Source organism: Dendrobates tinctorius, unplaced genomic scaffold (assembly GCF_039654945.1).
Source record: "Dendrobates tinctorius isolate UK_male_01 unplaced genomic scaffold, ASM3965494v1 ptg000158l, whole genome shotgun sequence".
Lineage (NCBI taxonomy): Eukaryota > Metazoa > Chordata > Amphibia > Anura > Dendrobatidae > Dendrobates > Dendrobates tinctorius.
The window spans coordinates 14,144,349-14,216,437 of record NW_027361825.1 but is presented as its reverse complement, the minus strand read 5'-3'; the positions used below and the strand labels follow the sequence as shown (position 1 = coordinate 14,216,437).

The following is a 72,089-nucleotide window of genomic DNA, read 5'->3' as shown; positions in this document are numbered from 1 at the left end:
CGCATCTGACTTTGTGCAGCGGCTCCTCAAGGTCAGGATGGTTCCTAAGGAAACTCTGCACCACCAAGTTTAGGACATGGGCAAGGCATGGAATGTGAGTCAGACCACCTAGACCCAGAGCCACGACCAGGTTTCGGCCGTTGTCACACACCACCATACCTGGCTGGAGGTTGAGCGGTGCAAGCCATATGTCGCTCTGCTCCTTGAGCGTGTTCCACAGCTCGGTTGCGGTGTGGCTAACATCACCCAGATAAACCAATTTCAACACGGCCTGTTGATGTTTGGCCGATGTAGTGCTGAAATCAGTTGTTGTGGTACGTCTGGGTGCAGGCGAGTCTGACGAGGCGTATGAGGAGGAGTCAATTTGTACGGAGGAGGAGCCTGCAATCCGTGGAGTTGGCAGGACCCGCGCACTTGCACTGTCTACTTCAGTTCCAGGCTCAACTACATTTACCCAATGGGCGGTGATGGAATTGTAGCGTTCCTGGCCTTGCTGACTGGTCCACGCGTCGGTGGTCAGGTGGACCTTGCTACTAACTGCATTTTGTAGCGCATGCTTAATTTTATGCTCCACATGCTGTTGCAGGGCGGGGACAGCTTGCCTGCTGAAGTAGAAGCGGCTGGGAAAGCTGTATTGTGGGATTGCAAACCCCAACATATCGATAAAGGCTGGCTTGCTCACCAGCCAGAATGGTAGCATTTCCACTGCAAGCAGTTTGGCAATACGAGAATTCATGCCCTGTGCTCGTGGGTGGTTTGCTGACTACGGGCGCCTTTTCTCCCACACCTGTGTGACAGATGGCTGCACACTGGATTGGGAGTGTGAGGATGCCAGCGATTGGGATACTGACGAAGTACAGACAGTGTGCCGCCGTACAACACTGCCTGCAGATGCACCCTGGTATTCTGGCGAGGAAGCGGAAGCAGCTGTTTGCAAGCTGGAGTAAGAGGTGGCCGCAGTGGCTGAAGAGATGGAAGGTGGGGAACCAGCTGCAGGTGGCGAATCATCTTGGGTGTGATGCTGCCACTCCACAGGATGCCTCTTCCTGACATGCATCAACATATTGGTGGTATTAAGGTTGCTGACGTTCTTCCCTCTCCGCACATTTTGTCGACAAAGCTTGCATCTGACTACTGTAACGTCACCTGCAACTTGCTCGAAAAAGGCCCATGCACCACAACTCTTGGGCGCACCCCTTGGGTTCTTTAAAAGAGCCCTGCTCCTAACGGGTGCTGAAGTTGAGGGAGCCGACAACCAATTTTTCTCCCTTCCTCCCCACGTGGATGGCCACGCTGCGCCACACCTGCAAGCTCTTCCTCTGAGCTATCCCCACTTGCTTGCTGCCCCTCAGCATGCCATGATGGGTCAAGGACCTCGTCATCCAATACACTTTCGTCAGCAGAAACTGGCAGCTGAGTTTCATCATCATCTGCTGACTGGGGTCTGGTCACTGTGGGCACTGGCCCACCCTCCACTTCTTCCTCAGACGGACACAGTGGTTGCGCATCTGTGCACACTACCTCTTCTTCAGCTGCAGGAATGCTGTCTGGATGGCACACAGATTCCAAGCCAACAGATTCTGAGAAGAGGATTAAGGTTGGCTCCTAGCCCTCTGAATGTCTGGGCAATTTAGTGGGTGGTGAAGAAGCAGATGGGTGCTGCTCTTCAATGGCCTGACCCGATGTGGTGGAGAGGTCCTGGGAGGATGCTGTGCTCATTGAGGTGGGTTCCTCAGCTGCCATCCAACCAACAACGGTTTCTACTTGATCCTCTCTTATCAGCCTATGGCCCTGCGCTCCTAACAAGCTGCGCATAAATGACTGCTGCCGGGTGAAAGTAGATGCTGAGTGACTTGGGCCTGCTGATTGCGCTGGATGTGCACCATGTCTAGCTGCTGATGCACCTCTTCCGCGGCCGCCGCGGGGACGTCCCTTACTCCCTGCCTTCTTCATCTCTATCGATGGATTCAGAACGGCAAGAAAGTAATTATTAGGAATTAGTGTGCTTATTCCTGTAGGACTACAAACAGGAATAAGAAACACTAATGGCACTGTATGATGATGGTGTGTCTGCTACACTTTATTTGAATCTAGTGTGGCCTACACAAAGAGTAACGTGTGTTTGTGGTATTGGTGTACATGTTACGGTCGGATGTCACAGCGCAGTAAATGAAACACCTGTGATACCAAAAAAAAAAAGGATTCTCCGGGACTGGGCCAGGTGCTGTGTGGCGCCAGCCACAGAGGTTATTTGGGTCCCTCACAGCGCAATCCCTATATAGTGTTTAACTTTTAGGAAAAAATAGGGGAAGGGGATTTAAGGGATGAAAAGAAAAGGCAGTGAGACACACACCACACAGTGCTGCAGCAAGAGGAGCTGCAGCAGCTGCAGTGAATGTCCTCTCACTAAGCACCTCACTGAGAGCCTGCACAGCACAAAAAATGAAACTGAGCGGGGTCAGTGAGGAAAAAGACTGCTTCTGTAATGCACAGGGGCTGCTACAGTCACTGAGAAACAATTTCTATCGCTATTCCGAGATCTCTCCCTATCTCCAACAGCAACCTATCCCTATTCCCTATCTGCTTTCACAGTAGAGTGAGGCTACTGCCTGCCTTTTATACTGCCTGATCACACCATCCAGCCAGCCAATCGCAGCGCAGCCCCTAGCTAGCAAGCTTAGACGCCTCCTACCAAGCTTAGGGGAGTTACACAATGTTGTCAGCAATTCTTCAGCTCCTGATTGGCTCCACGGAGCGCTCAGAGGCTGAAGGATTATGGGATTTCCGATTTCCGATGTGAAAAAAATATCGGAATCGGAAATCGGAATTCCGATAACGCAAATATCGGGCCGATTTCCGATATTTCAATATCGGAAAGCTCATCCCTAGCCATAACCTTTATTTGACAGCAAATGTGGCATAATTTATGAAGTATCTTATGGGGCCATTATTAACCGTTGTGCAGCATTATATGGGGCGTATTTTGTATGGAGCATCTTATGGGGCCATCATGAACTGTATGGAGCATTATATGGGGCTCTGTTGTGAGCTCATCTGTTCATTCATCTTTTGTGTCCGAGGATCTCCCTCTTCTGGTGAAGGAAGGTAGTGAGGCTGATTACCAAACACCTGATCAGGTGGATGGTGACTGGGTAACGGGAACTTCTGACTGGATATAAGGCAGCCGACGCCCTTCTGAGTTGCTGGTGATTTCTCTGCTGGATTCTTGGAGACCAGTCTGATTCCTGCTTCCCAAAGATAAGTTTTTACTCTGCTATTGAACTTATTAGTTTTGGTTTTGTTTACCTTGTTTTTTGGAGTTCAGCCATCCCCGGCCGGGGGTGTGCTGGATTCTTTTTCCTTGATCAGTGTTCTCTTTTGCTCTGCTTCCAGAATATTCCGAGTGCTGATATAGGGTTTGAAGTCTAGTGACTTTAGGGTCCTTTTTGCTTATCAGTTGTGTTGGTAATATTTTTAGCAGGGTTTTCTCAGATTGCAGACAGCAGCTTTTCTATCCTGTCCTTTTTAGTTAGCTTGGGCCCCATCGTTTGCTCAACCTATCTTTCTATCTGTGTTAGTGTTTTCATCTTGCTTCACCGTCATTATATGTTGGGGGCTGCCTATTGCTTTGGGGTCTGCTCTGGGGCAGTCAGTTTTTCCCTTTTCTTTCTTTAGGCTTATGTAGATCTCCGGCTGTGACGAGGTGTCTAGGATCACCGTAGGAACACTCCACGGCTACTGCTAGTTGTGTGATAGGATTAGGGGTCTGCAATCCGCTAGTTTCCAACCTCTCTGTTTTTCTGGGCTGAGCTTGTGTTTTGTTTTTTCCTCCTCGGTGACTCAATCATAACAGGGCTCCTGATTCAATATGGATATTCAAAAACATTTAACCTACTGATGTCTCAATTAATTTTACTTTTACCGGTATCTATTTTTATTTATTAAATTTACCAGTAGCTGCTGCATTTTCCACCCTAGGCTTATACTCGAGTCAATAAGTTTTCCCAGTTTTTTGTGGCAAAATTAGGGGAGTCGGCTTACACACGGGTCGGGTTTTTCACAAGTGTATATGGTATATTGTATTTGACAAATGATTCCTTGAGATTACAGCAAAAGTATGAAAGGAAACTGAGATTACACTAAAGGACACTTTTTAATCATTTTTTTTACTTATTATAATATCCTGTAGAATATGTTTGTTTAGAATTGGCATTTATTGTTTAAATGTAATTTTTTTCATTTTATGGCAACTTTATATAAATGGGAAAAATTCATATTCTCTAGATTTTATATGTCTTATTATAATCATATGTTACATCATTTATACTATTTAAAATACATTTAGTCTAAAAATTAAAAAAACACTTTCTTGCAAATGATTTAGGCAGGTGTGGATAACAGCTTCAAAGTAAAGGGCCCGTTACCACAACGATGTCCCAGCGATCCCACCAATGATCCGACATGGATGGGATCACTGGGACATAGTTTGGCTGATCGCTGGTGACCTGTCACATATACAGTGAAAAATGAGGATGAATGAACTCATGGAGATCAACATCCAACACTGCGGAGACACCATCACATGTTTCTCAACGCAGTGATTCTAGAGCAATGCCCCCATCCCTTATGGGAAATATGTAAAAATATGCAAAACACAAGCCGCGGAGACACCATCACATGTTTCTCAACGCAAGCAATGACTATCCAGGTCTTTCCCCGGGAAGGAACAACCACGGGAAGGGCAGTCTCCAATGAAGGAAACCACCTATGCCAAAACATGGTATCCATCCACAGACAGCTGTTTCGGGGTATTGCCCCTCATCAGTGTGGAGTAGGAAACTGGCCAGTAGGAGCAATGCCTAGTAGAAGACTGAAAAATGAGGATGAATGAACTTGTGGAGATCAACATCCAACACTGCGGAGACACCATCACATGTTTCTCAACGCAGTGATTCTAGAGCAATGCCCCCATCCCTTATGGGAAATATGTAAAAATATGCAAAACACAAGCCGCGGAGACACCATCACATGTTTCTCAACGCAAGCATTGGTATCCATCCACAGACAGCTGTTTTGGGGTATTGCCCCTATGGCCAGTTTCCGACTCCACACTGATGAGGGGCAATACCCCGAAACAGCTGTCTGTGGATGGATACCATGTTTTGGCATAGGTGGTTTCCTTCATTGGAGACTGCCCTTCCCATGGTTGTTCCTTCCCGGGGAAAGACCTGGCTAGTCATTGCTTGCGTTGAGAAACATGTGATGGTGTCTCCGCGGCTTGTGTTTTGCATATTTTTACATATTTCCCATAAGGGATGGGGGCATTGCTCTAGAATCACTGCTTTGAGAAACATGTGATGGTGTCTCCGCAGTGTTGGATGTTGATCTCCATGAGTTCATTCATACTCATTTTTCACAGTCTTCTACTAAGCATTGCTCCTACTGGCCAGTTTCCTACTCCACACTGATGAGGGGCAATACCCTGAAACAGCTGTTTGTGGATGGATACCATGTTTTGGCATAGGTGGTTTCCTTCATTGGAGACTGCCCTTCCGTTGGTTGTTCCTTCCTAGGGAAAAACCTGGCTAGTCATTGCTTGCATTGAGAAACATGTGATGGTGTCTCCGCGGCTTGTGTTTTGCATACTGTCACATATACAGACTCACCAGCGATCAGGACCAGCGAGCAAGCTGGTATCTAGGGTAAACAGCGGTATCCAAGAGCCGCGCGGCTCTTAGTTACCCCACTGTTTACCCTAGATATCAGCTCCCAGTGTCGCTGATCGTTAGTCTCCTGCTGCCACACGCAGCGATGCGCGCTGGCCAGCGGGAAACCAACGATCAAAAAATGGCCCAGGGCGATCCTGCACGATCAGCGATACCCGGCGGGGGGGGGGGGCGGTCGCTGATGCATGTCACACACAGCGAGCTCGCTGGAGAGATCGCTGATGCGTCACAAAATCAGCGATCTCGCTAGCAATCTCGCTGTGTGTGACCTTAAGAAGGTTTTCAAAAAGGGCTAATAGTTTATTTTAGTAATTTACAAAATGCAAAGTGAATGAATGAATGAGAAATCCAAGTCAGATCAATAATTGGTGACCATCTTTTGTCTTCATCCATTCATCTCAGTACCTTTGTAGACAGTTTATGAAGGAACTCTGCAGGAGGTTGTTCCAAACATTTTGGAGAACTAACTACATATTTTCTGTGTATGATACATGTGCAAATCCTTCTGTCTCTTCATGTGATCCCAGAAAGACTGGATGATGTGAGATCAGGGCTCTGTGGGGGCCGGATCATCACTCACAGTCCCAGGACTCTTTATTCGTAATGACATTGGTTGGACATATTCATTTCTCTTAAGTATCAGCATACATGACCAGGAAGGCTCCAGCTGACACTGTGCTCACTAGAGAGCAATGAATACTCAGTGCTCTCTGTGTGCACAGTCCCAGCGTGCACAGCAGTATTCTGGCAGCTTCCCTTCAGCTTGCAAGCAGTGCATGACATCCCTGCCATGTGCTGCTTACAAGCATTAAGCAACTGCTAGCATCGGAGCAGGATGCTGCGAGGGAGCAGAGGAAAGTAGGTGTGATGGTTTGTTTTTTTGTGTTTTCTGATGGGGATATGCATACCAGGATGGGGGTGGGGCCAATCATACCAGGATAAGGATGGGACCATGCATACCAGGACTGGGATGGGGCCAATCATACCAGGATAAGGATGGGACCATGCATACCAGGACTGGGATGGGGCCAATCATACCAGGATAAGGATGGGACCATGCATACCAGGACTGGGATGGGGCCAATCATACCAGGATAAGGATGGGACCATGCATACCAGGACTGGGATGGGGCCAATCATACCAGGATAAGGATGAGACCATGCACACCCGGTACTGGGATGGGGGCCAATTATAGCAGGGTAAGAATTGGGCCCTGCATACCAGGATAGGGATGAGATTAATCATTCCTGCCAGGATAGGGATGATGGGGACCATTCCTACCAAGATAAGGGGGCATGCATACCAGTCTAGGGATGAAGAGCCATGCATAGCAGGATGGGGATGAGGGCCATGCACACCAGGATAGGGATCAGGGAGCCATGCATATCAGGGTAGGTATGAGGGGGCAAAGCATACCAGGATAGGGATGAGGAAACCATGCATACCAGGATAGGGATGAGGGAGACATGCATACCAGGGTAGGGATGAGGGGGACCATGCATACCAGGATTGGGATGAGGGGACCATGTATATCAGGATGGGGATGAGGGGGCCATGCATACCAGGATAGGGATGAGAGAATCATGCAGGGTAGGGATGAAGGGGCCATGTGTATCAGGATGGGGATGAGGGGACCATATATACCAGGATCAGGCATAATAAGTACAGAATAGAACACATTTTATGCTTCAATTTTTATTCCTAATTTCCTCCTCTAAACCTTGGAGCATCTTATGGTCTGGTGGATCTTATAGAATGAAAAATATGGCACTCATACTAACACTTTTATTTTTGAAATATTCTTACTTTGCAGCATTTTTCCGCAACTGCCTAAAACTTTTGCACTTTGCTTTATGTTATATTCTTACTTGGCAATTTACTTTATCTATATATTCTGCTTAATAAACAGATATATAATAGATAGATAATAGATGGATGATAGATAGAATAGATAGATAAGGAAGAAAAATGAAGACAGCACTCCATATGTATTTCAGATGAAAAAGTGGATTTATTCAGACCCACATGGCGTGGTGACGTTTCGGCTCACACTGAGCCTTTTTCAATGTGAGCTGACACGTCGCCACTAGAGTTGAGCGACTTTGGTTGGATCGGGTTTCATGAAACAAAATTTGTTTCAGATGAAACTGGTCCGACTAGGGCAAAACAAAGTCCGCGTTTCGTCCGAAACCCGACCCCAATGCAAGTCAATGGGAAATAAAAGTCAGCATTGAGCGGATGACATGGGTCTGAATAAATCCACTTTTTCATCTGAAATACATATGGAGTGCTGTCTTCTTTTTCTACTTTATAGACTTTAGCAAGAATTGAATGAATTCGTCAGGAGGCCTGAGCACCCGCCAATGTAGTGTTGTGCTGTTTATTTTTTTTCAATAGATAGAAAGATAAAAAGATAATAGATAGATAGATTGATAACTAGACAAATAATACATAGATAAATAGATAGATAGATCATAGACAGGTAGATCATAGATAGATGATTGATAGATAGCTAGATAGATAACAGATAATAGTTATGTCATGATCTGAAGTGATCTGACAGTTTTAAATCACTGGGTGAACTTTTTTTACTTTGGAAAGTTCCAAGGTGTCTTGACTGTCCCCGGTGGTGGTTTTGATATTGCACTTTAGGTTTTGTGCACTTAATCATGTATCAGGTGTTACACCCTATAAAGGTGTGCTAGGGGTGTGCAATCACGGCCTGTGATATTGTGAGTTTGTGTTCACTCTGTTTTTGGAGAGCCTGGATGAAGGGTGGAGCTGGTGAGGAGTCCTGCGCAGCTTAGCCAGGGGGGACGTGTTGCAGCTATGGTGTCTGGACGAAGGGCTCGCATGGCGTGGTGGGGTCGCAGTGATGGAGTCAGCGGGAAGTGTCTACATGGTCTGGTGGAGTGGCTACTATGGAGAGTGGCACTCACCATGTGGGACTTGGCCGCTGAGCTGGACTCAAGCATGCTTGACTTCGTGGCAGAAGCTGAACACTTCCTTGGGACTCTGGTACTAAGCAGCTGCAACTGGTGTCGGACTCTGCTCCAAGGCTGCACTAAGGTGAAGGATCCTGTTATGGTGATGGATCCGGGTGGAGGAGAAGATGCACTCAGGTGGAGGGCTCTGTTGCTAGGAGCGCACGCAACAGAGCAAAGCTAAGTGGTGTTTCCCCTGTATTGTCTCTTTCCTCATGTGTGTTATTAGTGCAGTGGTGGGATTAGTCTCCGCACCGACCCATTCCCTAGTGAGGGTGTAGGGTCAGGGCGAGCTAGGGCTTTGAGGTACGCGTGCGGCGCCCGGTGCGAAACCGGCATAGGGAACGTTAGGAGTGCAGGGACACTGGCTCAGGGGAGCTCAGGAGGTCTCCAATTCCCTTTTCCCTATCGCAGGGCCCACCATTGTTAAAGTTACCCAGGTTCCCCCTTTATTATTTTATTATTGTATAACGTGTTATACCTAAATTCGCCAGGTGGAGGCGGCGTATCCACCTGCACGTTTTATTATTTAAATTCGCCCCACTGGAGGCGGTGTATCCAGGGTCACGTGTGTCACATGGGTTCGCCTTGCGGAAACATCTGCGTCCTGACACACGTGACCATGACAAGTTAGATAGATAATAAATAGATAACAGAAACAGTTGTTCAATACTTTTAACTCCCTCCTCCGCCCACCACTGCCCTCTCCGACTTCTCTAATCTCTGAAGAGGACTTCGCCACGCACTTCAAAAAAAAGATAGACCAAACATGGCAATTCTTTATTATTCAACCACCACAACCCCTTTGAATACCAGACCAATGCCCAAACCCCATAACCTCCCTATCTAGCATCACTGAAGGGGAGCTTGCTCATCTTCTCTCCAAATCACACCTCACCACTTGTGCACTTGACCCCATCCCATTCCACCTCCTCCCCACCCTCGCCACCACTCTTATCCCATCTCTAACTCACCTCTTCAACCTATCACTAACTTCCGGTACCTTCCCTTCTGCTTTCAAACATGCCACAATCACGCCTATCCTTAAAGAGACAACCCTCCACCCAACCGCTATGTCCAGCTATCGCCCAATATCACTGCTCCATTCGCTACCAAAATCCTGGAGCAGCACGTCCACGCTGAACTTTCCTCCCACCTCTCATCTAACCTGCTCTTTGACAATCTACAATCTGGTTTCTGCCCCCATCACTCCACTCAGACAGCCTTGACCAAAATTACTAACGACCTACTTACAGCCAAAGCGAACAGACAATACTCTATACTCCTGCTCCTAGACCTGTCCTCTGCTTTTGACACAGTTGACAACTGCCTCCTACTATAGATCCTCTCTTCCTTTGGCATCAAAGACCTCGCCCTATCCTGGATCTCCTCATACCTTTCCAACCACACATTCTGCATTTCCCACACTACCTCCTCATCCCACCCTCTCTCTGTTGGAGTCCCCCAAGGCTCTGTTCTAGGACCCCTACTCTTCTCAATCTATACACTTGACCTGGGGCACCTCATAAAGTCCCATGGATTCCAGTACCACCTTTATGCCGATGATACTCAGATCTACCTCTCTGGCCCAGACGTCATCTGCTCTCCAAAATCCCGGATTGTCTATCAGCCATATCCTCCTCCTTCTCCTCTCGCTTGCTCAAACTGAATGTACACAAATCTGAACTGATCATCTTTCCCCATCTTCCTCACCTGACCTATCTATAACAATTGACAACATCATGCTTTCTCCCGTACCGGAGGTCCGCTGCCTCGGAGTAACCCTTGACTCTGCCCTGTCCTTCAAACCGCACATCTAAGCTCTCTCCACCTCCTGCCGCCTCCAGCTCAAAAATATTTCCAGAATCCGTCCCTTCCTCAACCCTCACTCTACTAAAATGCTTGTGCATGCCCTCTTGATCTCCCATCTCGACTACTGCTTACACCCTCGCACCTCTCCAGTGTATCCTTAACTCTGCTGCCAGACTAATTCATCTCTCTCCTTGCTACTCCTCCGCTTCTCCCCTCTGCAAATCTCTTCACTGGCTCCCAATCCCTCAGCGTATCCAATTCAAATTACTAATACTGAGCTACAAAGCCATCTATAAGCGGTCTCCCCCATATGTCTCTGAACTAATCTCCCGATATCTTCCTCCACGTAATCTCCGATCCTCCCAAGACCTCCTTCTCTCCTCCACAGTTATTCGCTCCTCATCCAATCGTCTCCAAGACTTCTCCCGAATAGCCCCCATCTTCTGGAATTCCCTGCCCCAACACGTCCGGCTATCAACCACTCTCGGATCCTTCAGACGGAACCTGAAAGCCCACCTCTTCAGTAAAGACTACAGCCTGCAATGACCCCGCTGCCTCCTCACCACTACTGGAGCTACCACTTCACCATCACTGGAGCTGCTGCAACCCCCCAACCTACTGTCTCCTTCCCCACCATCCTGTAGAATGTAAGCCCGCAAGGGAAGGGTCCTCTCTCCCCTCTATATCAGTCTGTGATTGTTAGTTTGTTTACTGTGATATCTGTAATTTGTATGTTACCCCTTCTTATGTACAGCACCATGGAATCAATGGTGCTATATAAATAAATAATAATAATAGATAGATCATAGATAGATAATAGATAACTACATCATAGATAGATAGATAGATAGATAGATAGATAGATAGATAGATAGATAGATAGATAGATAGATAGATAGATAGATCATGGAGATAGATAGATAATAGATAAATACATCATAGATAGATAATTGATAGATAGATAGATAAATAGATAGATAAATAGATAGATAGATGATAATAATAGATTATAGATAATAAATAGATAGATGATAGATAGATAGATAGATAGATAGATAATAGATAAATACATCATTGATAGTAAGATAGATAGATAGATGATTGATAGATAGATGATTGATAGATAGATGATAGATAGATAGATAGTAGATAGATAGACAGTAGATAGATAGACGATAGATAGATAGATAGATGATAATAGATAGATGATAGCTAGATAGATGATAGATAATACATAGATACTTGATAGATAGATTATAGATAGATAGATAACAGGTGATAGATAGATAGATATATAGATAGATAATAGTTAGATAGATAACAGATAGTAGATAGATAATGGATAGATCATAGATAGATGATAGATAGATAGATAATAGATAAATACATCATAGATACAGTAGATAGATAGATAGATAGATAATAGATATATAGATGATAGATAATAGATATATAGATAAATGATAGATAAATGATAATAGATAGTAGATAATGGATAGATAGATAGATAGATAGATAATAGATAGATATGGGATAGATACAATAGATAGATAGATAGATGATTGATAGATAGATCGATAGATAACAAGAAGAAAATTAGAGCAGCACAAAGAAAGAGTCGGGGTACAGAGACCCCCAGGCAAATACCAAACCTCAATTATGGAAATCCAGAAAAATTGGAGGCAGTACACCGTTTGTAGTGAAAAAAGAGCTACTGTATTTAATAAGCCCAAAAGGTGACATTTCGGTCCAAACAACAGGAACCTTTCTTATGCATGTTAAATTTTAATGTATTTACATGCTCTTACAATGATGATTAATGTAAATGATTATAATTATATACATGTATACCCTTTATATATCTGGCACTCTCAAATGTTGACTGCTGAGAAAGGTTCCTGTTTGGACCAAAACATCGCCTTTTGGGCTTATTAAATAGCTCTTTTTTCACTACAAATGGTGTGCTGCCTCCAATTTTTCTGAATTTAGACAATAGATAGATGATGATAATAGATAGATAATAGATAGAAAGATAGATAATAGATAGAGAGAAAGGTAGATATAAAGATAGATAGATAGATAATAGACAGATAGATAGATAGATGGATAGATAATAGATAGATAAATACAGTAATAGATATATAATAGATAATAGATAGATAGATGATAGATAGATAGATAGATAGATAGATAGAAAGATAGATAGATAAATAGAAAAACAGACAGCAGCACAAACTTGAGCAGATTTTGGGTGCAATAGTCTTGAATAATGCGGTTGTCCAACGCAAAGATATAAATAGAAAAAAACAGGCAGCGCTCCAGTTAAAGGGAAAATCGTGGTCTTGACAAAGAGCGTGCTGTGAGGATGAAACGTTGCACCACTTGGCGCTGGATTAAAGTCCACAATTTTCCCTTTAACTGGAGTGCTGCCTGATTTTTTTTCTATTTAGATAGATAGATAGATAATAGATAGATAGATGAATAGATGATGGATAGATAGATAGATAGATAGATAATGGATAATAGATAGATAGATAGATAGATAGATAGATAGATAATGGATAATAGATAGATAGATAAATAATAAATAATCGATAGATAATTAATAGATAGATAGATAATTAATAGATACTTTTGTTCTTCCATTACTATTTATGTATTTAGTTAAACTATACATTTAATGGAAAGTAGACACTGATTAATTTATTCTTATATCTATGATAACCTATATTAAATAAAACATTTTGAGGATTTTGCTATTTTTCTTTCTAAAGTAACATTATATGGTTCTAAATCAGACACGTTTTGTTTTATTCCTCACAAATAACCTATGAAACCTTCTTTTCTTTTCTTCTATAAATTAGAATAAACTGGTTTATGCCATGATATATATTTTCTTACCGATCTGTAGAACAAGGCCCAGAAGATAAAATATGGAGAGAGTCACCGAAAGCTCCATTTTGCGATCAGAGTGTAGAAAATAAATATATAATATGCAGCGGTTCTTCTCTTTTTCTTTATTTATATCGCTTACACATCTCACTCCCCTTAAATGGAAAATGTGGTTACTGGGTCATTGTTGTCATTCTGTATATCGTGTAAAAGTAATATACTGTGACAACAGCCCAATGGCTAAAATTCACAGTTACAATGCTTTAGAAAAAGTATTCTTACCCTGTGAACATTTCCACATTTTTTCACGTTACACCCAGCAACTTAAATGTATTATTATTACTATTATTTATTTATATAGCGTCATTATTTCCACGGTGCTGTACATGAGAAGGGGGGGTTACATGCAAAGTTATAGATATCGTTAACAGTAAACAAATTTACAATGACGCACTGGTACAGAGGGGAGAGGACCCTGTCCTTGAGGACTTACATTCTATGGGATACTGGGGAAGAGACAGAAGGTCGGGAGTGCAGCAGCTCTGGTGGTGATGAGGTGGCAGCTCGGGTGGTGGTGAGGTGGCAGAATGGTTATTGCAGTCTGTAAGCTTTCCTAAAGAGGTGGGTTTTCAGGTTCCGTTTGAAGGATCCGAGGGTGGTGGATAATCGGACGTGTTGAGGCATGGAATTCCAAAGGATGGGGGATATTCGGGAAAAATCTTGGAGGCGGTGGTGTGAGGAACGAATAAGTGTGGAGGAGAGTAGGAGGTCTTGGGACGATCGAAGATTACGTGAGGGATTATATTTGGAGATTAGTTCAGATATTATAGGGAGGGGACAGGTTATAGATGGCCTTGTATAACATAGTAACATAGTAACATAGTTTTGAAGGCTGAAGGAAGACCTTAAGTCCATCTAGTTCAGCCTATTTTTAGTGCAGCTGTTCTGCATTGTTGATCCTGGGGAAGGCAAAAAACCCACAGAGTAAAAGCCAATTTTCTCCATAGGGAAAAAAATTCCTTCCCCTAAGCTGGGTCAACCATCTACCTATAATATTATGTTATTCGTAACCTTCTATACTGTTACTCACAAGAAAAGCATCCATTCCTTTCTTAAATTCTTTCAGTGAGTTGGCCATCACCACTTCCTCAGGAAGAGAATTCCAGAGCCTCACTGCTCTTACAGTGAAGAACCCTCTTCTATGCTGGTGCAGAAATTGTCTTTCCTCCAAACGAAGAGAATGCCCCCTTGTTCTTGTCACAGTCCTTGGTACAAACAGTTCATTGGAGAGATCTCTGTATTGCCCTCTGATATACTTGTACATATATATTAAGTCTCCCCTAAGTCTTCTCTTTTCTAGAGTAAATAGACCTAATTTTGATAACCTTTCTGGGTATTGTAGTGAACCAACTCCATTTATCATTTTAGAAGCCCGCCTTTGAACCCTTTCAAGTTCAGTAATGTCTTTTTTGAGCACCGGTGTCCAAAATTGCACACAATACTCCAAGTGTGGTCTGACGAGTGATGTAGGTCAGTGTTAGTAGTTTGAACTGGATTCGTTGGGGAATTGGGGGCAAGTGGAGGGATTTGCAGAGGGGAGAAACAGGGGAGTAGTGAGGAGAGAGGTGGATTAGTCGAGCAGCAGAATTGAGGACAGACTGGAGTGGTGCAAGAGAGTTGGCGGGGACACCACAGAGGAGGGTGTTGCAGAAATCGAGGCAGTAGATGATGAGGGCATGTACAAGAGTTTTAGTAGATTGAGGGCTGAGGAAGGGATGGATTCTGGAAATATTTTTGAGTTGGAGGCGACAGGAGATGGCAAGAGTTTGTACGTGTGGTTTGAAGGACAGGGCAGAGTCGAGAGTTACTCCAAGGCAGCAGATTTCAGGTGCCGGAGAGAGAGTGATGTCGTTTACCATAATAGATAGATCGGGTAGGGAAGATATGTGAGATGGAGGAAAGATGATGAGTTCGGTTTTGTCTACATTGAGTTTGAGGAAGCGAGAGGTGAAGAAGGAGGATATGGCTGATAGACACTCTGGGATTCTGGACAGTATAATGGGCTCTGTATTGTCTTCCATATAATATAATGGCCCCACATAGTGCTCCAAATAGTATAATTGGCCACATATAGTGCTCCATACAGTATAATGGCCCCACATAGTGCACCATACAGTATAACAAAGCCCTACATTGTTCTCCACACATGGGTGCTACAGTAAAAAAAAATAGGATATTGATGCAGTTAAAAGTAATGCCAGATGGAGGAGGGATGCCCAGGTGTCATGGGCTAAATAAACTAACTCTGCAGGCCAGATTTGGCCCATGGGCCAAAGTTTGAGATATGTGATCTACAGGCTGAATTTTTTGCCCATTCTTCCTTGACAACTAGCTTTAGCTACGTGAGATTGGATGTAGATGTTTGTGATAAGAATTTTTTTTTTTTGCAGTCTTGCCACAGATTCTCAATGGGATTTAGGTGTGGACTATGATTGGGCCATTCACACACAGGAATATGCTTTGATCTAAATTGTCCATTGTAGCTCTTGCAGTGTTTTTAGTATCGTTGTGTTGCTGTAAGATGAAGCTACACCCCAATCTCAAGTCTTTTGCAGCCTCTAAAAGACTTTCTCCCAGGATTGCCCTGAATTTAGCTCCATCCATTTTCCCATCAACTTTGACCAGCTTTCTTGTTGCTGCTGAAGAAAAGCCTCCCCACAGCATGATGCTGCCACCACCATGTTTGATGATGGGGATGGTGTTTTCAAGTTGATGTGCAGTGTTAGTTTTTCGAAATAGAGTTTTACATTTAGAACCATAAGTTCTACTTTGTTATCATCTGACCAGAGAACCTTCTTCTACATGCTAGCTCTGTCTCCTATATAGCATGTGTAAGAAAGTGCTTTCATCAGATGAGACCAAAGTAGAACCTTTTGGGCTAAATGCAAAATGCTATGTGTTGCTGAAAACTAACCTTGCACATCACCCTAAAAACAGCATTCCTCACCATCAAACATGGAGGTGGAGCATCATTCTTTAGGGAGGCTGTTCTGCAGCAGGGACAGCGAAGTTGGTCAGACTTGATGGGAAGATGAATGGAGCTAATTGCAGGGAAATCCTGGAGGAAAACCTGTTAGAGGCTGCAGAAGACTTGACACTGGGGCATAGATTCACCTTCCAGGGGAACAACGTCCCTAAACATACTGCTAGAGCTACAATGGATGGTTTACATCAAAGCATATTTATGTGTGTGAATGACTTAGTCATAGACCAGACCGAAATCCCATTGAGAATCCGTGGCAAGACTAAAAAATTGCTTATCACAGATGCCTTCATCCAATCTCACTGAGCTAGAGCGAGTGTGCAAAGAACAATGGGCAAAAATTTCAGCCTCTTGATGTGCAAGGCTAATAGAGAAAGACGCCAAAAGACTTGCAGCAGTAATTGCAACCAGAGGTGGTCCTACAAAGCATTGCCTAAAGGGGTCTCAATAAAATTTTCAGATTGATATTTTTTACAGATTTAGGAAACCATGTATCATTTCATTTACACTTCACAAATACATTTAAATTTGCGGATGTAACCTAAGAAAAGGAAATACAGCTCTGGCAAAAATTAAGAGACCACTGCAAAATTTTCAGTTAGTCCGATTTTTCTCTTTATAGGTATATTTTTGAGTAAAATGTAAATTGCTCTTTTATTCTATAAACTACTGACAACATGTTTTCGAATTTCCAAGCACTAAATTTTGTATTTATTTTCAGAAAATGAGAAATAGACAAAATAACAAAAAAATGCAGTGCTTGCAGACCCCAAATAATGCTAAGAAAACAAGTTCATAAGCATGTAGAAACAACATCCCGGTCAGTGGAGAGTCGTTTTTATCCTCTTCCGGTCTGTAGCTTTGTTGTCCCCAATGTCTGCTGCTTGACCTTGTTGTAATGAACTGACATCTTAAAAATTTTAAGGATGGAGGCAACATGACGCTCACTGTATCCCTCTGCTAGTAAAGCCAGAATTGAGCCCTTCTTTTCCTCACTGAAGACTAGCGTTGAGCATTCCGATACCGCAAGTATCCGGTATCGGCCGATACTTGCTGTATCGGAATTCCGATACCGACATCCGATATTTTTTCAATATCGGGCATCGGAATCGGAAGTTCAAAGTTGATTGACAGCTGAAATGACGTCATCATGATGCGCGGTGTGTGCGCATCATGATGCGCCGTCATTTCGTGCCTTCCGGGGGTCTCTGCCGGCCTGCCGGGGGGCTGTGCCGGCCTGCCGGGGGGCTGTGTGGACTGCCCGGGGTCTGTACCGGCCTGCCGGGGGGCGGTGCCGGCCTGCTGGTGGTCTGTGCACCCTGTGGGGGTCTGTACCGGCCTGCCGGGGGGCTGTGCCGGCCTGCCGGGGGGCTGTGCTGATGTCTGGGGGTCTGTGCAGGCATCGTCCGATGGGACTACAAGTCCCATCTGGCGATGCCTGCTACCATGACAGTGATTGACACATTAGCCAATGATGGGACAGTAGTAGTCCCATCATCCGGCTAATGTGTTAAATGTTAAAAAAAAAAAAAAAAATACTACATACATACTACATGCATGCTACATACATACTACATGCTACATACATACCACATATATACTACATGCATGCTACATACATACTACATGCTACATACATACTACATACATACTACATGCATGCTACATACATACTACATGCTACATACATACTACATACATACTACATGCATGCTACATTCATACTACATGCTACATACATACTACATACATACTACATATATACTACATGCATGCTACATACATACTACATGCTACATACATACTACATACATACTACATACATACTACATGCATGCTGCATACATACTACATGCTACATACATACCACATATATACTACATACATACTACATGCATGCTACATACATACTACATGCTACATACATACTACATACATACTACATACATACTACATGCTACATACATACTACATACATACTACATACATACTACATGCATGCTACATACATACTACATGCTACATACATACTACATATATACTACATGCATGCTACATACATACTACATGCTACATACATACTACATACATACTACATGCATGCTACATACATACTACATGCTACATACATACCACATATATACTACATACATACTACATGCATGCTACATACATACTACATGCTACATACATACTACATATATACTACATGCATGCTACATACATACTACATGCTACATACATACTACATACATACTACATATATACTACATACATACTACATGCTACATACATACTGCATACATGCTACATATATACTACATGCTACATACATACTACATACATGCTACATACATACTACATACATACTACATGCATGCTACATACAATACATTCATACAATACATACATAGACATACAGTACAGAAATTCCCACACAGCTTTTACCATAAAGTGAGACTAGGGACTTTTTTTTTTTAAGTGGCGGAGGAATACAGTGCGGAAGGATACCTACCTTCCGTCATTGGATTCCTGCAGCCCGTAGAGAGCGGCAGCATCAGCTGATGCTGCAGTTCTCTACCCAAGATCGTTGTGGGACACACTCGTGGACTGCTTCGGATCATGGGTGAGTATTTTTGTGGTTTGTTATTTTAATATTTATTCCGTAGAAGACAATGGCTTCGGGGAACAATGTGACAAGTATTGGTAAGTATGTTACTCTATGTTATATGTACTGTATGTCTATGTATGTATTGTATGAATGTATTGTATGTAGCATGCATGTAGTATGTATGTAGTATGTATGTAGCATGTATGTAGTATGTATGTAGCATGTATGTAGTATGTATGTAGCATGTAGTATGTATGTAGCATGCATGTAGTATGTATGTAGCATGTAGTATGTATGTAGTATATATGTAGTATGTACGTAGTATGTAAGTAGTATGTATGTAGCATGCATGTAGTATATATGTAGTATGTATGTAGCATGTAGTATGTATGTAGCATGTAGTATGTATGTAGCATGCATGTAGTATATATGTAGTATGTATGTAGCATGCATGTAGTATATATGTAGTATGTATGTAGCATGCATGTAGTATATATGTAGCATGTAGTATGTATGTAGCATGCATGTAGTATGTATGTAGTATGTATGTAGCATGCATGTAGTATATATGTAGTATGTATGTAGTATGTATGTAGCATGTAGTATGTATGTAGCATGCATGTAGTATATATGTAGTATGTATGTAGCATGTAGTATGTATGTAGCATGCATGTAGTATGTATGTAGTATGTATGTAGCATGTAGTATGTATGTAGCATGCATGCAGTATGTATGTAGCATGCATGTAGTATGTATGTAGTATGTATGTAGCATGTATGTAGCATGTAGTATGTATGTAGCATGCATGTAGTATATATGTAGTATGTATGTAGCATGTAGTATGTATGTAGCATGCATGTAGTATATATGTACTATGTATGTAGCATGTAGTATGTATGTAGCATGCATGTAGTATGTATGTATGTAGTATTTTTTTTTTACATTTAACACATTAGCCGGATGATGGGACTAGTACTGTCCCATCATTGGCTAATGTGTCAATCACTGTCATGGTAGCAGGCATCACCCGATGGGACTTGTAGTCCCATCGGACGATGCCTGCACAGACCTCCGGACATCAGCACAGCCCCCCGGCAGGCCGGCACAGCCCCCCGGCAGGCCGGTACAGACCCCCACAGGGTGCACAGACCACCGGCAGGCCGGCACAGCCCCCCGGCAGGCCGGTACAGACCCCGGGCAGTCTGCACAGCCCACCGGCAGGCCGGCACAGACCCCCGGCAGGCCGGCAGAGACCCCCCGGAAGGCCCGTACAGACCCCCGAGAGGCTGTACAAGGGCAGGAAAGGGTTTTTCCAATTCCGATACTGGAAGTCTCATAGACTTGAATGGGACTTCCGGTATCGGCATCGGCGATACCGATACTTTTTTTAAAGATCGGCCGATCCATTCCGATCCGATATTTTGAAGTATCGGACAGTATCGCTCAACTCTACTCAAGACTTTTCTTTTCAACTCATTTGGCATGGTTAAAAGTTATTTTTTCATGCCTATTACTTTTGGGATATTACTAGCACTTGTTTTGCCATCCAGCTTGTCCTATTGCAAGAGAATTGTGAACACCACAGCAGGGATTTTTTTTATATTTTCCTTCGTTAAATATGATTTGGTTCAGGTGATCACCTAATCAGAAGCACATTAAGTAGAATGAGGTGTACTTTGGTTGGAATTCAACTGACACTGGAATGGAATGGCTGTCAGACATGGAGAGAAGCTGATTTTTATAAAACTGTGCAGTGGTCTCTTAATTTTTGCCAGCGCTGTATATGTTGTTTACTGGATTTTGCAACATAGTAATATCTGTCATATAATTTTCATAAAAATGTATCTAAATCAAAATTAAAGGGGTTGTCCATTATTAAAAAAAAAACCTGTGCTCTACCAGAAACAGCACCACAAATATCCAAAGGTTGTGCTTGGTATCGCTGCTCAATACCTATGCTGTTAGTGTGCCCAGTTACACCCCACATTTCATGTAGCACCTGGTGATGAAACTTGAAGCTTAAATAAATTGCTTTTCCCATCGCAAAAATGATTTAAAAAAATATGTCTTTATTGTTGCATCCTTAAAAATCTGATCTATATAAAAATATTCAACCATAATTTAGATGGCAAAAAGAAAAAATGGATTGAAATCCCAAAATTTCCATTTTATTATTTCACCTCCCACAAAAAGTGCTATAAAAGCAATCAAAACATTTTGTGTACCTCAAAAGGTACCATTGAAAACCACAGCTCGTCACACAGAAAATGGCCACACACATTAAATTTTACTTTTTCACAAATTTTTGAATTTTTTTGCTAATTAATTATGAAAAAAGTTGTGTCTTTTTAAAGTTTTGGGGAAGGCAAAAAATAAAGTGCAAATAACATAAAAATAAATAACATACCAATAGTTACCCTCAGCGATCAACCAAATCTTCCTTCCGTTGATGCTCAGTTCCAGCGGCCTGATGCTTCCTACATCTGTCCTTCAAATACCATAGTGGCCAGAAATTCCCACTCGAGAAAACACTGGCTCATGTGGTGAGTGGTGACCAACCTCAGTGAGTACCTTTGTAAGAGGTGCATAACACAAATGTCTACCAGTCCGTCCTGCGAAGGTCATGTGTATTTTCTCATTTATAGAGTTCATGCTCTGTCGAAATGGTTGCGTGATAGCAGAGAAGTCATGATGAATGAACTCTAGTGTTATCGTGCTGAACCATGAGCACAGGGCTTTCGTCTTGTCAGTCAGTGAGCAAATGATGTGGTTAGTTATAGTTTAGACAGCCTATAGTTTTGAGGGTAGGGAAGTTGAATATATTTTTTACACTAAAAAAGTTGGCAGGAGCTATTTTAGGCTAAATCTGCTGCAACTTTCCCTCTAGTGTTTACTCCAGGGCAGTAGCGTAGCTACCGGGGGGCAGAGGGGGCGGTCGCCCCAGGCCCCGCGCTCTGAGGGTGCCCCCCAGAGCTACACTACTTATCAGCGTACGCAGCGCGCCGATACAATTACAATCATGTGTGGCAGTGCAGGAAGAATCGATCTCCCTGCTCTGCCGCCCAGCCGCTATGGGGCCCCTGAGCAGGCGGGTGGGTCTGGTACCAGCAGTGGGCCCCCGCCCGTCATTGCAGGGTCCGCTGTATCGGCATCTAGCCCATACAGCTGACCATCACCGCAGTGCTGAGAGAGCTCCCATCATCCCCCTCTCCCTCACAGCAGGCGTGGTGACATCACTGCCCAGCGCCCGCTGTCAGGAGATGAGCGGGAGAGCAGGGAGCAGCGCAGGAGCCAGGAGGAAGAGTGGTGAGTACTGGATTTATTTATTTTTGTAACAGGCTGCATTATAATAAGCTGTCTATGGGGGTACAGAGGCTGCCTATGGGGGTACAGAGGCTGCCTATTAGGGTACAGAGGCTGACTATGGGGGTACATTATAATACAGAGACTGCCTATGGTGGTTCAGAGACTGCCTATGGTGGTACAGAGGCTGTCTATGGTGGTACAGAGGCTGTCTATCGTGGTACAGAGGCTGACTATGGGGGGTACAGAGGCTGACTATGGGGGTACATTGAGGCTGCCTATGGGGGTACAGAGGCTTCCTATGGGGGTAGAGAGGCTGCCTGTGGAGGTACAGAGGCTGACGATGGGGGTACAGAGGCTGACTATGGGGGTACATTATAATACAGAGGCTGTCTATGGTGGTACAGAGGCTGTCTATGGTGGTACAGAGGCTGTCTGTGGGGGTAGAGAGGCTGTCTGTGGGGGTACAGAGGCTGACTATGGGGGTACATTATAATACAGAGGCTGTCTATGGTGGTACAGAGGCTGTCTGTGGGGGTAGAGAGGCTGTCTGTGGGGGTACAGAGGCCGACTATGGGGGGTACAGAGGCTGTCTGTGGGGGTAGAGAGGCTGTCTATGGGGGTACAGAGGCTGACTATGGGGGTACATTATAATACAGAGGTTGCCTATGATGGTACAGAGACGGCTGCCTATGGGGGTACAGAGGCTTACTATGGGGGTACAGAGGCTGACTATGGGGGTGCGTTATAAGATAGATAGAGGCTGCCTATGGGGATGCATTATAATACAGAGGCTGCCTATGGGGGTGCATTATAATACAGAGGCTGCCTATGGGAGTGCATTATAATACAGAGGCTGCCTATGGGGATGCATTATAATACAGAGGCTGACTATAGGGGTGCATTATAATACAGAGGCTGCCTATGGGGGTGTATTATAATACAGAGGCTGACTATGGGGGTGCATTATAATACAGAGGCTGCCTATGGGGGTGCATTATAATACAGAGGCTGACTATGGGGGTGCATTATAATACAGAGGCTGCCTATGGGGGGTGCATTATAATACAGAGGCTGCCTATGGGGATGCATTATAATACAGAGGCTGCCTATGGGGGTGTATTATAATACATAGGCTGCCTATGGGGGGTGCATTATAATACAGAGGCTGACTATGGGGGTGCATTATAATACAGAAGCTGACTATGGGGGTGCATTATAATACAGAGGCTGCCTATGGGGGGTGCATTATAATACAGAGGCTGCCTATGGGGATGCATTATAATACAGAGGCTGCCTATGGGGGGTGCATTATAATACAGAGGCTGCCTATGGGGATGCATTATAATACAGAGGCTGCCTATGGGGGGTGCATTATAATACAGAGGCTGCCTATGGGGATGCATTATAATACAGAGGCTGCCTATGGGGATGCATTATAATACAGAGGCTGACTATAGGGGTGCATTATAATACAGAGGCTGCCTATGGGGGTGTATTATAATACAGAGGCTGACTATGGTGGTGCATTATAATACAGAGGCTGCCTATGGGGGTGCATTATAATACAGAGGCTGACTATGGGGGTGCATTATAATACAGAGGCTGCCTATGGGGGGTGCATTACAATACAGAGGCTGCCTATGGGGATGCATTATAATACAGAGGCTGCCTATGGGGGTGCATTATAATACAGAGGCTGCCTATGGGGGTGTATTATAATACATAGGCTGCCTATGGGGGTGTATTATAATACATAGGCTGCCTATGGGGGGTGCATTATAATACAGAGGCTGACTATGGGGGTGCATTATAATACAGAGGCTGACTATGGGGGTGCATTATAATACAGAGGCTGCCTATGGGGGGTGCATTATAATACAGAGGCTGCCTATGGGGATGCATTATAATACAGAGGCTGCCTATGGGGGTGCATTATAATACAGAGGCTGCCTATGGGGGTGCATTATAATACAGAGGCTGCCTATGGGGATGCATTATAATACAGAGGCTGACTATAGGGGTGCATTATAATACAGAGGCTGACTATGGGGGTGCATTATAATACAGAGGCTGACTATAGGGGTGCATTATAATACAGAGGCTGCCTATGGGGGTACAGAGGCTGCCTATGGGGGTACATTATACTTTAGACTCTGCCTATGGGGGTACATTATACTATAGACTCTGCCTATGGGGAGTGCATTATACTATATTGAGGACTACCTGGTGTATTATGCTATATCAGAGGTCCCCAACCTGTAGCTCGGGAGCCATATGTGACTCGCAGTCCCATGAATTGTGGCTCGCGACTGTCTGCCAGCTTGGTGCATTAGCTCCAGATCTAGCAAACAGGTATGAAGAACACATCTCAAAATAGTGATTTACGTTAGTAGCCCTGCACAGAAGAGCAGATCTGGATGCACATTTACTGGTCTTAAGGGTTTAGAGATGTTTTCGGTATGGTACGCTGGAGGATGGTACTACCTGTTAAAGGAGGTGCGCAAAGCTGGATTTGACAGTGTGTTGGGAGTCCTTGATGGGAGAATCTGCACTGGGGGGATTGTGGGAACCCAGGATCTCAGTGTACTGCTTTGGAGTGATTTCTGTGGAAAAGCTTTGGCTATTATTATACCTGTAATGGGGTCTTTGGTTGACACTACTTTGAAGGAGATGGGAGCTGGATGTGGCTCACGACCCTCTCTCTGCTGAATGTGGCTCGCGCCCCTCTGTCTAAGCTGAATGTGGCTCTCAAGGTCAGAAAGGTTGGAGACCACTGTGCTATATGGATGCTATCTAGGGGGCCATCATACAGTGTGGGGATTATAGTGACGGGGCCATCATACAGAGAGGGGGCATTACATTGTGTATAAGAGAGCATCATACTGTGTATAGGGGAGCTGTACAGGGGGAGACTTGGGACATTACTGAATGTAAAGTGGGCACTTAATATAGGGGAACTTGGTTTACTGTGACTGTCAAAGGGGCACATTCTAGGTGACAAAATGTGGGCACGTTTTCTAGGGCACTTGCACCCAGCATCACTATATTGTAGAGGGTTGCTTTAAAATTTCGAGGTCACACAGAACCACACAGTAGGTGCAGTAACAGGGACACATACGGCAGCAGCGGCTCAGTATTGAGGTATCAGGTGCAGTAATAGGGACACATACGGCAGCAGCGGCACAGTATTGGGGTATCAGGTGCAGTAATAGGGACACATATGGCAGCGGCTCAGTATTGCGGTATCAGCAGGATGAGCAGTTTGTGCAGGATGAGAATAGTCCAATTGGTGACAGTGCTGAAAATATGAGAAGTGAAATGTGTCTTTCTTGTATTCTCTGCAGCCGAGTCCTGGCTGGAGGAGTCGTCATGTCTGTCTCGGCCAGATGGAAAAGACGTGAAAAGTGAACGGTTCCTTCAGAAAGTACGTCAGCGGTAAGACACTATCTGTAACTCTGCTGTAATCTAATATATGTTCTGTAGGACTGGTATTATTTACCTCTGACCATATGGCGGTAATATCAATATTTGTCTTTTTATATATAGATTATTTTTGGCAACAGCGCGGTCATCTGTTGAGGTTCTCTGGTTAGGGGCCCACTCAGAAATTTCACCCCCCTGAACCAAATCCTTAGCTACGCCTCTGCTCCAGGGCTCATCATCATTTCTACAATCGATGTAGTTAACTGTTGGGTGGACAATTAGTGGCAGATAGCTATTACCAAAGCATAGTTACTGTATATATGATAAAGGCATAGTTATACCTTCGTATAAATCACTGGATGAACCAGACATAAGTTATTACGTGCAAACTACACCTGTAAAGGCTCATATGTGGTTTTCTCTTCTTGGAGATTGAAAGATATTGGTTCTGAAGATGTAAATGTGATGAAGTTTATGAGTAAACTCAACCATTCCATTTATGAAAGTGCACACGATTCAAACTTGTTTACAGACTTAACTCTTCCATTATAGATTGTGAACAGCTTCTACTATTCTATTGGTATTGTGTACAGACCCAGACCTTCCAGTTGAGATCGTGAACAGCCTTTACTATTGGGATTTGTTTACAGACTCAACCTTTCCATTGGAGATCGTGAACAGTAGCTACACCTCCATGAGAGTTTGTGTACAGACCCTACTCTTCTATTGAAGTTCATGAATAGTCTATACCCCACTATTCGAATTGGTGTACAGACACAAAATCTGAGGAATTTCACCCTTTCATGTGCATTGTAAAGTCTAAAATAGGACGTCATCAATGATGTCTACTCAAGGGACTGAATGCCTTCGTTTTCCAATCCTACTTTTTCCTAAGATGTGATGCTTTGTGTTACGGCGGCGGAACACGCTTAAAAAAATATAAATAAACGTGTTCGCCGCCCGGGGTCCACCGTGCGGCAGGTGATATGACCGCTGCTAGAGAGGCAGAGCACTGTAGCAGTAATGTGCGCGGGGTTCACTGCACCCAGTGCACCAAAGCAAGCTCTGTTAACATCACAGAGCTGCACGCTTAAAGCATACAAAACCGCTGAGTCTGTTCTATGTCACAGACTCCAGCGGAGCAGACACGGTATAAATAGTCACAGGAGTAGCCTTAGACGTCAGGACAACTCCGTCTAGACCTACCGTGAGAGAGAGGTGCGAGACGTCGCAACTGCGAACGCTCGAGGAACTGCAAATGCAGCGTGGTGAGAACGGAGCTTCAGCGGAGACACCGCAATATCGCTGGCGCGATGCAGGACGCTAGCTGCTGAGACAGAAATAGCTGGAGCGCGCTGACGCTAGCGCTGCTACTGGCGGCTGCCCAATCACTCACACAGTCGTAATATCAGAGGGAAGGGGTTTCATAATATGTCAGCCACCAGTCCAAGCATCCATCACCATACATACAGCAGCAGTATGAAAATACTAGCGCATGGCATAGCGGCCATGCGCACTTTTTATAGCGTACGGGACCTTCCACAAATCTCCAGAGCCCTGAGCTAAGCCAATAGAATCAGGAGCAAGACCTGAGCACCTGACTCCTGAACTCCAATGGGAGCTCATTCCAGGAGCATGCTCAGAAGCTGGCTGAAATGACAGCCTCTGGAGACAAATGTGAGGATCTGGATCTCTGCATAAGTATGGCAGGACACTTTGCTTCACAGGCACTATGCACACATAGCAAACTCTCAGCAAGCAAGAGGTGATGGCATTTATTCCTGCATGCTCAGTGCATGGCCATGCACTGCAGTGATGACACTAATATCCTAATGGATTAACTCAACAGAATATTCACTGTAACATGAAAGCAGCATAAAAAAACAAGAATCAATAAACTTTTGCTTTCTTTCTATTACATTATGGTGCAGTAAACTCCACCATCGGATTGGAGGTATAAAGTTTACTTTCGGTCACTTGTGTCGGCTGATGGGACTACTGCTCCCATCAGCCTATGCCTGCTGCCGCTAATAACAGCAGAAGCAGGCAGCAGCTGATGGGAGAATTCATCAGCCAGTGCCTGTGTTGTAAATAAATAATTAATCGCTAGTCACTGATGCTGCACTCACTTGTTTTATTACAAGAGACGAGGGTGTCAATGGAATGGGTGAGTATAACTGTGTTATTTTTAAATACAAATGGAAAAGTGTGTTTTGTTTTATTTTAAATAGAAGACTTTATTCTGGCTGTGTCTTTATTCACAATACAACTATAGGATTAGTAATGGACAGATGTCTTATAGACACTTCTCCATTACTAAGCCATGGGCTTGATGTCACTGGACAATACAAAGGTGACATCAACCCCCTAAATATGAACTACACTTGCTGCCGAATAAGGTGAAGTGGGAAAAACCAGGCAAAGCGCCAGAATTGGTGCATCTAATAGATGTATCTTTTCTGGGTGGCTGCAGGCTGCTATTTTTGGGCTGGGGGGAATATCCATGGCCTCTTACCAGCATGAGAATACCAGCCCCAACTATCTACTTTAGCTTGTCTGGTTGTCAACAATGTGGAGGATCCCATGCCGTTTTTTTCAATTATTTATTTAAATAATCTAAAAAATCGGAATGGGGACCCCTCTATACTTAATAACCAGCCTTACTGAAGCTGACAGCTGAGAGTTGCAGCCACCAGCTGTGAGTTTTGCCTGGCTGGTTATTAAAAAAATCAAAAATACAGGGGAACCCACGACATTTTTTAAAATTCTTTATTTACAGAACAGAAGCTGGCTGATGAATACTCCCATCAGCTGCAGCCTGCTCTCGCTGTTATTAGCAACAGCAGGCATCAGCTGAAGGAGCAGTAGTTCCATCAGCTGACACCAGTGACTGGAGGTAAGCTTTATACCTCTAATCACAGCTGTGTGCTAATGCTGTCTTTTTTGACAGCATGTGAACCACAGCTATCTGACCAATGGTGATGATTTTACTGCCAATCAGAAGCATTGTTTGCCACACTGTCATGCACATGACAGCATGGTAAACACAGGATGGTCGGACCCCCATTCAAGGGAATTGGGTCCGATTTTGGATTCGTGTCCGGGTACTGTTCTGGTACTTTAACGTGACCTTTTTGTAACTGCGGCCGAATCCACCTGACCCGAATCACCAGGTATCCGCCCATCTCTATCCAAGATGGACAGGAGGACATGCTGATAAGTGATGCACAAATTTAGAGCAGCCACAGCCACAAGAACATGATGGTGGGGAATGGCAGCACTGAAGGGGAGTGTGAAGAAACCAGATTATAGCTTAATTACCCAGACAACTATTTTTAGCAAACCAAGAAGAATATGCTGATATCTATGTAATGACCAGGCCGAACATTCCCTGCTATCCACCCTCACACGGTGTCCGCAGCCGAAAGAATTATCACACACACTGGTCTCGGGGATAACAGTTGCTTTTACTTCAGCAGGAACAGGAATAATAACTTGGAACAAATAAGGAACAGTCTCTCATGGGTAGTCCACGGCAATTGCAGTTCACACTTAGATGCTGAGATGTGATTGGGGTCTGGAGCTTTAAGAGCACTGGACAGTGTCTTTTGGTATTTTACAGAGGGAGGTAGATGCAGCAATTAGAGGTTACAGACCTGTACTTGGGGTTATCTCAACAGTGTGTCACAGCACGTGCACAAGTACTTATATGTGAATGTAGAAACTGTGGTGAATCCTGTCATAAAGACTTTAGATGTGGTGAATCCTGTCAGCAATTCTTTAGATGTGGTGAATCCTGTCAGCAATACTTTAAATGTGGTGAATCCTGTCAGCAATACTTTAAATGAGGTGAATCCTGTCAGCAATACTTTACATGTGGTGAATCCTGTCAGAAATAGAATGATGTCTGTACAGGTTAGAGGGAACTTAGGCTTTTACGCCTGCAGGAGAGCTTGAGGTAAAACCTCCTCCACATGTGTTCTGCTCTCCCTGAAGGCATCCCTCAGACTAAAGAACATTCTAGACTTGCCTGGAAAAACAGCTCCTCCTATTGACCATGTGACTAGGAGCTGGCCAATAGGAGACCGAATTCACATCTCAGATCCTTACAAAGCAAAAATTAAGTTCGCAACAGAACACAGCAAATGAGAAATGCATTGCATCTAAAATGAAGGTGACTAGAAATGGAGAATTACAGCTCACAAATAATCACACAAAGAGAAGGATAAGGAGAGTCAGAAAATTTTTTTTTTATATATTTATAATAATATCAAATATTAATAAACAATAATATATAATAATATATTGCTGACCAGTATTGGACTAATTATAGGACAGTCGTGATTGAAATAAAAAAGCAACACCAGAACCACAAGCGACCATAAGTCCTAAAAATATTATTTATTATTATATCAAATAATTAATAAAATTATTAATAAAAACATTCCATAAAAATAGATGTAATATTCGTATACTGAAACATTATTACAAAAGGGTCATGCCACCCAGATATAGAACATACAATGTGTATGAAAAAATAAAATTAATTAGAAATAAAAAATTGTGATAATAATAACAAAATTACAGTGTTGTTGTTTATAATAATGATAATAATAATAATACAGAACATATAATTGCCATGCAATCTAAATTAAAACAACCACAGTGTGTAACCTTATACATAACGTGTAAAGCACTACCACAATAAACCAGTGTATGTCACAGTATGCCTATGCAGAGCATCCATATAATATCAAAAGGAGAGACAGAAAATGTGTCACCATAAAGTAACGGATGCCTTCCGACCAGGAAAAGAGAACCAATGTGAAAAAAATTGTGAAAAAAGGTGAATAAATAATTATAATATACAACCTCTCCTGGTCTCCTGGGATAGCTACCCGGTCCCGACGCGCGTTTCGGCGCTAAGCCTTCATACATACAACATACATACATACTACATACATACTACATATATACTACATTCATACAACATACATACTACATACATATATACTACATTCATACAACATACATACATACATACTACATACTACATACTTACTACATACATACAACATGCTACAGACATACATACATACTACATACAATACATTCGTACATTCATACAATGCATACATGCTACATATATACAACATTCATACAACATACATACTACATACATACAACATGCTACAGACATACAACATACATACATACATACTACATACATACTACATACATACTGCATATATACTGCATACAATACATTCATACATTCATACAATACATACATACTACATATATACTACATTCATACTACATACATACATACTACATACATACAACATGCTACAGACATACAACATACATACTACATACATGCTACATACATACTGCATACATACTACATACAATACATTCATACAATACATACATACTACATATATACTACATTCATACAACATACATACATACTGTACATACTACAAACATACTACATACTACTATTTTTTTACAGTGGCGGAGGAATACAGTGCGGAAGGATACCTACCTCCCGTCATTGGATTCCTGTAGCCCCCTGGAGAGTGGTCGCATCAGCTGATGCTGCTGTTCTCCACGGGAAATCGGCGTGGGACCCTCGTGGATTTCTGCGGTTCAGGGAGTATATCGTTTGTTTGTTATTTTCTAATTTTTTTCATAGATGACACTGGCTTCGGGGAACAAAGTGACAAGTAATGGTGAGTATGTACTCTATGTTATATGTACTGTATGTCTATATGTATGTATTGTATGAATGTATTGTATGCAGTATGTATGTAGTATGTATGTAGTATGTAGTATGTATGTTGTATGTCTGTAGGATGTTGTAATTATGTTGTATGAATGTAGTATATATGTAGTATGTATGTATTGTATGAATGTATTGTATGTAGTATGTATGTTGTATGTAGCATGCATGTAGTATGTATGTTGTATGTCTGTAGCATGTTGTATGTATGTTGTATGTATGTAGTATGTTGCATGAATGTAGTATATATGTAGTATGTATGTATTGTATGAATGTATGAATGTATTGTATGTAGTATGTATGTAGGATGTCTGTAGCATGTTGTATGTATGATGTATGTATGTAGTATGCTGTATGAATGTAGTATATATGTATTATATATGCATTGTATGAATGAATTGTATGTAGTATGTGTGTTGTATGTATGTTGTATGTCTGTAGCATGTTGTATGTATGTTGTATGTATGTAGTATGTACTATGTATGTATGTATGTTGTATGAATGTAGGATATATGTAGTATGTATGTAGTATGCATGTATGCATGTATGTATGTTGTATGAATGTAGTATATATGTAGTATGTATGTATGTTGTATGAATGTAGTATATATTAAGTATGTATGTAGTATGTAGTATGTATGTATGTATGTTGTATGAATGTTGCATATATGTAGTATGTATGCAGTATGTATCTATGTTGTGTGAATGTAGTATATACAGTATGTAGTATGTATGTATTATGTAGTATGTATGTATGCTGTATGAATGTAGTATATATGTAGTATGTATGTATGTTGTATGAATGTAGTATACATGAAGTATGTAGTATGTATGTATGTTGTATGAATGTAGTATATATGAAGTATGTATGTAGTATGTATGAATGTTATATATATGTAGTATGTAGTATATCTGTATGTTGTATGAATGTAGTATATATGAAGTATGCATGTAGTATGTAGTATGCATGTATGTTGTATGAATGCAGTATATATGAAGTATGCATGTAGTATTAGTATGTATGTATGTTGTATGAATGTAGTATATATGAAGTATGTAGTATATCTGTATGCTGTATAAATGTAGTATATATGAAGTATGCATGTAGTATGTAGTATGCATGTATGATTGCAGTATATATGAAGTATGCATGTAGTATGTAGTATGTATGTATGTTGTATGAATGTTGTATATATGTAGTATGTATGTAGTATGTTTTTTTTTTACATTCAACACATTAGCCGGATGATGGGACTACTACTGTCCCATCATTGGCTAATGTGTCAATCACTGTCATTGTAGCAGGCATAGCCCGATGGGACTTGTAGTCCCATCGGACGATGCCTACACATACACACAACCCCCAGCAGGCCTGCACAGACCACCGGCAGTCTATACAGAGCCCCGGCAGCCGGCACAGACCCTCGGCAGGCCCGTACAGACCCCCGAGAGGCCCGCACAGACCATCGGCAGTCTACACAGACCCCCGGCAGCCGGCACAGACCCCAGGCAAGCCCGTACAGACCCCCATGAGGTCCGCACAGACCGCCGGAAGGCCCGCACAGACCCCCATCAGGCCCTTACAGATCCCCAAGAGGCCCACACAGACCACCGGAAGGCCCGCACAGACCCCCATCAGGCCCGTACAGACCCCGCCCGCACACACAGACACGCACAGTGTCCACCCACGCACCGCCCACACTCTTCCCCCCTCCCGAACTGGATGTACAAGGAAAGAAAGGGGTTTTTTTAATTCCGATAATTCTGTCCCATTGACTTGAATGGGACTTCCGGTATCGGAATTGGCGATACCGATACTTTTTTGGGTATCGGGCCGATCCAATCCGATCCGATATTTCTGTATATCGGACGGTATCGCTCAACACTAGTTGTGTGCACTCGTTGCAGATTTAGCGTGTTTTTGGTGTGTTTTTTCGGCGCGAATTTGTGACAAAACCTGAAACAAAACCTGATACCAGCAAAGTGAATGAGAAACATGAAGTGTCATGCACGTGTTAAGTATTTTTGACTTGCAAATTGGTGTCAGAAAATAATCTGCAGTGTGTCAATTCTCTGTGTGTTTTTTCCCTGCATTATTCACCATTGACTTCATTCAAATCAACCAAAGATGCAAGGCAAAAAAGCAGCAAAAATGCACCAAAAACTCAGTTTTTGAAGCTATGTTTTTCCTGCCAAGAGATGCAGAAATGGTGCCGAAAATTTATTCAGCGTAGGCACATACCCTTATCCGTGTTATATTTCTCACCCGTAGACTATTCCGCAGTCTGGAGGACATTTCCTTGGTATGTAACCCTCCAAGTGCATAGCCTTTATGAGTCTAGGAGACCAATACATGACAATATGAACAGAATATGTATGAGGCCCTCCTTTATGTCTAATAAATGATGTATCTGATTCTCTCCCTTATTTTTGGCAGTTCTTGCTTCTGTCAAAAATTAAGGTGAAATATTTTTTAATTAAAAAATCAATTTAAGTTTTCAAAAAAAATTATATTTTTTTTAAATCCTTTTAAAATTTTGCCTTATATACAAGTCATTATAAAGGAAAAAATATTTTTTTAGTTTTTATTGTCTGTCCTTACAGTGTAGTAAAAGTGTGACCCCATTGTTCTCAGCAGCGATCTGGGAGTCAGAGATGCTTTCAGGTGTCCCCCCAATGCTGTTCTCCTTCCATTCAGCACTTTTCCTATCCATTTCAACATTTTCACCTCTTTGTAGGGTCTGTCTGGAAAAGTCTCATCTTTTCCATTGACTCCCACTGTACTCGTTACACGAAATGAGCATGCTAGTATTAGGAATTGCTCGGGTCGAGCAATGAACACCAGAGCATTTTAGTGCTCGCTCATCTCCATTAAATAGGTGATAATGATTACAAATTTTAATTTGTAGTTTGAGACACAATCGTTAATTGAAACAGAAGCAAAACTGGGTGAGGAAGAGACAATTTTTTTCTACAAAGGTTAGGTTGTGGAAGATAGTTTCATATCACAGTTCACACACCATCGCAAGGCTGAGCACAAGCAAGAAGACATAAGGTGGTTATACTGATCAGCGAGACGTCTCCCAAGCAAAAATGTCAAAGCAGTTTGGATTTTCAAGATGTGCTGGTCAAACTGGTTTGAAGAAGATCCAATAAAAACAGTCCTGGAAGTAATGGTATGGCCCTTAGAGATGGACAAGTTTATTAGAGTGGAATTAAATTCTACTTGAGTTTTTCAAAAATCCATACTCTCCAGAAAATTGATTTTTTTTTTATTTTTCTCCGTCATCAGATAATTCACCTTTTTAGATAGAATTGGTCACTTTGCAGTCAGCCCTTATTTAGCATATATAGGTATGCAGAGTTACAATGGAAATTAGTTGGTGGTTAGTGGTGGACACTGACCTAGAAGATTAAATATAGTAAAACTGAAAAAGAAGTTAAAAAAATGATAACCATCAAAAAAAAAAAAATAATTAAGATTTAAAACACGATGCTTCAGAGACAAAAGTAGCGTGGTTGGAACAGCGGTGTATCAAGAGAAACAAAGTTGTGGTTAAAGGAAAGCATGGCCTATAAATTGCTCCATTTGTGGTGGTTGCCTGATTGCTGTAAAATACAAATATCCGCCGTCATTTGCTGGAGAGGATCTATTCTATCACGAAATCTAGTCCTGTAAAGACTACATCATGTCAGTTTCCTTAGAAGCTACATTTCCAAACTCAGTCAGGGTGACGAGACAGATGACTGACAGTTTCTCTAAAATAATCCTGATTTTGAGATTTCATATGTGTGAGTTTGGACATTTAGGTGAAATATCTACTTTTTGAAGGTGGAGGCTCAACCATGTAGCCTACAGTAGTAGTTATAGCAGGTTTCTTCTCACTTCCTAGGCTCTATAGCTGCGTGTATGGATAAATAGTGCTGTGCTGGATAAGTAGCTGTGTCAGAAATCAGACCTCCATCAATCCTATTCTCATGTCCTAATGTCCTTTCCTATGGTTAAACCATTAAAGGAGCTTTCCAGTTTTGGAAAACCAATATCCCTGGCAGCTGTTTCTTTTTTAAAAAGCAAACCTTTCTTTACTCACCCTACCAGGTCCAGTGCTGAGTCGTCACTGCTGTTCCCAGTGTCTGCTATTGTCTGCAGTGCTGATGCCACATTAATAGTGCTGCAGTCAATCAGTGAGCTCCGTGGCCTTGAAGAGTTTGTGCCGCCAACTTGGGCATAGCTGTTATTGGCTACAGAGCTGTCAATGTGACGTAGACTGTCAACAGCATAGACTGAAAGCTGGACCTGGGAATGCTGTTATGCTCTGTTTACTATTTTATTTTATTTTTTTAATAAACTGAAGCCGAGGGATGGGTGTTTTCTGGAATCTTAAAGGGAGCATGTCACCACTTTTTTGGCCTACTAGGTAAAAATATAATAATAAATTTTATTTCTATAGTGCCGACATATTCTGCAGCACTTTACATTTCAGAGGGGACTTGTACAGACGATAGACATTACAGCATAACAATAATCACATAGATCATAACAGATACCAAGAGGAATCAGGGCCCTGCTCACAAGCTTACAATCTATGAGGAAAGACATGAAAGGTGGTTGGTAACAATTGCCCTGATTGTTTGGACCAGCCATAATGTTAAGTGTGTAACAGTTCAGACACAGAGGGTTAATGGATGCATAAAGCATGTGGGAACATGATGCAGGGAACCTGGTTATGGTAAAACTTTTGGCTCTGCCACACAGGGATATATTAGGTTAATGTGTTGAGGTGATAGGCCAGTCTGAATTAATGAGTTTTCCGGGCACGCTTAAAATTGTGGGGATTGGGGACTAATCGTATTGACCTGGGAAGTGCGTTCCAAAGAATTGGCGCAGCACGTGTATAGTCTTGGAGACGGGAGTGGGAGGTTCTGATTATTGTTGATGCTAACCTCAGGTCATCAGCAGAACGGAGGGCGCTGGTAGGATGGTATACTGAAACAAGGGAGGAGATGTAGGGTGGTGCTGAGCCATGGAGGGCTTTGTGGGTGAGGGTAATAAGTTTATACTGAATTCTGGAGTGGATGGGTAGCCAATGTAATGACTGGCACAAGGTAGAGGCATCGGTGTAACGATTGGCGAGGAATATGATCCTGGCAGCAGCATTCAGGACAAATTGGAGGGGGGAGAGTTTGGTAAGAAGGAGACCGATTAGAAGAGAGTTACAATAGTCGAGACGAGAATGAATAAGAGAAACATTAAAAGTTTTTGTGGAGTCAAAAGTAAGAAAAGGTCGAATTCTAGAAATGTTTTTGAGGTGCAGGTAACAAGAGCGAGCCAGTGATCGGATGTGGGGGACAAAGGAAAGCTCGGAGTTAAGTAAAATATAATTTAATTGAGTGTCAGCTATGTGTTCCACAACTAGTTCTGAAACCCCCTGACTCCCCATGTATCACCTATAAAAACCTTTTTCATTTGTCCTGTGCTGCATGTTAATCTGTTTGGTCCAGTCCGATGGGCGTTGCCTCTGTTCTGTCACTCCACTTCTCCTCAGCTTGCTGTACACATTTTTTGCTGTGAAGATCGCAGATCGCGTGCAGATTTCAAGCGTGCGCATTGAAATGTGACCTCGCGCGTTCGCAGTATGCTTTGCTCAACTGCGGGCAAAGCCGAAAATCAGAAACACAATCTCAAGTACAGAATTCATAATCTATAATAACATCACGATCATCCATACCAGGACAATTATGAGTAAATACCCTATGGAGCTCCTACCAAATATACAACACCAAAAATTGGAGCTGACTTGCACAATGATATACCATGTAACATAGTGTGTGCTTATCTGATGTTTGTTTATATTCTGGGATCAGTTTGTTGACTTGATTGTAGATAGGGAAAGGGTGAGGGTGTACTGAAGGATACTGGGTAATTCTAACAATAGCTTACCTGCCATGGGTATAAAAGACCCTGGGACAGAGAGACGGTGTCTCATCTCATCACATAGAGCTACTAGCCGGACATTCTGCTAAACACTTAATGGACAAGAAACTGTTCAGGATCCCAGCTGAGGGTATGTCAGACCCGGCTGAAAGAACACAGGACTGCTCACGGTTATCTCCCTACGCTTGTCGTGACCTACTCTCTGTGTGTGTTATCACAGATGGAATAGCGACCCTGGGAGCTCCTAACATAACATCAACTAGCATCTCGGTGAGTCAGCAGAGGGGAGAGACCTTGTAATGTGCACCATCTTGGGGAAATTGCTGGAATTGTTCTGTTTGCTACTGGGTGTTGTGGTTCAATAATGTATTGCCATACTGTTTTACCCTAACCGTGTTGTCTGTGTAGTATGTTGCCGACGGGGAGGTAGAGCGGGTGTTCAGTGGTATGAGCCCTGGTCCATGCAGTCATTCTAAAGACAGCCGGCCCAGCGGACGAGAGCACCCACTGACCCCGTTTCTCCACACTTGGTGGCAGCGGAGGGATACTACTCAGCCCGGCAGAACCACGGGAGCTGCAGGGGACTGGTGTTCGTAGACACCGTCCAGGGCTTCACAACCAGGGAGGCATACAGACAGACCCAGCAGACCATTGATGAGGCATACACAGTAGGTTTCAGACTGCACCATGTCCAACCCCACCAACTCGGCCTCGGGAACAGGACTGGAGTGGATGTATAGCCATAACAAGAAATGACAACTACAGGAGCTGTGCCAGCTACGACGTATTGAATACCGGACCATGAACACTCGTTCAGATTTAATCAAGGAATTAGTTCGTTGGGATACCCAGAACATTGTGGAGGATGATGAAAACTCTGCTGAAATGGACCCAGAGGAATTGCCAGAACGAGGACCCTGTGCCAGTCTGGGATCTACCCAGTCACCTGCAGCCCGAATCCAGGAGTTGTTGGTTGCATTGGGACCTGGAGCCTCAATTGGTGAAAGAGCTTGTGTTATGGAATCAGTCTTGGGAGTTCCAGTACCCCTACAGCCAACATTGAACCCTACCCCCATGGTACTTCCCCAACAAGGAATGCAGCTCCGCTACAGAGATGTGCCAGTGTTTAATGAGTCAAACACCAAAGTCGATGAACAGGTGCCCATAGCTGATTGGGCTAAATACCTGTGGACTAGTTTGACTGGTCAGGCACAGGATGCTGCCCGGTCACTTGGGCCTCAATACTGCCAGGATTATGAAATTATTATGGACACCCTGCTGGCACTTTTTACCATTACACCCAAGAGATATCGCACGAAGTTCTGGACATTGTCTCGCCAGGGGGTCTCCTATGTAGAATTTGGCAGTCAACTCCGGAGACACTGCAACCGTTGGCTTGATGGTAGGGCTGCCCACTCTGCTGCTGCCATTCGGGATGTGATTGTGCTTGAGCAACTTATGGAGAAGATGTCCCCAGAAATTCAAGAGTGGGTAGCCGACCGGAAGCCCGACACCCCATATCAAGCAGCCCGATGGGCTGACGAGTTTACTGCCAACCGACCCCGCTGGAGAAACGATATGCCAACTGATCCAAGACGACCCTTCAACCAAGGATTTATCCGACCACCAGGCCAAAGGGTTACAAGCAGCACCCGTGAGTTGCTCAACCCACGGCGCTGCTATACATGCGGGCGCCTTGGACATATTGCCAAAGACTGCTTCCAGGGCCAGGGCCCCATGCCTGGAGCCCCTCTGCCAGTAAATCCAGTCAATGTCTGCCAAGACAAGCCACTGGGGTCTGAGGGTCACTACCCCCGGGAAACACCAACAAAGGATGAAGTGATATACCCTGTTCACACTATATGGCAGTTTGACCACTCTACACCAGCCAACCTCCATAGCCACTGTCAGCCAGTCAAGGTCAGTGATATCGAGACCCAGGGACCTTGGAACACTGGGTCTTCCATAACCCTAACCAGCCCAGATATTGTACCACCAGAACGCCATTTACCAGACTGCCAAGGGGCCTTCTCCAGGACTGGGGGTCACCGCTTGCGAAAAGTGCGTATTTTTGTGGGCAATTTACCGGCCAATGTACAAGAGAAGAAGCTGGAGGAGTTGTTCCATCAGTATGGGAGGATCCATTCCATCGAGCTGAAGAATCATGGGGGATGCAGGGCTCCATCATTCGCCTTCATCACCTTCCAGGATCCACAGGAGGCAGAAAATGCCGTGAGTGGAAGCAATGGTTACAAGTTTTGTTCTCGTTGTTTACGTGTGGAGTTTGCCAGGTCACGAAGGAGACCAGGGGAAGGTTACGGAGGACTCCGCTGGAGGAACCGGTTACTTTCTCAGCGAACTGAATACAGAGTCCTCGTCTCAGAGCTTTCCCCCTCGGGAAGTTGGCAGGATCTAAAAGATCATATGAGAAAAGCTGGAGATGTCTGCTATGCTGATGTGCACAAGGATGGCACAGAAATTGTGGAGTTTGTTCACAAGGACTACATGGAATATACTTTGAGGAAACTGGATGATACAAAGTTTTGTTCTCATAAAGGTGAGACCTCTTACATTCGTGTCTCTGTTTAAAGACATGCTAACGGACTGTCCCGACAAGTAGAGAAGGATGATCGGAAGCCTAACACGTCTGGTTAAATAAGATGGGGAAGCAATGTGAAGAAACCAGAGTATATCTTAATTGCCCAGATGGCTATGTCTTAACAGGCCTGGTGGAATTGACTTTTTGTCTGTAGATTTGGCTTGTGGATTTAAGTGTGGATTCTGGTGGGTCAAGAAGGCTGACTTGCACAGTGATATACCATGTAACATAGTGTGTGCTTGGGGGCGTGGCCTGGCTTCTGCCACATGAGGAAGCAAGAGTCTTAAGCTCTCACAGAGACCCCAACAAAAAGCGTCAAAAGCGACTTTGAGACCCAACACCTGCCAAGATTCTGCCTCTTACCAAAAGCCTAACACTCAGGGCTTAAATTGAGACCAAAACCAGATCTCTAGGTAAAGGAGAACTTGAGATAAGAAGATTTGAACTTTGAGCTGGTGGCCTCTCATGGTCACGCTGCCATTTTGGATCCCGGCTACTACATCTCAAGAGATTAAGATTACCCTGTGAACATGGAAGACAAACTCCAGAGCCTCACCAGACTTTTGTGAGAGATACTCTCCGACACAAACATCTTTAACTAACCCCAGGAAGAGACTTCTGCCTTCCCCCTGAGGGATTATAACAATCACCGGCATCCATTTGCCGGAGCAACGCTGTGACTCACAGCAGAAGACAGTGGCGGCTGCTAGGATATTGACTGTCCTCCCCCGGTTATCAAGAGGACCACCGCCTGCCAGCTGAGGAAGCGTGGGGATCTAAAATTTTGAGACCGCAGCTGCGGAGAAGCTTTCTGGAGAGGCGGCAGTAGCTTAAGTGCCGCCTGATTCATAGCCGGGGCTCCTGCTCTTACACGCTGCTACATTGCCAAACGCAGACGCAGTGAGGACCCGAGACTGACGGCGACCGCTCCTGAGCCTTACCCGGATCATCGCTGAGGACACCGCTGTGCAGGCGTTTACACACATATCTACCGGAGGACAGTGCAGCTGGACACATAGAGGTGCCAGTAAACGAGAGCTGCGGACTGTGGCAAAAGACAAGAGAGGGAGCCGCACTGTTTTCAGTGAACAGCGCTCCAGACCGCTACAGACCCCTCAGCAGCGTCAGTGCCCTCCCTGCAAGTAGGGGCACAAGGTAAGACCGGTAACGGGAATCCTCCATAGACTCTAGCGCTCAGCAAGTGTAAAGAAGGGGTTGTACCCTAGACTGACCAGCGGGAGCCAATATTGTGGAACTTGATATGATCTATGCTTAGTAAATTACCATCCCAGCACTAATATTTGAGAGGGAGACGGGGTTACTGTTTAAGCGGGAAGCCTGCTGTGGAACATCACAAAGGGTAATATATACACTCCAATGTTCAAGGAACCGGGAGTCAGGCTGTAGAAGTATAGCCTGCAGAGCGCGCGTTTTGCATAAAGTGGACGGGAAATGCTGTAGGGGAAATCGCCATTTATTGAGGGACAGGGAGCAACGCTGTGGAATGTAAAGCAGACTCTGTGGATTGGTACAGAGAATAAATCTTTAAAGTACATAGTACCCATAACAAAGTCTGACCTAGTGACTCCTATCAGTGCCACAGCTCCACCTGGTGGATAAATAAATATTTCTCTGTGACAACAGAGAAGATACACGGAAGGTGTCCCTCTTGCCGCCTTACTTATTTAAAGCCGGGAATTGGTCCACTCAAATTAGGGGACTCTTTCTAAATAACTTGCTTATATATCATAATTCCCAAATGGAACAAAAGTTTGAAAATAAAAAACCACTACAAAGCCAAAGGAAAGCCTCTGCATCTTACTCCAGATCAAATACAGATATTCCCACCCTGTTGAGTCCAATTAAGTTCAGATCTCCCCAAAAAGCTGATGACTACAAAACTCATAAAATAACAACGCAATCAAACAGTGCTAAATCCACTTCTCAAAATACCACCCCAATTACTAGGAGCAAAAACTCACCCTCTGCGACAGCTGCCTCCTCAGCATCGAGTCAGCTGATGGATACTTCTGTCTCGACCAAGAGAAGTGCTCCAGAAGAGGAGAGAAATTCGGACTCAGAAAATAAAAATAAAAAAGACCGACCAGAATCTGAACAAAAGACTCCAAAAATGAGCCACGAAGAAATATTCTTTCAAAAAATAACCTCACTGATTGACGAAAAACTAAACTCGGGCTTTGCTAAACATAATGCCTCTTTCGAGGAGGTCTGCAGAGGTTTTACCCATAAACTGGAAATCTATGAATCCAAAATAATTGACCTTGAAAATGGGACAGAATCACTAACCAGCCAAAATATAGTTTTAAAAAAAGAAATTAACGATCTCAGAACCAAAATGGCAGATTTAGAGGACAGGAGTCGGAGAAATAATTTGAAAATCAGGGGTATTCCAGAAGAAGTAAGCCAATCAGAACTACCAGAATTTGTCAAAATTATTTTCAAAAAAACAATACCAAACCTCAATGCTCTAGATCTATGCATTGACAAAATCCATAGACTCCCTAAACTCCAAGGCATCAAAGCAGACAAACCAAGAGATACGATCCTTCGATTACATTTTTTTGGCACCAAAGAAAAGATACAGAATTACGTCAAAACCAAGGGTTCGCTCCCGGAACCTTATCACCAACTAAAAATATTTACAGATCTCTCAAAACATACTCTGGACACTCGTAGATCTTTCAAGCCTTTAACAGACATTTTAAGAGGAAAAAATATCCAGTACAGATGGGGATTCCCCACTAAACTGATGTTCAACCATAGAGATAAATTCGTAGTGATTAACACCTTGGAGGAAGGTATGGCATTATTCAACTCTCATTCCTGATCTGACTTTAAAGAACTAAAGAGACTTCGGAAAATTCAGGGCTATCGTCTCAATAACCATGGGGTAAAAATGGAGAGCTTTCTTCTTTTTCACGAATTTTTCCCCCAACAGGTCGAGACTTCCTCAGGGAAAAGACCCAGTCTTGAATTTCTTGCTCATACCAGTTATATTGTATTGTATTTGCCAAATCCATTTGTTTCTGATTGTTAAACCTTTTTTGTTTTTTTTATTGGTGTTCCTACAGCTCCTTTGACACTTCGAACAATGCAACTAAAGTGTATGTCCTACAATGTCAGAGGGCTTAACAGCCCATGGAAGAGGTAGACATTGTGGAAAGAAATTAAGCATTCACATGCAGACGTCGTCTGCATTCAGGAATCGAAATTTAAAAAAGGTAATCATCCAAACTTCACCCGCAGGGACTTTCTACACTCTTTCTCATCCTCATCTCCCAAAAAAAAGGCAGGAGTAATCACGTTAATAAAAAACACAGTGCCATTTCATCTTATAGGGGAGGTGGTGGACCCCGCCGGCAGGTACCATATTCTGATCTGTGAAATTAACTCGTCTCAATGTACAATTGTTAATGTGTACTGCCCTAACACAAAACAACTGAGTTTTCTCAATAAAGTGATGAGGAAAGTACAGTTAAAAAAGAAGGGCAATTTGTTCATTCTGGGAGACTTTAATATGGTGCCTGACGGAGATTTGGACTCCACTTCTTCAACTCGCCAATTATCGGGTAGTCTTAATAAATGGATTCAAAATAACGAACTATACAACACATTCAGGTGTCTAAACTCTTCATCCAGAGAGTATTCACATTTCTCATCAGCACATAAAACTTCTGCGAGAATAGACTTGCTTCTCACAGACGTATTCACTCTCACTAAAATAAAAAACTCATCCATACTAGACAGATCAATCTCGGACCACTCTCCCATCGTATCAGAAATGTGGAATGGCCCTTTTTTAAAAATTACACATTATGGAGGTGCAATAATTTCCTACTGAACATTCCAGAATATAGAAACGAAATTGCCACGACATTAAAACAATATTTTAAAGAAAACGACACAGAGGAGGTGAACCCACTCACAGTCTGGTGTGCACATAAGGCAGTAATAAGAGGGAAATTGATCCAAATTGCAGCAAGACACAATTCGAAAAAAAGAGAAAAAATTAAAACTATACAAAAACAAATAAATTCAAAGGAAAATGATCTCGCTAAGACTAACATAAAATCTCAGCAAATTTACAGGGAAATACTTAATTTGAGACAAGAATTAAATAGGGCTATCCTTGATGACTTTGATAAAATCGTTAAAGTATCGAAGTTTAAAGTATACTCTGAAACGAACAAGCCAACGAGATTCATGATGTCCAAACTGAAGAATGAGAGAGTCTGTAGTAGAATATACAAAATTAAAAACGCAGCCGGAGATACAAAACAACACCCGACTGATATTGTAGAGGAATTCGCATCTTACTATAGAAAACTATATAACTTAAACGGAGAGAACGCAATTCCTCAACCAGATCCCCAAAAAATAAATGAGTTCATTAAGAAACTACAACTTCCTAAAATCAGCCCACCAGACCTTTCACAACTTAACTCACCTATACCAATCTCAGAAATTATAGAAACGGTAAACTCACTAAAGTTACAAAAATCGCCTGGCCCAGACGGTCTAACAAACGAATACTTCAAAAATTTTGCAGATATTCTTATCCCTTATATGGCAAAAATTTTTAACCAGGTTTCGGGGGGTGGGACTTTCCCTGGGGTGATGTTGGAAGCAACTCTCATTGTGATTCCCAAGACACCAAATAATCTAGAAGAAGTGAAAAACTTTCGCCCAATTTCCCTGATAAATTCAGATATAAAAATCTTTTCCAAAATACTAGCTACAAGATAAAAAGGAATCCTACCAAAACTAATCATCGATGACCAATCAGGCTTCATTGAAGGCAGACAAACATCTGACAGCACTAGGAGGCTTATCAACATTATTAATAGAATTAACTCTACCCGAACCCCCTCAATACTCCTAACATTAGACGCCGAAAAGGCTTTTGACAGGGTCAACTGGTCTTACCTAAAAACTGTTCTTCTAAATTTTGGTTTCAACAACAAATGGATAGAAACGGTTTTCACTTTATACTCCCAGCCAAGTGCCAAAATCTACACAAATAACACCTTATCCAAATCATTCTATATAAATAATGGGACAAGACAGGGGAGCCCCCTCTCGCCACTGCTGTTCGCCTTGGCGATAGAACCAATAGCCGAAGCAATTCGCATAAATGAAAAAATCACGGGGATCAACACCCCGTCTAAACAATTCAAAATAAGTCTATTTGCAGACGATATGTTGCTATCACTCACAAATCCGATACAATCCATTGCAACATTGCTCGAGATAATAGAGGAATTTTCACAAATATCAAACTTTAAAATTAATAATAGTAAATCGAAAATCTTGCAATTCTACCTTTCAAACACCACAATAAACTACTAAAAATAAATCAGAGTTTGGTTGGGAAGAGGAACAAATATCACACCTAGGTATTGTGTTTAAAAAAACAGTACGCAACACAGTTAATGCAAATTGCGTGACATTTCTGGCCACTATCACAAAAGACATCCAACCCTGGAAAAGCATAGGCTTGTCGTGGATGGGCAGAGTGCTAGCAATAAAAACGGTGATTCTCCCGAAACTATTATACATTTTTAGGGCTCTGCCTCTTACCTTTCCAATAACATTCTTTAATAGCTGCAACAAAAAAATCTTCTCCTTTGTTTGGGGAGAGAAAAGAGCTAGAGTAGACAGAACAATTCTCTATAAACATAAATACAATGGAGGAATGGGGATCCCAAACATCCTAGCTTATTACCATGCCATTCTAATCAAACAAAGCCAATACTGGATAAATGAGGATGTCAAACCATCTTGGATGGTACTAGAAAGAGACCATAGCACTTCATGCCCCCTTAAAAATATTCTTCTCAACCATATATTCAATCTAAAAAAATACAGACTAAATCACCCTATTTTTCTGGCAATTACCCAAGCTTGGGATCATCTTGCCTCACTGAATAAAACTGGGAAGTCAAAACTGAAAGAAAATTTCCCAATATCCCTGATTGCTTCTGTCTACGGATTCTCTGTACCTGAAATATGGCCAAAAAATGGCATTCGAAAGTTGGGAGATATTCTCGCAACGGATAAAGTACTCAGTTTTTCCGAGATTAGAAACAAATTCAATCTACCCTCCTCAGGCTTTATGCAATATTGCATAATCAAGGAGTACCTACAAAAATTTATTAGCATGGTCCCTCCGAAAACAGAAGTAATTCACTTCCTTTTAAACAATTCAAACCATACAATTTTCTGGAGCACTAAATTCCTCTACAGCTCTTTCAATAAGGATAGCAATTTCACAAAAAACAAATATATGTTCAAGTGGGAGAAGGATCTCCAGTTCTGCGCCACAAAATATCAATGGGAGAGGGCAATAAAAGATTCATATTCTTCAAATATATCAATACCGCTTCACGAATCATTTTACAAATTATTAACAAGATGGTACTTTACTCCCTCTAGGATAGCACATTTCAAACCAGATTCATCCCCATTATGTTGGAGAGGGTGTGGGTTCAAGGGAGATTTGAAACACATATTCTGGACATGCCCAGCTCTCACAGAGTTATGCAATAAGATTTCCATATATATTGGTGGACTTCTTGATAAGAACTTTACTCTTTCCCCTCAAACAGCTCTCTTTTTCTTAGACATGGAGGACGTACACCACTCAACTAAAAAAGTCATAATACATCTTTTACTGATAACTAAAAATATGATAGCCACCTTCTGGAGGAGAACTGACATACCAAGGTTCTCTGACATTGTGGATAGACTAAACACGCATAATACCTTGGACTTAAAATTCTCAATAGCAAATGGATGCTTGCATAAATACGACAAAAAATGGAGCTTATGGAACACTAAATACCAAGTCTTAGATTAGTTAAGGTTTCTTTGTTGATGACTTTTTTCTTTTTTTGTGTTAAAGGTAGCTTTCTTGCTATTTTCAATGTACATAGTTTGAACATAGAAATTCATGGAAGACCAAAACAGTTCAATATTGAAGTAGATATTCAAGTCTTTACAGATCTGTCTTTGTTACTATTAAAAATTCTTTCTCTCCCTTCCCTATTCCAAACCCTTTCCTTCCCCTTTTCCCTACTTATCAATGCGAATTATTACACAAACAAAGAGCATGTTTTGTAAAATCTGTAAAAATGCCTAACAAAAATATTTTGAAAATAAACATAGTGTGTGCTTGCCTGAGGTTTGTTTATATTCTGGGATCAGTTTGTTGACTTGATTGTAGATAGGGAAAGGGTGAGGGTGTACTGAAGGACACTGTGTAATTCTAACAATAGCTTACCTGCCTTGGGTATAAAAGACCCTGGGATAGAGAGACGGTGTCTCATCTCATCACATAGAGCTACTACTGCTAAACACTTAATGGACAAGAAACTGTTCAGGATCCCAGCTGAGGGTATGTCAGACCCGGCTGAAAGAACACAGGACTGCTCGCGGTTATCTCCTTACGCTTATCGTGACCTCCTCTCTGTGTGTGTTATCACAGATGGAATAGCGACCCTGGGAGCTCTGACATAACATCGACTAGCATCTCGGTGAGTCAGCGGAGGAGAGAGACCTTGTAATGTGCACCATCTTGAGGAAATTGCTGGAATTGTTCTGTTTGCTATTGGGTGTTGTGGTTCAATAAAGTATTGCCACACTGTTTTACCCTAACCCTGCGGTTTCTGTGTAGTGTTCTGCCCACGGGGAGGTAGAGCGGGCGTTCAGTGGTATGAGCCCTGGTCCATGCAGTCATTCTAAAGACAGCCGGGCCAGCGGACGAGAGCACCCACTGACCCCGTTTCTCCACACATACCTTAGTGTAGTATATCTTAATAGATACCTCCCCTATTACTTGTAATAGACCCAGAGAAGGGAGATAAGTGGAAAACTGAGGAAAAAAGTATAATTAAAATCATTTCTTACCTGCGCTTTTATCCATGTGCAGACTCGCATGAATCTGAGCATGTGCCACCCCCAGCGGCCATTTTCTAGGAGGCCACCGCATCGCAGCAATGAAGCTGCTGGGGCCTCCAGGCTTTGAGGAAATGTCGGCAGAGCCCCGACGCTGCACAAAGAGCCGCCGCCCCCTAGCACAGAGCCCCCACGCTGCTGGAAGAGGAGCCGCCGCCGCCCCCCAGCACAGAGACCCACAGAGAACACCGCTGTCACAATGAGGTAATAGGGGGATACTCCACTTACACCTTCCCTGTGAGACGCCCCCTCCCTTCGTCATCAGGATCACTCCCTCCCACCATATGATGATTGGTCCGCACCCACCTTATAAGACAACACCTGGCATATAAGATGACCCCCAACTTTTAAGAAGATTTTCAGGGGTTAAAAGATCATCTTTTACGCCGGAAAATACGGTATTTAACGTTGGACACTGTTATATTGATAGGGAAAGTGTAGTACCCTAGTTTGCCCACTAGATGGGGTTAGAGATGCTCAGCTTGTAAATAGTTAAAGTAGAGGGGCTAACAGCTGTAAAGCCAGGGAGCATCTGAAATTTGAATCAGTTGGGCGGGAGCGCCCTGAAAGGGCTGTTGGCTCCATAACGTAAAGTCAAGAGCCCACTCATACAGATTTCGGGCCAGCATCTTATTGGGGAGTATAGGCACCTTTGATAACAAGAAAGTAATCAATGTAAGAGTTTAAATAGGAAATTGCTCATGTTGAGCTAAGTTGGACTATTTTAAGTGCCTCCCTGCGTGGAGTATTGTATGTATAAAAAAATAATAATAATTTATATATTTTTTGAGTAAATGGTCCGGGACGACAACTTTGGAAGAAACATGGACCTGTTTATATACTGTATTTTTAGTTTAATGATTATTATATTTTCTGTATTTATTAAAATTTTCTAATGGTTGGGGACAACCATATTAAAAGGAATGGGAAAGTAAGGGACACAAAGGAGTGTCCGTAAGTGTACAGATCTATACACGTATAAATATATATATTTAATGTTGGATGTTATGTACCGGTTCCCTTTAACGTTATTCGCATTTATTGTGCATGCCATGTAAATGTCTATTTATTGTATCTGTTATATGTATTTAACATAGGACAATGTTATATAGATAGGAAAAGTGTAGTACCCTAGTTTGCCCATTAGATGGGGTTAGATATGCTCAGCTTGTAAATAGTTAAAGTAGGAGGGGCTAACAGCTGCTAAGCCAGGGAGCATCTGGAATTTGAATCAGTTGAGCAGGAGCACCCTGACAGGGCTGATGGCTCCGTAACGTTAAAGTCAAGAGCCCAGTCCTACAGAATTCAGGCTAGTATCTCATCCGGAAGTAACACCAAGAGAAGTGCTGACAGTGCAGAATTAGTGGGTCTGCAATTGCCAGAAGAAGACTAAGCAGTACGGGCAGGTCACTCAGAATGTGGGGGCTTATTTCATCTGTGGATATTCTTGAGACCAGGGCTAAACAGTAAGAGGGTCCCCTACTGGAGTAAGACTGAGCAGAGTTGATGCTGAAAGACCAGAGAGCATGGTCTGTCCCGGAAGTGAGCTTAGTGGGAGAGAGGGAAAGACAGGGACAGAGGAGAAAATGTCTATTGCCAACCCTGATACTGATGCTGGGGTGAATATGTATGCGCTGTGTAAATGAAACAGTAAAGTTGATTGTTCAAGTATTGAACAGGACTGTGACTCTGTTTGTTCCACATCAGCTGAGGAGAATGTGCAGTGCATAACAGAAAGCCCTGAGGGGGAGCTGTAGAAAGCAACAGGTATGCTGACAGAAAACTGTCATGTCTATGTGAGGGGAGGCCAGGACTCCGATGCCCCGGGAGTCCCCGTCCACGACTGCGGTCCTGGCCGAACCTTACAGCCACACACTTTCATTTTGCTTTTGTTTATGGTAGCTCCCAAGGAATGCTCAAAAATTTAATTTTGCTAAATATCTGTCCTCCAGAAGAAATAAAACTGTCCAAGGCCAACTGTAGGCCACTTAACTGTACAGCTAGAGTTATCAACCACACTGGGAAATCAGTACTATGAAAAGCCACTACAGAGGCACCTGACATGTACTGATTAGGACTAACATGTCCCAAAATAGTACCATCTACAGATTGGTGAGAACCCTAGTCATGTTTACTAGCTCTCTAAAAGGATGGACCTACATGATAGCCGCCTATAGACAAGAAATTTTCTTCCATCCAAGAGCAGAGGGGAGAGCATGCTTCTCATTTCTCTAACGACTATCTCTGCAAGGAGAAATTCTTCTAAGAGTTGGAAAACAAATACTCAAGACGCGCAGCATGCAGTAGACCACAGCCGGTAGTAACTGAACTCATACATATCTAGCGAAGCTGTAGGTTCTGAATGAAAGCAACATACCTGAGATTCGGTATTTAATAAGCAGACAAATTATAATACATGAACAAGAGAGGAAAAAAAAAGGGACTTACCAGCTCACTTGAAAACAGCCTGTGGTGTGTGGGAGCAAGGAATCACGTCGTCCAGCGTGTAGTTACTCCAGAAAAAAGAAAAAAAATTCCAGCTACTAAAAGATCCATTTATTGAGTGAAAAGTAAGACGGAGTTCACATGATTGTCTCTATTATGCGTTTTGAACACCCACACTGTGTTCTTTATGATAAAGAACACAGTGTGGGTGTTTGAAACGCGTAATAGAGACAATCATGTGAACTCTGTCTTACTTTTCACTCAATAAATGGATCTTTTAGTAGCTGGAATTTTTTTCTTTTTTCTTTTTTCTAAATTATAATACATGTCTGCAGCCCAAAGTTAATTTTGATGGTAGGACAAATTTGATTTCCACCTAAAAAAGAAGTTGGTTATGGTTAGGAGATAGAACGGCTTCCGATGAAGGTTCTTCTATAACACTGATGCCTTCATACATGTCTAACCTACGCAGACAGTATGTACCATAACATGTTCCACAGCCCAGATTGGCAACTCAATGATCGTTAGTGGTGCCAAGTAGAAGGCTAAGCTGGATTTTACAAATTAATATAAGACATTTTGGGAATTTAGGAGATTAGAATGAAGTGGAGGTTTCACTAAGTTTATGAAACTGAGTGGTGACCGGCTCTGTTACTGCCGCCATGATATACTGAAATCTTCCACTTCTCAAGACATGAAGGTATTGATTTTACTGGGGTAATATGACAATCTATGTTTTTAAGGCTAGGGTCACATGACTGGATTTTCTCTCATACGTGAAAATCAGTCCAATTATAATAATCACACTCTGATCAAACTCTGGTCCGAGTTTGATCAGAGTGGTAGCAAAGTGTGATCCAATTTTCTCAGATAAGGAAAAGATAGAAAAAAAATTATCCTTCATCTCCATTGTCCAGTCCATGAAAATCGGAAGAAAAAAATCCGACACGTGCATGACCCCATAGACTAACATTGGTCTGAGAGCAATACGATGTTTTGTTGGGTCACACTCAATACCGAAAATACGATCGTCTGAATTAAAAAACCCAAAAGATTACTGAACATTTTTTTTTGCACTGGACACTCAGGGTTTGTGCACAAGATGTCTTTTTAAAGCAGATTCCGCCACAAAACAAAAAACTCTCAGAAAGCGCTCAAAAGAATGAACAAACGCATTTCTCTGTAAAAATGTCTTGCTGTGCAGATGTTGAGTCTCTTTCTCATCTTTTAACTGTTTCAGGTTTCCAAAGATGCCAACGGATTAAAGAAGTGACCGGTCCATTCTTCTGGTGTTTTCCATTCTTAGAATGCTCTGTACTACACAATACAAGTACATGGGAGAGGTCAAGAGATGGCAAGATGTCTTTTTGAGCAGTTTGCCTGCATTTGTGCTTCAAAAAACACTACAAGGTTCTTGATTATTCAATGGAGTAAAAACTTCAAATCACCAGTGAAAAAGACGCACCAAAATGCTGAAAAAGCACCGGGAGTCAAAAAAGTTGAAATAACACTAAAGAAACAACCAAAAATAAAAAGCTTAAAAAGATGCTTCAGGTTAAAAAAAACCCATATTTCCAGAAGTGCTTTCCTCTTAAAAATCTTAGCATGTTGGCTCTACTGAAAAAGTCGTCCCTGAAGATATGTGCACACAGACATATTTCTGAAGCAGTTAAAAATTACAAGTTTCTAGTGAAAATTGCTCAATGTTTGGGAAATTTTTAGAAGAGTTCTTCATTGCCTGAAGCAGTGCTGAAAAGGCTTTGAAGCCACTATGTTTTTCTTCTGGAGTGTTTTTGCAGCCTTCTCACTGGGAACTGACTAGTTTGGAGCAGATTTCGTCAGAATATGCTTAAAAGAAGTGACATGCACGCTATTTTTTCTCCAAGTGGGTGTTCTTCAAAACCCACAGTGGAAAACAACCCTCAAAATAGTTGACACATGAAGGTGGTTTTACAACACAAAAGAATAGGAAGAGTATTTTAAATTTATTTTTTTGTGTGATTTTTCAGATGGTTTTTGGAGTAAAAGTGCCCCAAAAGCTCCTCAAAATACTCTATGTGCACATACTCTAATAAGGAGTCTTTTGCAAAGTTTTCGGATCCGTAACCGAGCAGAACCTTCAAGATTTTCAGCAGTTTTGAGTTTTTAAACGGATTTGAAGAGGTTCTGATCAGTTTCTGCTCCAAAATCTCCCCAAAAACCTACATGTGCTCATTGCCTAAACCATTTTTGTGTTGTGCACACAAGCAATTGTTATGTAATTATCATCAGAATGATGAGAAGTAAACACCTGTCACCTGTATGCTGATAGAAGCTTCTTTTTTTTTTTGGATGGGACTAGGGCCGTATTTAGGGTTTATGCTGCCCTAGACACTTTTAGGGCTCCCTCCCCCATTAGTGAGTATGACTAATGCAGACACTGTCGGCAGTGACTTAGGCTACTTTCACATCGATCAGCAATTTTTGCCATTTGCGGCAGATCCGGCAGTTTTTCCGCATCTGCCGCGTAAGGGATCACTTATGGCAACACTGCGTTCAGCCTCATTCATTCCTTATGGGACATGCAGACATGTGCGGCACTTGCGGTTTTGCCACGATCCACCAAATGCGGTACTTGCAGCAAAAAAAGCTGCTAGCAGTGTTTTTTTGTCTCAGCACAAGTGCAAAACCACAAGAGCCGCAGTTGAGACAGTTTGCTACTATACAAGCTTCCTTAACCCCTTTCTCCCATCTGACGTACTATCCCGTCCAAATGACCTGGGACTTAATTCCCATGGACGGGATAGTACGTTATAGCGATCAGCGGCGCTCCCAGGGGTGTCAGCTGATTATCACAGCTGACACCCGGCACTATGTGTCAGGGGCGGTCACGGACCGCCCCCGGCACATTAACCCCTGGCACACTGCGATCAAACATGATCGCAGTGTACCGGGGGACAGGGAAGAATTGCGCAGGGGGTGCTCCCTGCGTGCTTCCCTGGACCCTTGGAACAGCGCGATGAGATTGCGCTGTTCCGAGGGCCTCCCTGCATGCCCCCAGGTCCAATATGGCTGCGGGGGCCTTCGGGGCCCTGCAGGGAGGCGGCTTCCTCCCTTCCTCAGCGATCTGACACATTATTATTATATTGTCCCACACTGGGACAATATAATAAAGTTAAAAAAAAAAACATATGTAAAAATAATTTTGAAAAACTCCCAAATAAATTTAAAAAAAAACCCTAATAAATTCTTTTTTTTGTAAATAAAAAAAACAACAAACATACACTAGACCTTGATGATGAGGCTGTCTTTTGCAAGGATGTCTTTTTTAAGGATAACTATAGAAATATGCCAGAAATGAGCCAGAAGTGACCGGAAGGTATCACTAAACTCTGTTAAAATATACAAAATGTCTCTGTTAGCTCCACACTTACTCTTATCATGCTGAAATATGCTCTAATGGTTTTTTCTCCATTACTCCTGACTCTCCTTTGCTATCCAGAGACCCCAGCACCCTCTAACCAAGTAATAATCTCTCCTTCTCTCTTGCCCCCCCACCTGACCTCCTCCACTGACCTGCTCCTCAATTTCAGATCTCTCCTAATAACACACAAAACAAATCACCCACTCTCCTCCTCCCCACCTGCTCTGCTTCTCCTCACTGCTGGCGACATATCTCCCAACCCTGGACCCTCTCAGCTCATACCACCCATTATTACCCCCTTCTATCGTTCCCAAACCAACACAAACATGAGAAATCTTTCCCACCTCAAATCTGCGCCCTTGATGCCCACCACTCAGCTCCATCTCTCTGGATCACTCTAGAATGCCGGCTCCATCTGCAATAAACTTCATGTGATTCACGACCTCTTTACCTCCTGCAATTTTTCCTTCCTTGGCCTCACTGAAAATGGCTGACACCCTCCGACACCACCTCCCCTGCTGCTATGGTGGCCTCCACTTCACCCACACTCCTCACCCTGGCAACATACATGGTGGAGGAGTGGGCCTTCTCCTTTCTTCCAATTGCACCTTCAACCCAATCCCACCTCTTCCCACCCTTGTCCTTCCCTCTTTTGAAGTCCACTCTGTCCGCATCTACTCTCTCTACACCCTCCAAGTGACTGTCATATACCGACCTCCAGGCCCAACAACTGCCTTCATTGACCAATTTTCTTCCTGGCTCCTTAACTTTCTCTCTGCTGACATTCCCACCATCATCATGGGTGACTTCAACATCCCCATTGACACCCACCAGTCAGCAGCCTCAAAACTCCTGTCGCTCACTTCATCTTTTGGACTTACTCAGTGGTCCTCCTCAGCCACCCACAGACGGACACATTACACCTGGTCTTCACCTGTCTCTGCTCCCTATCTAACTTCACCACCTCCCCTCTCCCTCTATCTGACCACCATCTAGTCACTTTCTCATCCCTGTCCTCCTCACCTGTCACCCATGTCCAGCAACATGCGCACCCTCGCAGAAACCTTGCACATCTAGACACTCACATACTCTCTGACTCTATCCTACCACTGTCCTCCATATCTTCACTCCACGACACAGATACTGCCACTAGTTTCTACAATGCCACTCTTGCATCAGCCATCGACTCGGTCGCCCCTGTCATGCATAACAGAGTGCGTTGAATCAATAGACAACCCTGGCACAATAACACCACTAAAAAGCTTCGGCAAGCATCCAGAATTGCTGAACGGCGCTGGAAGAAAACGAATTCCCAAGACGACTTCACTGCATTCAAACAAGCAACACTTGCATTCAAATCAGCTCTCACCTCTGCTAAACAGGCCTACTTTACATCCCTTGTATCTTCCTTATCCCACAACCCCAAACAGTAGTTCAATACTTTTAACTCCCTCCTCCGCCCACCACTGCCCCCTCCAACTTCCCTAATCTCTGCTGAGGACTTCACCATGCACTTCAAAAACAAGATAGACCAAACACGGCAAGTCTTTATTATTCAACCACCACAACCCCTTTGTATACCAGACCAATACCCAAACCCCATAACCTCCTTATCCAACATCACTGAAGGGGAGCTTGCTCATCTTCTCTCCAAATCACACCTCACCACTTGTGCACTCGACCCCATCCCATCCCACCTCCTCCAACATCGCCACCACTCTTATCCCATCCCTCACCCACCTCTTCAACCTATCACTTACTTCCAGTACCTTCCCTTCTGCTTTCAAACATGCCACAATCACGCCTATCCTTAAAAAGCCAACTCTCGACCCAACAGCCATGTCCAGCTATCGCCCAATATCGCTGCTCCCATTCGCTTCTAAATTCCTGGAACAGCATGTCCACGCTGACCTTTCCTCCGACCTCTCATCTAACTTGCTCTTTGACAATTTACAATCTGGTTTCCGTCCCCATCATTCCACTGAGACAGCCCTGACCAAAATTACCAATGACCTACTTACAGCCAAAGCTAACGGACAATACTCTATACTTCTCCTTGTAGACCTGTCCTCTGCTTTCGACACAGTGGACAACTGCTTCCTACTACAGATCCTCTCCTTCTTTGGCATCAAAGACCTTGCCCTATTCTGGATCTCCTCATACCTTTCCCACCACACATTCAGCATCTCCCACTCCCACACTACCTCCTCATCCCACCCTTTCTCTGTTGGAGTTCCCCAAGGCTCTGTTCTAGGACCCCTACTCTTCTCAATCTATACACTTGGCCTGGGGCAACTCATAAAGTCCCATGGATTCCAGTACCACCTTTATGCCGATGATACTCAGATCTACCTCTCTGGCCCAGATGTCACCTCTCTGCTGTCCAGAATCCCGGAGTGTCTATCAGCCATATCCTCCTTCTTCTCCTCTCGCTTCCTCAAACTGAATGTAGACAAATTTGAACTGATCATCTTTCCCCCATCTCACAGATCTTCCTTACCTGACTTATCTATAACAATTGACGACATCACACTTTCCCCCGTACCGGAGGTCCGCTGCCTCGGAGAAACCCTTAACTCTGCCCTGTCCTTCAATCTGCACATCCAAGCTCTCTCCACCTCCTGTCGCCTCCAGCTTAAAAATATTTCCAGAATCTGTCCCTTCCTCAACCCTCATTCTACTAAAATGCTTGTACATGCCCTCATCATCTCTTGCCTTGACTATTGCAACATCCTTAATAAATAATAATAATAATACACATATTTAGTATCATCGCATCCGTAATGACCCGCCCTATAAAACTGTCCCACTAGTTAACCCCTTTAGTGAACCCCTTAAAAAAAGGCAAAAAACAATGCTTTATCATCATACCGCCGAACAAAAAGTGGAATAACACGTAATCAAAAAAGATGTATATAAATAACAATGGTACTGCTGAAAACAAGCCACCATACAGCATCATCGGCAAAAAAATAAAAAAGTTATAGCTCGCAGAATAAAGCGATGCAAAAATTATTTTCTATATAAAATTGCTTTTATTGTATAAAAGTGCCAAAACATGAAAAAAGATATAAATGAGGTATCGCTGTAATTGTACTGACCCAAAGAATAAAACCCCTTTATCAATTTTACCACATGTGGAATGATGTCAACGCCCGCCCCCAAAAGAAATTCATGAAATGCTGGTTTTTGTACATTCTGCATCCCAAAAATCGCAATAAAAAGCGATAAAAAAAGTCACGTGCCCGAAAATGGTACCAATAAAAATGTCAACTCGTCCGGCAAAAAATAAGACCTCACATGACTCTGTGGGTCAAAATACGGAAAAATTATAGCTCTCAAAATGTGGTGATGCAAAAACTATTTTTACAAAAAAAAGCGTCTTTTAGCGTGTGACAGCTGCCAAACATAAAAACCCATCATATATAGTAAATCAAAACCCCTCTATCACCCTCTTAGTTAGAGAAAAATAATAAAATCAAGAAAAGTGTATTTTTTTCCATTAGGGTAAGTTTAGGGTTAGGGGTGTGTTGGGGTTAGGGTTGGAGTTAGAATTGGGGGGTTTCCACTGTTTAGGCACATCAGAGGCTCTCTAAATGCAACATGGTGTCTGGTCTCAACTCCAGCCAATTCTGGGTTGAAAAAGTCAAACGGTTCTACTTCCCTTCCAAGCTCTGCCATGCGCCCAAGCAGTGGTTTACCCCCACATATGGGGTATCAGCCTACTCAGGACAAAATGCACAGCAACTTTTGTGGTCCAATTTCTCATGTTACCCTTGGGAAAATAAAAAATTCAGGACAAAATATCATTTTTGTGGAAAAAAATATGATTTTTTTTATTTTTATGGCTCTACGTTATAAACTTCAGTGACGCACTTGGGGGTTCAAAGTGCTCACCACACATCTAGATAAGTTCCTTGGGGGGTCTAGTTTCCAAAATGGGGTTACTTGTGGGGAATTTCCACAGCTTAGGTACATCAGGGGCTCTGGAAATGCGACATGACACCCGCAGACGATTCCATCAAAGTCTTCATTCCAAAACATCACTACTTCCCTTCCGAGCCCCGACGTGTGCCCATACAGTAGTTTTCTCCCACATATGGGGTATCAGCGTACTCAGGACAAATTGGTCAACAACATTTGGGGTCAAATTTCTCCTGTTACCCTTGAGAAAATAAAAAAATTGGGGACTAAAAGATCATGTTTGTAGAAAAAATATGATTTTTTTTATTTTCACGCCCTGGCGTTATAAACTTCCGTGAAGCACTTGGGGATTCAAACTGTTCACCACACTTCTAGATAAGTTCCTTGGGGGGTCTAGGTTCCAAAATTGGTCACTTGTGAGGAATTTTCACAGTTTAAGCATATCAGGGGCTCTCCAAACGCGACATGACCCCTGCAGACCATTCTATCAAAGTCTGCATTCCAAAACATCACTACTTCCCTTCCGAGCCCTGACGTGTGCCCATACAGTAGTTTTCTCCCACATATGGGGTATCAGCGTACTCAGGATAAATTGGACAACAACATTTGGGGTCCAATTTCTCCTGTTACCCTTGGGAAAATAAAAAATTGGGGACTAAATGATCATGTTTGTGGAAAAAATATATGATTTTTTATTATTTTAATGCCCGGGCATTATAAACTTCTGTGAAGCACTTGGGGGGTTCAAAGTTCTCACCACAAATCTAGATAAGTTCCTTGGGGGGTCTAGTCATTTGTGGGGGGTTTCCACTGTTTAGGCACATCAGGGGCTCTCCATACGTGACATGGCATCCGATCTCAATTCCAGCCAATTTTGCATCAAACGGCACTCCTTCCTTTCTGAGCTCTGCCATGCGCCCAAATAGTGGTTTACCCCCACATATGGGGTATCAGTGTACTCAGGACAAATTGCACAGTAACTTTTGGGGTCCTGTTTTCCTTGGGAAAATAAAAATTGGGGGTGAAAAGATCATTTTTTGGAAAAAATATGATTTTTTTATTTAACGGCCGTTCACTATAAACTTCTGTGAAGCCCTTGGGGGTTCAAAGTTCTCATCACACAACTAGATAAGTTGCTTGGGGGGGTCTAGTTTCCAAAATGGTGTCATTTGTGGGGGGTTTCCATTATTTAGGCACATCAGGGGCTCTCCAAATGCGATATGGCGTCAAGTCAATTCTGCGTTAAAAAAGTCAAACGGCGCTCATTCCCTTCCGAGCTCTGCCATGCGCCCAAACAGTGGTTTACTCCCATATATGGGGTATCAGCGTACTCAGGACAAATTGCACAATAAATTTTGGGGTCCTGTTTTCCTTGGAAAAATAAAAATAGTGGGTGAAAAGATCATTTTTGTGGAAAAAATATGATTTTTTAATTGTACAACTGTACGTTATAAACTTCTGTGAAGCCCTTGGGGGTTCAAAGTTCTCACCCCATATCTAAATAAGTTCCTTGGGGGTATAGTTTTCAAAATGGGGTTCCACTGCATCCGATCTCAATTCCAGCCAATTTTGCATTGAAAAAGTCAAACGGCGCTCCTTCCCTTCTGAGCTCTGCCATACGCAGAAACAGAGGTTCCCCCCACATATCAGGTATCAGCGTACTCAGGACAAATTGCACAATAACTTTTATGGTCCAATTTCTCCTGTTACCCTTGGTAAAATGAAAAAAATTGGACCTGAAGTAATTTTTTTTGTGAAAAAAAGTTAAATATTCGTTTTTTTTTAAACATTCAAAAAATTCCTGTGAAGCAACAGAAGGGTGATGTGGCCCCTAAAAAAAATGGTGTTGTAAAAATGAAAAATCGCTGGTCAACTTTTAACCCTTATATCTTCCTATCAAAAAAAAATTTTGGTTCCAAAATTGTGCTGATGTAAAGTAAACATGTGGGAAATGTTAGTTATCATGTTTTGTGTGCCATATCTCTGTGATTTAAGGGCATAAAAATTCAAAGATGGAAAATTGCGAAATTTTCGGCAAATTTCCATTTTTTCACAATTAAACGCAAGTTATATCAATGAAATTTTACCACTATCATGAAGTAGAATATGTCACGAGAAAACAGTGTCAGAATCACTGGGATCCATGGAAGCGTTCCAGAGTTATTACCTCATAAAGGGACAGTGGTCAGAATTGTAAAAATTGGCCTAGTCATTAACGTGCAAACCACTCTTGGGGGTAAAGGGGTTAATTCCAGATTACAAGACGCTGTGCAGACCTTAATACGATATCATCAAAACAGAAGATTCAACACAATCAAAACCAAGCCTAGGAGAGAAACAAAGCACACATAAAACAAACAAAAAAAACCACACACACTTGCTACTTGAATGAGGCCAATGTTAAAAAGCTGTGAATGTGAGGGATATAATGGACTAATGACTGCACAAATTCACTACTGGTGCCTGTGAGGGTCAAGTACATGGCAAGTGGTTGATTATGGCATTTCTGATTTCTCTACACCTTGGAATATGTTGGCGCCATCAACAGAAAGACAATATCTCATCAGCAGATTTTCCGCTCTTCTATATATTATACATACTGCCCATCATCCTGGATCAGAGCAGCTTCCCTAGATAATGATGTTTCAATACAATTTTGGCTGATCAGCGCAGAATTTAGAGTCTTGGTTTAACTAAAAATACACTCAAATGTAATATTTTATCGCTGCATCTATAGGTGATGGCCAGGGTTTATCAAGTCACGTTCATACAAATTGTGATCTTCTGATGGCAACCGGACTGTACTGATCCTTCACAGCACAATACAAGTATAGTAAGTTAATGACAAACAATGTGGAACAGCTGCGACCTGCAGAGAATAAAAAATCAAGTAGGTTTACAGTTATTGAAAACTGCTTGTTGCTGTCCCAATGCTTTAACATTGACTTTCTTTACAGTGCAATGTGGTATCTGCACAATGTCACAGATTCAGCACTGGGGGCCTATATTCAAATAATCCCACCGGACAATGGGGAGAAAAAAAAACTTGTGTATGTATAAAAGATGAAGGCAGCACAACAAAGGTCCAAAAATTAGTGGTTTATTAACCCATTATGTCATGCGAGTTTTCATTCCGAATGTTTACAAACCGCAGCATGTCAATTGTTTGTGCGGATTCCGCAGCGGTTTCACACCTTTAATATAGTAGACGTGTGAAACCGCAGGGCAAAACCGTAGACCAAACTGCAGCAAAACCGCAGGTCACTTTACCTGCGGTTTTACCTGTGGATCCGTGCGGAAAAACCCGCAGGTGAATCCGCAGCGTGTGCCCATAGCCTTAGCTTTTGCCTTGCTAGTGAGATATATATTCATTGTCAGGCTGCCAATGAAAGAGTACGTGGACCAAAATAATCCCAAAAGAGAGGTTGTTACATCAATTTACGCGGCTACGATTACCCCAAGAACAAATACTGTCTCACACGTTCCCTTCTGTTTACAAAAAAAAATAGCACAGTTACACAGGGCACGGGGGGGACCAATGGCACCCAAGCAAGAGAGGGGGGGCACACACCAAAGATGGCACCCGGGCAAGGGAGGGGGGGCACACCAACAATGGCACACGGGCAAGGGAGGGGGGGACACACCAACGATGGCACCCTGGCAATGGAGGGGGGACACACAGCGACGATGGCACCCGGGCAATGGAGGGGGGACACACACTGACGATGGCACCCGGGCAAGGGAGAAGGGGGGGACACATGTGGCGCCCCTGAGGGTTCAGTTGCCACAGAGGTACTGCACCTCCTCCTGAGGTGTAGCATCCCACTTCCCAGGTAAGATGGGGACACCTGACCAGACTCTAGCACCTGCACTCAGCACGGAAACCTTAGAACAGCAGAGCACCCTTTATGGCCCCTGCTTGGTTCATGAAGAGTGCTGGAAGGTGGGTGGAGCTTAGCTTGCTCTAGAGAGGGTAAAGCTGACAGGAAGTTAGGTCAGTTCCCCAGAGGGGGAAGCAGTGAGAGGATGTTTATGCAGCAGCCTCCTGTCAGCTGGAGATGCTGGCAAGGAAAAGAAGAGAAAGATCAGTTCTTCAGAAGAAAGATAGAAAAGGACGGAAAGTTTGCAGAAATTGCGGAGGACGAGCGAATAGTAACTGGAGCCCTCTCTCAACTGCAGCATCCCCTGCACAGCCTTGAAATCTGCCTTGCTTCCGCTGAGACATGCTCTGCCTCCAATGCTTGCCAGGATTCTCTGCTTTTCGCCCAGGCCTTCCTCTTCTCGGTCACTATCGCTTTCCTAGCTCTCAAACAACCTGTGTAGGCAGAGCAATAACAAACGTGACCCCCTGCTCGGGTCCGTAGCAGTGGAGGTAAAGCCAGCCACAAGCTCCGTAGTATCCCTGCAGAGACTCACATGTCAGTCACTCCATGCTGCCGTCATGAGCTTGTCCAGTCTCAGCCCGCACTTCGGGTTCCCAACCAAGTGTCTTTTCCATTTCCCGCCCCCGCTGCCACTTCAATCACTGCAGCAAAACTTTTTCTTATGGAGCCATCACTTTTGCGCGGAGTAGTCTCTCATCAGCCAGTGCCTACTGACCTGCAGTGCCAGTAAGCTTTTTACCGCAGGTCACCTCTGTGGATCAGAGTATCTCTGCAGGCTCACACTGACTTCTGATGGTGTTAACATTTTTTTTTTTTTACTTTGAGCACAGGCGCTGACTGTTGAGACACTACTTCACCTATCAGTAGCTCCTGCTATCACTGCTGTCAGTGACAGCAGACATAGTCTGATGAGAAGAGTAGTCTCTCATAAGCCAGCGCCTACTGACCTGTGGTAAGCTTTCTACCACGGGTCACCACATCTCTGCGGGGTCACGCCAACATCTGACAACCTCCTGCATAGAGAAACTAGCCGCATGCATTGCTCAGTTGTAATTTTGTCCCATTCTTCCATGCAAGCACTCTTCTAATTCCTGAAGCTGCTGTGGCTCCTTCTATGCCAGACAGGAGGACCAGGGTATGGCGCTGTCTTTGCAACCGAGAGAAATCAAACTGCAGAAATTTAAGATTGCTTGTAGATAAAAAAAAATTTCAAACTGATGAAAACTAAATACACAATGTGTTTCGGCTGTTTGCAGCCTTCTTCAGTTGAAATATTCCCTGGTCCTCCTGTCTGGCATCTACTTTGTGGGATACTCCTGTTTCAGGGTTCAATCCCTCCTCACCAGGTTGGCAGCAGTCTCTTGCAAATACCTCCATACTTCAAGTGGGAGTTGAGCCTCTGTTTGCACAACCACATCAGGTGAGCAATTTCCTATAGATACTCACCTTCTCAATTGATTATATTTTACTACGTTTAGATAGTGACTCGCCCCCAGAGGCCGTGGGGTACTCGGTGCCGGGCCCGTTGCTTTCAATGGGAGATGTCACAGTGGTGGTGACCCGGTCCGTGGCCTCAGGCGGTCAATGTAAAAGGGGTAGAATGATGGGGATAAAGTCATTGAGATGATTCGTGACGCCACCTGTGGTTTCTGGTCAGTTTGACCAGCGCTGCAGGGTTGCTTCTCTGGGACAGATGGTGTGCTGCAGCAATGATGTTGAAGCTCCCCACAGGTGGAGCTGTAGTCCCAGGGCAGTAGTAATAGGTGTTGAGGTAGATGAGGAGATAGTGAGGACAAGGAGATGGTGCAGTGTTAGGCACAGAGATGTAGCAGTGCTGAGGGGGTTGGCGCAGGAAGAAGGCAATGAGACAGATGAATGCAGTTCCAGTTCTTTTACTCACGTTCTTGGCACAGACAGGTGCCCGCTTCAATGCTACGGTCTCCAGATTCATGTGCCTGTTCTGAATGTCTCCTCACTAGCGCTTATACTGAAGTACTTGTAGTTGTGTGTTAAACCCAAGTTCCTCCTCTCAGATGTTCCTTGGAACTCTACTCGCATGACAAGTGACTGTAGCCTGCTTCGGTTGCTTAGGTTGCCACCGTGTCTTCGAGTGTTTTGTGGGAATAGAGTGGTCACAGCTCCTATTCCTCCGGTGGTATTCCCAAACAGCACCAAAAAATAATGCAATTACTCTAGAATAAAACAAGGAATTAATAGCCATGTTAGTGAAAAAAATAAATAAATAGTGGATACTAAAATAAAAAAAAAAATACACCAGTCATTAAGGGTTTAATCAGAAGGGGGTCCTCATCTCTGCACCCTCATCTGTTTCAAGTCTTAAAATGTCATTGACTTCAATGTGACTTCAATGTGAAATGTGCAACACTTCATTCCCCCTGTAGGGGTGCTGTTGTCACTTGCCACTGATTACATGTAATCAGTTGAGGTCACCATTGTCAGAATTCACCTTGTGGATAGAATTGGTCGCTTTGAAGTCTGTCTGTATTTAGCACATACAGATGTACAGAGTTACAGCGGAAATTAGTTGGTGGTTAGTGGTGGACACGGAGCAAGACGCGCAAGATTAAAAATAGACTTGAAAAAAGTCATTGACCATCAAAAAGTTATATTTAAAACAGGAGACTTCATACACACTAGCAGTGTTGTAGGATCACGGGTGTATCAGGAAGAACAGTTGGAGGTAAAGGAATTAAGGCATTAGCGTGTCTGAGAGCTGTAAGATGCACCTCTCCCATTATACATCCAGGACAAAGAATCTCTCATGAAATATCATGTTTCCTTAGGAGCTAAATTTCCAAAGTGAATCAGAATGACCAGAAAGATGACAAGAACTTTCCCCAAAATAATCCTGATATCGACATGTCATCCATGTAAGTTTGGAGATTTAGGAGAGATGTCTACTTTTGGAGAAAACTCTGTTCTGCACTTCCTACAATTTGCTCAATATGATTCGACTCAGGATTGGTACGATGGGTGAATGTAGTCTGATGTTCACATCCACAAAGATCCTAAAGTAGTCTACGTATAAAAGGAGAAGAGTAAAGGGTTTTTGCATGCAGACGCTAGAGAGGAGAAAATGTGGTCAGCTATGGACACATTAAGTAGTATATGGATGAAAAAGACTAGTCTGAATTTTGGGCTTAAGAGATTTTAAAATAGCCTGGTAAAGCTATATTGTATTTAGGAAATCGCTTCTTGATGTAGGGGTCCAGACATCTATCTCTCCTGACTCCTACAACACATGACCACTTGCCTCAGCTAATGGGGAGAGAGGACATGTCTCCCTAAGAATAAATGCCTTGTGATGTGGGAGAGTCACTAGGCCCTGTAACCGTTATTGTTGGGTTTTTCTTGGTTCTTTATGATGGACATTGTAAGAGGGGGGCCAGGACGGTAGTCATAGCCAAGGATACCGGGGCTCTGGTGTCCTTACCTCCTCCCACAGACAAACCTCCAGCTTCTACCGGCGTACCTGTTCGAGGTGCTGGTCCACCATCAGGGATTTCACAGCGGTGCGACCCAGGTCCCGCACTCTTGGTTCCAGTGTACAGGGTTGAAATGACGGACACAGATACCGGTTCTGATGCCAAATCAACGATTTTACTTTCTTCTTCAACGGTCCTGGACACATTAGTTACATTACAGTTCACGCAGCCTTCCTTCTGCACTTTCCCTTGCTTACTTTCTATGTCCTCACTCACAATCCGGGGTATTAACGCCCTAGGTGGTACCGCAGCATCACTCCTGTAGAATCTCAAGATATAGGGGATACCAACCATCCGTTTCGCCTCAGACTTGCAGGCTTCAGCCCTAGTTAAGATTGGCCACATTGTGAACTCTCTGTGCCCTGCACGACTCTTGGACCACTTTCTCCTTCTCGTTCCTGCTGCTGTCATAAACTGTAATTGCCACGGGTGCTCCGCTCTTATACAGCACCCATCTGACTGTGCCTGTGCTTTTCTGCTTTCTCCAAAACGTTAGGCAGCTGCTATTGCGTCCTGGCTTAGAGCCCTTGTGGACTTGTCGGGCGTGCTCGCCCTTCTGAACTACTCCCATAACCTACACTAGCTTAACCCATAGCAGCTCCTCCTACAATTAACCCTTATGTGAACTACCTATCAACTGTACCTAACAAGGCCCATTAATGTACCACCATCTAGTGGCCCTTTGCAAAACTACACTTACCCAGTCTATGGAACAATATACTAACAGTACCCTCCACTATTGAACCCGAAGGATGCACTGGCTTACCCTAAGCTTATACATTAATATGCAATACAGTAAAATACATCATGGTAACAAATAATGTGGCAGTACCAATGAACAGGAAGTAATACACTGTAGTGAAGCAGTAACGAAACATCATATCTATGCAATATTTACAATATAGCTACATGGGAACTCTTAAAGGGGAGGTGGCATTAAAGGGATATTCTTCTTCAATCCCTTACATCTCCCTTTCCTAAAATTTAGTCGTCCCAACCAAACAGACTACAATATTTACACTATACATAAATAAGCATCAACACGCACAGCAGTCCGTTTCTCTGAAGAAACAAACCCTGCTCACAGTCCTCTGGGTTAAGTCCACTGATATATACATTAAATACGATACACTCACAAAATACGGCCCGTTTACAAATCCGCCAGTCTTTCTGAGGTAGAGCTCCCCCTTACTTAAGGAGAGCAGGCTTTTTCAGGAGCCGTCAGTCTCTTGAAGGTAGAGCTCCCCCTTTCCTCAAGAGGAGCAGGCTTTCCCATCAACAAGGAAAACACACATTTTTTTTACATATGGCCCATGGTCCATGCCGTCCAGTCAGTCTCTGCTTTTCCCAGCAGAAGGGGCACAACAGGAGCAACAAAAATAAAAAATAAAAGAACAAATTGTTAACGTTCACATTGGCCATCCGGCTCTGTCCTTCCCATACAACGGGGCATTATCATGGGGACGCGGAACAGTCCCTCCATAATATTTGCCAGGCGCACCAAGCTCAACTTCGCTTTTTTTTAAAGCGACAATACTCAGCGGCGGATGTCCCTGTCCGTCGCATTAACAGCTGAATCTCAGGGCCAGTTGTTGACCATGGGCGACTCTGCCTTCGCAGAGCTGTGAATCATCCAGGATAAGAACATAAGGGAGCCTTCCCTCTGGGGTCAGTAGCCATGGGGCACTCACCCACCGGTGCTGCAAGGTTGTCTGCATTCATTCCGGACCCGCTGTTTCCTTTGGCTGGTGCTGAGTAGAGCTCCAGTCGCATTGACAGAAATCGTCCAGACCTGAATAAGTAAGATTCTTTATCTGTCATGCCGGCATGGAAAGAAAATGACAGCCACACCAGATGTGAGAGGTCCTCTGTCTGGCTTCATACATATTCTTACAGTTTAAATAATAAAAGAGGAGGGGGTTGAAAATACCACGTTTGCAAAATAGTACATACAATTGGAATATGCTTAGCTGTTAGCAATCCTTATCTACGTTAACAGAGAAGTAAAGGTATGACTCTTTATTTTGTACATTAGATAAGGATAGCAAACCAAGCATTACACCCATGTATTACATCAGCTGAGAAGAGTTTCAGTCTAAGCATAGTAATGGCATATATGCAATCATGTGTATATATATATACATATATACTCACACACATACACGTGTATATATATATATATATATACATGCACATAAAAGAAAGAACTTTATTACAATTATTATAACATTCCCTCATCTTGTAATAAAATCATGTATCTGTACACATTGGAGACAGATTTCTTTTTGTCAGATTTCACAGAAGATCTTCACATAATCTAGAGGGAGCGTAATATGTTCAGTATATTTATCATTAAGTCCCAAAATTTTCATTCTTTCGTTAGATTCCAAGGTCTCCATTCCTTGATACATAGTTTTTGTTATGGCAGAGTCAATCAGTCTTTGAACAAGTCCTCTAATGCATATGGGTCGCCCTCCCAGGGCTGTGGGGTACTCGGTACCGGGCCCGATGAGCTTCAATGGGAGATGTCACGGCAGCTGGGACCCGGCCCGTGGCCCTGGGCGCCCATTGTAAAAGGGGGGAATGTTCAGTGTGCTTATGATGATTAGAGTTTATGAATGAATGAGTCGTGACTAGTGTTGAGCATTCCGATACCGCAAGTATCGGGTATCGGCCGATATTAGCTGTATCGGAATTCCGATACTTAGTTCCGATACTTTTTTCATATCGAATACCGGAATCGGAAGTTCCCATAATGCTAGGAGCCCGCTCGATTTGATTCAGCCAATGGGGATCCTCAGAAGTGTGGGCATATCCTGTTAGACATGTAGGCATGTTAACTACTGGCATGGCTGTGATTGGCTGCTGAAATGATGTCATGATGCACTATAAAAACCGCTGCAGCCGCCATTTCTGGTCACTCTGCTGTGAATTCAGTTAGGGACAGGCTGCTGTTGAAGACTGTGAGGGACAGTTAGAAATAGCGATCATCCAAAATATCTATTGCTCTACCCAGGCTACATAATCCACCACTGTAGCATTTTTGTAGCCCATCAGCGCTGTTTTAATAGCTGTCTGCAAGGGCTGTGTGAGTGCAGACCCACGCTGTGTAGTGTGTCCTGCAGGCACGTCTGCTTGTAGGCCGGCCAGCGTGTGTCTCTGCCTCATACACATTTTTCTTTTATTGCTGCTTTTTTTTTCTCCTGTATAGTGTGCTTCCATACGTATCCATATACGTTGGTTGCAAACACTAAAGAAGTGGACAGCGGAGCCTTTCAGCAGCCTTTCAGTGCTATAGCCCATTTCTCTGCACTGCTTTTGGCTGTCTGATAGGTCTCTCTGTGTGTGAGTGCAGCTCACGTTGCAGTGTGTTCTACAGCCACCGCTAGCTGTAGTCCGCTCAGCATGCGTCACTGCCTCATACATAGTCCTTTTTTTGCAGCAAATTTAGCCAGATTTTTGCTCCTATATTAGTGTGCTTCCATCCGCATCCATTGTCATTGGTTGGTTGCAAACACTATATAGGATTATATAGAGGAGCCTTTTTGCTGGCTTGTGCCCTTCAGGGCCAGCCAGGCTAGTATCACCCTATTTTTTGGAGCCTCATCAATTGCATTGTAGGTTAGCTTCCTGCATTGTAATCGCTCCAAAAAGTTTGTGATACTATAGCTTTCAAACTTTGGTCACATCCTTTCCTTTCCCCCCACCCAAAAAAAAGGAAATAAAGTTCACCAAACACTCCACTTTACAGTTGTCTAGGCCACATTAGATCATATTAAAGTGTAGTACACACACTCTTAGCCAAATTAGTGTTTCTTATTCTGGTTAGCAGGTGTTCAGGAATAAGAACACTAAGCCACCCCTTTTTTACTTTTCTGCCTATCTTTATCAGTCTACCAAGATGAAGAAGGCAGGGAGTAAGGCACGTGGTCGTGGCCGTGGAGTTTCAGCAGGGAGAGGACGGGGGGATTCAGCAGGGAGAGGACGTGGGGATTCGGTGTCTGCTGCGGCCACCAGTGAGCCGGCATCCCCCACTTTTACCAGGCAACAGTCCTTCATGCGCAGTTTTGTAGGACCTCGCCGTACCCCACTGCTGCATGACGAACAAATTGAAGCCGTTGTCGGATGGATGGCAGCTAACGCATCCACTTCAATGACTTCCACATCCTCCCAAGGCCAGAGCACTGAAGAGCAACCATCTGTCTCTTCACCACCTGCCAAATTGCCCAGGCAGTCTGAGAGCCCTGGACAGGAGCCATCTCAATCTTTACTTCTGTTCTCAGAATCTGTTGGCTTGGAAAGAGGTGGCCAGCCAAGCAGCATTCTAGAGCGTGAAGAAGAGGGAGTATGCAGTGATGCGCAACTGCTTTGTCCCTCTGAATCTGAAGAGGCGGGTGGGCCAGTGCCTATGGTCAGCATACCTCAGTATGCATCAGATGATGATGAGACTCAGTTGCCAATTTCTGGTGCGTATGGTGCTGGCGAGACAACCCAGGACCAGCGGGGGCTTGAAGAGGGGAGTGGAGATGATGATGTCCTTGACCCATCATGGCGTCAGCCACAGGAAGGTGGTGGGAGCAGCTCTGAGGAAGAGATTCCCCGAACGGCAAAAAGAGGAGGGAGAGGGCGGGGGCAGACTTGGTTGCCTGTAGCCTCCATTTTGGCACCCGTGAGGAGCAATCCTCTTCCAAAACACAAAACGGGCGCTCCCAGGACTTGCAGTGCGTGGTCTTTTTTTGACACAGTTGCAGATGACATTTGCTTTGTCAAATGCAAGCTGTGTCATCAGAAAGTGAAACGAGGGAAAAATGTGACCAACCTCAATACCACAAATATGTGGAAACATGTGTGTACCAAGCATGAGGTGGAGTTACACAGACACACTGAAGATGTAGGCCAACCTTCAGCAGCACCTACCACCTCTTCAGCTCGTGTTGGGGCCTCTTCCTCCAGCTCACACACAGCTGGTTCGGCTTCCTCACTGGAACGCCATGGAAGAACCACTGCCACTGTTGTCCAGAGACCCAGTGAAATTCCACCCACTGAACCACGTTCGCAGTCATCAGCACACTCCCAGGCCACTCACCAGCAATCGGTAGCACAGGCATGGGAGAAAAAGCGGCCATACTCGGCAAACCATCCCCGAGCACTGGCTCTGAATGCCGGCATTGCCAAACTACTGGCCCTTGAGATGCTGTCATTCAGGCTGGTGGAGACTGACACCTTCCGGAACTTTATGTCATTGGCAGTTCCACAATACAATGTGCCCAGCCGCTTTTATTTCAGCAGGCAAGCTGTCCCTGCCCTGCAAAAGCATGTGGAGGGAAAAATTAAAAATGCGATACTAAATGCCGTCAGTAGCAAGGTCCACCTGACCACCGATGCGTGGACCAGTAGCCATGGACAGGGACGATACCTTTCCCTCACTGCCCATTGGGTCAATGTTGTGGAGCCGGGTACAGATCTGGAGAGTGGCTCTGTACGTATTCTGCCAACTCCAAGGATTGCAGGAATGCAGTCTGTACATATTGAGTCCTCCTCCTACCCTAGTTCCTCGGAATCAGCACTGCGTGAGCCTGTTAGGCCAGATATGAGCACAGGTGTGGCCAAACGTCAACAGGCCATCCTTAAATTAATTTCTTTGGGGAATCGGAGCCACACAGCACAGGAGCTCTGGAATGCCATCAAGCAGGAGAGCGATGTGTGGTTTGTGCCAGCGAATCTCCAGCCAGGTTTGGTAGTGAGTGACAATGGCCGAAATCTAGTGGCAGCTCTGGGCCTAGGCAACCTCACTCACATACCATGTCTGGCACACGTGCTCAATTTGGTCATGCAGAGCTTTCTGAGGGACTATCCGGATCTTGATGCACTGCTGCACAAGGTTCGCCTAGAGTGTGCTCACTTGCGGCGTTCCAGCATGGCAAGATCGCGCATTGCATCTCTGCAACGCCGATTCCGCCTGCCAGAACATCGCATCATATGTGACCTCCCCACCAGGTGGAATTCAACGTTACATATGTTGGAGCAGTTGTGTGAGCAGCAGGCAGCAGTAATGGAGTACCAGCTGCATCAGGCGCAAACAAGTCACACTGTGCGCCGGACACACTTCACCACCACTGAGTGGGCCACTATGAGGGACATCTGCCAAGTTTTGCGTGCCTTCGATGACTCCACGCGGATGGCCAGTGCAGATGATGCACTAATCAGCATGACTGTCCCCCTCATCTGTCTGCTTCAAAAAACCTTACAAGCACTAAGTGAGGAGGTTTTTGAAGAGGTCGAGGATGAGCAGTCAGAAATGCCATCTGCTTCTGGCAAGTCTGCGCAACGTGCTTCCACACAAAGGCCCAGGCAGGGGACAATTAGTGAGGAGGATGACGAGGAGTCAATGGAGGAGGAGGAACACATCTCTCCAGAGGAGGGAGGTACACAAGGCTCTAGTAGTCAGTGTGTACAGCGAGGGTGGGGTGATGCTGAGCAGGCAGAGATGCTGCCTCAAGCTGGGGACAGCGTTTCCGGTCCAGTTGGCAGTCTGCAGCACATGGTTGATTTCATGCTGCAGTGCTTGTTAAATGACCGCCGCATCGCCAACATTCTCCACATGGCTGATTATTGGGTGTACACCCTCCTAGATCCTCGCTATCGGGACAACTTACAAAGCCTCATACCACAGTTGAACCGGGAGCGAAAAATGTGGGAGTACCAAGAAACACTTGTGCAGGCCATCATGTTCTCCATGCCCCCCACAAGTGTTGCTGGTAGTGCTTTTCAAAGCAGCCAAGTGGGTAGAGGCAGTGGAGGAAGCTCTGCACAAAGAGGTAGCAGAGGCA

General features: G+C 43.5%; 1 long non-coding RNA gene across 1 annotated transcript; it reads left to right on the top strand.

Annotated features, from left to right (window-relative positions):
• The first annotated feature begins 22,110 nt into the window (after positions 1–22,110).
• On the top strand, positions 22,111–52,844 carry LOC141051673 (uncharacterized). The gene is made up of 3 exons (XR_012220673.1): positions 22,111–22,375; positions 25,720–25,810; positions 51,783–52,844. It is a non-coding gene; the product is annotated as an uncharacterized lncRNA (long non-coding RNA).
• Positions 52,845–72,089: the final 19,245 nt, after the last annotated feature.